Source organism: Lates calcarifer, linkage group LG14 (assembly GCF_001640805.2).
Source record: "Lates calcarifer isolate ASB-BC8 linkage group LG14, TLL_Latcal_v3, whole genome shotgun sequence".
Classification (NCBI taxonomy): domain Eukaryota; kingdom Metazoa; phylum Chordata; class Actinopteri; family Centropomidae; genus Lates; species Lates calcarifer.
This window is the reverse complement of record NC_066846.1, coordinates 528,032-590,294: the sequence shown is the minus strand read 5'-3', so window position 1 is coordinate 590,294 and position 62,263 is coordinate 528,032. Positions and strand designations below refer to the sequence as shown.

The window sequence follows — 62,263 nt, the reverse complement described above, 5'->3', positions numbered from 1 at the left end:
ATGTTATGTAACAGGCAGCAAAGTTTGCAGTTCTCATGTTGCTATACTGCTGGTTGTAGTAGCTCTGACCACCATTTGTGTGAATTTGTTACAGCTATTCAAAAGGATCGTTGTTGGAGAGTTTTTATTGTGGTTGTATGTTATATTTGCACTTTTTGTAAAGTTTTACAAATACAAAAGCTTTGACTTTTGTGCAGTTTTTTCTGTGATTAAACCTATTGCATTGCCAGCCACTACTTTGTAGATTTTACTGTCCACTGATTTTGTAAATGTTAAATGGACTGTACTTACATAGCGCTTTTCTAGTCTTTTTGACCACTCAAGCACTTCACACTACAGATCACATTCACCCCATTCATACAGCACTTGTTCTATACAACATGCTTTCTAACGCAGACACACATATTCACACACCAATGACACAATTAGGGATTCAATATCTTGATTCAATCACCTACCTTGATTCAATATCAAGGATACTTCGGCATGCGGACTGGAGGAGCCGGAAATCGAACCACCGACCTTCCGATTGGTGGGCGACTGCTCTACCTCCTGAGCCACAGCCGCCCAATAAATGTAGGCCAATGAAGACCAAATGATGAGGGTAAGTGTCCACTGGGGCCCCAGACCCTCAAGAGGAGACTCTATGAGTCCCAGGTTAACTTCTGTGGTATTTAAGTTATATTCTTGGCTTTGATTAGATGTTGAAATTTTACATTTGTTTTGGAACTACTGTGCAACACTGTAGAGCAATATAAACTTAAAAAGCTTACCTAATTGTTATAGCTGTATGTTCAGCTTACATGGTACATAATCCTCAGTGAGTTTAATCAAATTACCACATACTAATTACCAACAGATCCATACATAATCCAAGGAGTGAGAAAACTTAGGATCAGCAGAGACAGACTCTTTCAGTCTATCCTCACAGTAGATGTTTTGAAATGTAATATTTGAGTTCACAGTTAAATCATATATTAATCAATATTGACTACTAAACATACTGTGCGACATATTACCAAATGAGGGACTGTACAAATTTTGTTTATGGGTGTTATACATTTTCTTCTGGCTAAAGGGAGGACATTTTGATTTGGAGAGCAGTGGTGTCCTATTCACACAAAAACCAGTATGTGATAACAAGAAACAAAAGAAACAAAACTGGATTAAATCACCAAACTGATATTAAACAAAAAAAAGAAGGAAATAAAGAAAAAAGAACTAATAAAAATAACCCGCAAACGGCCAAGCGGAGCTGCATGCCGAACAGGAGGAAGCCAGAACAGCAGCGCCCTTCAGAGGAGGTAGCAGAGGACTCAACTAGATTATGCTTTCATTGGCGCAGCATCACGCCGGGCCGTCCATCACTGCGGCCAAACAACACTGCAGCATAACATATAACCAATCAGTAGGGAGAAAAGAAACTAATTTAAAACAAAGGAGATAGCGTGTTAAACAGTGCTCCGGCTACACTAGTCTAGCCTTCCTTTGATACTGTTGTGATATAGTGTTGATATAGTGCAAATAAGGCAGGTATGGAGCTCATCACACTGGAGCAAATGTCACTACAGCAGCAGTGTCTACATGTGATTGGATATGAGCTGAGACATACAATTTATTAATAATCTATAGCCCATGAAGGATTATCACTTCAATGGAAACTGCCCATATGTTTGGGAAACCAGTAAGAGACTATATCGACACTGACAGTTTGACCCATCAGATTCAGAGATGTCACTACTGCTTACAGCTGTATCGATATTGGGAATGAGCCATCCGAAAGAACTGCAGTGAGGAAACAGCAATGGTGGGCTGTCAGGGCCAGCAAAGCCTTCTCTGCTGGTCTAAACACTGTCACAATTATTGAATTCACCCAGTATGTGAGCTGTCCCACCAGAGAGGACAGAACCATTGACCTGCTGTATGCATACGTTAAGGATGCATACAGCTCCTCTCCCATCCCCTCACTTGGTGGGTCAGATCACAACCTGATTCACCTCAACCCCTGCTATGTGCCTGTGGTGAAGAACCAGCCTGTAACTACAAGTACTGTGAGGAGATGGTCAGAATAGAACAATGAGACACTGCAGGGCTGCTTTGAAGTGACAGACTGGCAGAAACTCTGTGAGCTGCATGGAGAGGACACTGATGGGCTTACAGAGTGTATCACACACGATATCAGCTTCTGTGTTGACACCATTGTCCTAACAGAGACTGTCCTTTGTAACCCAAATAACAAGCTGTGGGTAGCAAAACAAATCAAACCCATCCTGAACAACAAGAAGAGGAAGTTTGAACTGGGCAAAAGAGCTGAACTACCCCTCCCCCATATGTCACCTCCACACTGTGCCTCACTGCTGATCATGTCAGGAGACAGCTGAAGAGACTCCACTCAGGCACATCAGCAGGGCCGGATGGTGTAAGCCTCAGGGTACTCATGCCTTGTTCCTGTGCCAAAGACGCCGTGTCTCAGTGGCTCCAAGAACCACAGGCTTTATATCATCAAACAAATTTCAATATAGACAAAGATAACTTCAGTAAATACAAAATGCAGTCTTTAAATGATGATTTCATTTATTAAGGGAAAAAAACTATCCAAACCAACCTGGCCCTATGTGAAAAAGTAATTGCCTCTAAACCTAATAACTGGTTGTGCCACCCTTGGCGGCAACAACTGCAGTCAAGCATTTACGATAACCGGCAATGAGCCTTTCACATCACTGTGGAGGAATTTTGGCCCACTGTTCTTTGCAGAATTGTTTCAATTCAGCCACATTGGAAGGTTTTTGAGCATGAACGGCATGTTTAAGGTCATGCCACAGCATCTAAATTGGATTTAAGTCGGACTTTGACTAGGTCACTCCAAAACCTTCATTTTGTTCCTTTGAGCCATTCAGAGGTGGACTTGCTGGTGTGCGTCATATCATTGTCCTGCTGCATATCCCCAGTGTGCATGACCACTGACCTTAACTGAAGCATGTGAGGGCTGCAGTGCTTTAGATGTTGTTCTGGGTTCTTTTTTGACCTCCTGGATGATTCATTGATGCGCTCTTGGAGTAATTTTGGTAGGCTGGCTACTCCTGGGAAGGTTACCTCTGTTGCTTTCTCCATTTGTCGATAATAGCTCTCACTGTGGTTTGCTATACATCAGACTTCAGACACAACACTGACAGTTGCCACCACCAGAAGTTCTCCAATGACACAGCCATTGTTGGGTGTGTCTCTCAGAGGAGTACAGGGAGGTCATCACCAACTTTGTCAACTGGTGTGGCAAGAACAATCTGCACATAAACCCCAGAAAGACGAAGTAGGTGGTGATCGACTTCACCAGGAAGTCAGTTCCCACTGCACCGGTGAACATCCAGGGTTTGGACATTGAGATCGTGGAGGAGTACAGGAGGTGGGTGAGAGGAGGATGTTGACATCCATCATGGACAACCCCTCCCACCCCCTGCATGATACTTTGCGAGACCTGACTAGCTCCTTCAGTAACAGACTGCTGCATCCGCAGTGCAAGAAGGAGCGCTTCCATAGGTCATTCATTCCAACAGCCATCAGGCTGTACAACACCAGACTGACCCAACAATAAACCTGAAACTCTGGACTCCACTTTCTGGTCATTTTGTTTGCACATAATTTCATCTGCCTCAATGATTATCATCATATTTCCTATATTACAACTGCACATTTCACAACTGCACATTTTTCTGTTTATCACAGAGACTTTATTTAATGCTGATTGCTGCACTTTTACTTTTTTTACCCTTTTTTTTTTACCCTTCTGTGCCTTTCTTATATTTTTATTTTTCTTCTGTGCCTTCCTTATATTTTTATGTTTTATTTTTCTATATTATATCATTATTTTTCTATTTTTGTCACTCTTTGTCACGACTGAGCTAGGAACCCCAGAAGCAGAACACAGATTGCAAGACAAACAACGTTTATTTAGGAATAGGTGGGGTTAAGGGGTCAGGATGGTGCTGGTCCAGAGAGGGGTGCTGCGGCAAGTGAAGGAGTCCAGGGGTGGAGAGGGGTTGGCAGGAGGACTGGAGGGAATGGCAGGTGGGCTGGCAGGCAGGCAGGAACTAGACAAAGACAACAGGGTAAGTAAAGAACTGACTAGCAAAGGCAAAGAGGAGCCGAAGTTCTCTCAAGACAAACCATGTAGTGGAGTGACGATCCAGCAGGGAATGAAGGCAGGAACAGGGATTAAGTACATCCAGGATGACGAGCTGATGGGAAACAGGTGAGCTTGATTGTAGAGGCACAGCAGGTGTGGAGTGGCAGATCCAGCAGGAGAGACAGAGAGCAAGGGGGAGGGGCAGGCAACACAGAGAGACAAACAGACAGACACTGACAGACAGGTCAAGGAGCTGACCTCGTGACACTCTTGCTTCTTGCTGCTGTAACATATAAATTTCCCACAAGTGGGATAAATAAAGTCTATCTTATCTTATCTTATCTTATCTTATCTTATCTTATCTTATCTTATCTTCTGTTCTTGATTTTTTTTTAGATCTGGGCATGATGTGTAGCTTTTTGAGATCTTTTAGCCTATGTCATCTTCTATTTAAGTGTGTAGAAGCCCAAATTCATTTTTAGTTAATTCATATGTGGAAGGTAACTTGTTTATTATGATAAAAAGGAATATTTACAGATGAAAATATTTACAGTTCATATGTATTGAGAGTGATAAGTTCATGGTTTAATTCATAACATTTAAAAATATGTGTGTGGATAATTTAAATGGTTCAAAATTCTCATCGGTAATGTTTTGTGATATTAGTGAGTGTATTGAGGCTCTCTAGTAAATTTACATATTTAATTGCTTGTTAACACCTAGTATTGGTGTGGTGTGGTTTCCGCATCAGACATTGAGTCAGGCAACATGGTGATGTGGACTTGGGTTTAAAGTCCCAAATCCACAGGGCTACGATCAGAATTCTTCAGCCTGATTCAGGTGTCCAAAAATTATCAGAAGACGGCAGTGTCCAAGGCAGCAGAGTTTATTTGTCGACAAAGAAACCCGGGAACCGTTCACAGTGCATACATTATACACCAGAAATGCTCCAAAAATGTACTGGCTCTGTCCCTCTTTATATACAGTTTTGGCTGTGACTTTCCACGCCTCTTAGGTCATTTTATTGGTTTATCAAATTTACACCATTAAAACATTGGTTAGTCTAACTGTCCATCCTTGGTTCCACTCGTTAAAATACACTATCAACTTATTTGTCATATGCCAATATCTCCTGAAATGCACCTGGTCTTTTCTCTTGCCAAGTTTCGCTTACTGGGTCAGGTCAAAGCTGGCCCTGTCCTCATATGACCTGTTCACTCTCTCTGATGTACACCATTATGTCCTAGTCTGTCCTGATTATATATTTTTTTTAAAAACAAAGTCATCTTTTACTTTTACACCATTATTTCTTAACTCTGCCTTGTATCATTTTTAAAAATTATGTATCTTTTTCACTTTTTTTTTTTAATAAGCATTATACAAAAGCATGCTTTATATATGCGGTGATCACTAACATCTACTCTCACACAGTGACATTTAACACAGGTTTTCTTTTGTGTTACTTTGAATCATACAGTAAATAATGACAATACCATTTCATCACAATATTCCCTTAAGATCATAAGCTTGCTGCAATATTCTCCTTCTTAAAGGCACTTTACTCTTTGCACATCACATGGCTGTTGGCTTCTTACACTTACAATGGAGTGGAGCCACACAGTTTTTTTACCTCTCACTCTAGTACTCACTTTGGTTGTCTCTTTTTTATTTTCTTGTGGAAAACTTTTGTACCATGGTTTTTATTTTTTGAAGCAGAGTTGAACTAACTTGAGAGAATCCTGTGGAATTTTTTCCATCGATGATGTGGATTACAAGAGGGAATTAATAGAGCATCAAGCTAAGGCTTCATTAGTTAGGAACCTACAAAGTGATTTCTTGATTCTACAGGTCTGGCATTAATCAGGCCTGGGTGTGGCTAGTGAAACTGAACTCAGCTTTCCAATCACTTTTTCACATAGCACCAGGTTGGTTTGCATAGCTTTTTCCCTTAATAAGTGAAATCATCATTTAAAAATAGCTTTTTGTATTTACTCATGTTATCTTTGTCTCATATTAATATTTGTTTGATCATCCAAAACATTTAAGTGCGACAAATGTAAGGGGAGGCAAATACTTTTCACCACATTGTTTGTCACTTAGTGTGAGCAGCACCATCTGCAGCTCACCATGACAAAGACAGAGGAACTGGTGGTGGACATGAGGAGGACTAGGGCTCTGGTGACTCCTGTTTCTATCCCTGGGGTTAGTGTGGAAACTATGGAGGAGTACAAGTACTTAGGGGTGTCCTTGGACAATAGACTGGACTGGGCCAAAAATATTGACGCTCTCCACGGGCAGGGCCAGAGCCATCTATATTTTCTGAGGTGGCTTCAACATCTGCTGGATGATGCTGCGGATGTTTTATGAGTTAGTGGTTGTAGTACCATCCTCTATGCTTTTGTGTGCAGGGGCAGCAGACTGGGGGTGAAGGACACCAAGAGACTCAACAGCTAGGCCAAGGCCACCTATGTAGTGGGAGTGGAGTTGGAGTCTCTGACAGCAGTGTCAGAGAGGAGAATGTTGTCCAAGAGAAGGACAATATTGGACAACTCTCATACCCTCTCCATGATGTGCTGGTCAGCCACAAAAACATGTTCACTCAATGACTCATTCCCCCACGATGCACCATGGAGTACCGCAGGAAATTATTCCTGCCCATGGCCATCAACCTTTTTAACTCCTCCCTCTGAGAATCAATCTGTATGTCTATTTTTTTTTTCATAAATACTATATGTATTAAATTGTACAATCTTTATCTCATAGCTTTCCTCTGGTTGTGCTGCTTCCAATTCAGTTAGAGCTTTTATCCAATCAGTGCAGGCCCTTGTAATGAAACTGTTGGATGACTCCCAATATCCTCGAGCATCATGGCCTATTGGAAGGATAACTGAAACTTATCTTGGAAAGGATAGAAAGGTCCACAGTGCTAAGGTCATTATTCAGGGTTGAGAATTAATATGTCCTGTTTTCAAATTAATCCCACTCCTTGAAATCACGAATGAAAAAAAATGGAAAAAACAAATCCAGGGGTGGCTGTTAGAAACTGCAAGTTTACATCCCCTTCTTTCCACAAGGAGGCACCAATTAATGATTTAGCCAGAGAGTACCGTCTCCCACTTTACAAACAGAGGTCAGGATCAGGACTTCCTCCACTTTGTCTCCAAACCCTCCTCTCTTACTGACTTTTGAATTACCTTGTAAGTAGTATTTTCTCATTGAGATTTGAGAATGATATGTTTTATTTCTATTGTGAATTAAGTGTTTGGATAATTAATATTTGAGATGTTTTTTTATGGTACTTTATGTGAATATTCATGATTTAAATACTGGATTTTGATTTTGTTTGGACAAGATGATTTACAGTTTTTTATGTATTTAGAACCATGGTAGTCATCTTGAAAATAAACCTTTAATCAAATAAATGGAAGAACTGATTGTAACAGATTCAGATTCAAAGTTTATTGTCATATGCACAGTAAGTGTTACACCAACCACAAACTAGTAGCAAAAGGAACGGATACCAAAGAATAATGCAATTTATTACAATCGTTCAATTTTACAATTCATATTCACCCCCAATTGCGGTCTCTTCCCAGGTACGTCCCCGCTATCACCACCAGAACAGGGGCTGAGTTCCACCACACACCGAAACACACTGTATTAGTAAAGTCTTGTACTTGTGCGTTAATACACTCCAACTTGCACTCATGATTTAACTTCACTGCAAACCAAATCACACCTTAGGCCTGTCTGGAAGCTTAGTTGGGGTTCACTGGGTGAAATTAATAAAAATGGGGAAGCGAGCAGATGACTTAAAAACAAAGAAAGAAAACTTGTCCGCCTGAGGGGCATCTCCCATCTCTTTTAGCCCAAGTCACCGGCTCACTTGCCAGGGCGGACTAGACAAAAAAACTAAATCAAACCAGAACCATTAATTAACCATGGCAAGGGCAGCTAATGGACCCCAGTTGCTCTGCAAAAAACAAAAATATTACATATCTTAAAACACTTTTATTAATACAACTTTAAAATGCACAATGATAAAATATTAAAACTAAACTTAAAATACCTGAGTCGTCAATCTATCTACTGTGCTACTGAGGACTGATCATTTCCCACCCCACAGGTGAAACAGGTCTGACACTGTGAAACAAAAAATAATTATCAGACTCTCATTCAAACTTGACAACTTAAAAGACAAAACACTAAGGCCTACCCATTGCCTACCCTTCTTCCTTTGCTGCCCACAATGAATGCCAAACAATATAAAATCTATGTATAAAATAGGTAAGTAATAATAAAAGATAGTAAAAAAGATAAGTAATAATTACACAATAAACGCAAGCATAAAGACAGAATATGAAAATACAATATAAATATAAACTGTGCAAAACTATAACTATGGAGATAAAAACAGATCTCCAATAAAATATGTACATATTTGTGCAAATTAGAGTGCTGCATCAGCTGTATGTGCAAAAGACAGCAATGAGTGTGCAATTATACATGTGCAAACTGAAAATGTAAACAGTCAAGTACAATTGCATGAGGTAGTCCATGATTATAAACTCCTGTCAGCTATTTAAGTCACACACATACACAGTCCATGCTGGGGGTCGCTAGAATCCTTGAGGATGGAGGCAGCTGTGGATTACTCAATATCAGATCTCTCTCATCCAAAGCTGTACTAGTTAATGATTTGATATCAGGTTACCATCTGGATCTATTCTGTCTGACTGAAACCTGGCTGTGTCAGGATGATTATGTTAGCCTGAATGAATCAACCCCCACCCCCGCAGAGCCATACTGCCTCCTCAGTCCATCTCCTCACATACCTCTTGGTAGGTAGGGAGGGACCTGATGCACCAGGTTGTGGTCAGATCAGCCCAGTGGGGGGAGGTGTGAAGAGCTGTATGCATCCTTGATGTTTGTATACAGCAAGTCCAATGACCTTCTGAGATCTCTTCGCGGAGAGATCTCACGTTCCCATGATGACAGAAGATATACAAGGTTTATACCTTCTTTCTTGTCCCGGCGCATACTCCAGCTCTGCAGCCCGTTTCTCTCCTTAGTCGACAGGGATCTCCAATCTTGTTCCTGGAGTGCTTTGTGTTGCTCAGTGCTAACAGCTGATCCCGGTGTAAACAATGGAGCCGTGGCTGAAAGGTCTCCGGATGGTGACAGAAAAGATGCAATCAAGATCTTGATTTGTTTGTGTTGTGTTTCTGAGTGTTCATTTCAGCAGCACATTCACTACATTCATCAACTTCAACTTTTTATAATCCAGAAAATAATCTGGTGTTTGCTGGTGATTAACCACATACCAGGAGGATGACGAGCTGTGTATTCGTCACTTCGGTACGGTGTTTGGTGATCATTGTTTGTGTATACCTGTCTCAGACTAGATACTTTCTTTTTTTACGACATTACTCTCTGACTCTATCACCAATTATCTGCACTTCACAGTACATTAGTTGCTAAATCACAACTTCTCCACTTCTGTGTGGTACTTTATCGATCACGCTATCTTCTGCTACTGATTTAGCTGAACTCTGGCATGCCTCTCGCTCTCCTTCTCCTCTCCTGCCTTCTCTTCTCTTAATGATAATGGTATGTGTAATAAATGTAGTCTGTTTCTGTACTCAGCGAGCTTAGTGAATTAGAGTCCTGCTCCGCACCATGGAATCTAATTCAGCAGCTAGTACTAAACAGCCCCTGTAGCCGTGCGAGCAGCTAGCATAGCTTCTGTTAACATTCCAGCATTTCCGAGCTAGCGGAAATGCAGTCTGGCTGGTGACTGTATGTAAGACAGTATCGTAAGCAGAAACCCACTGCCTGACTAGACCAGTTCACGTTTCAAACAGATACTCCGCTCAGCTGTACACATCTGCTGAGGACAATGTGATTGCGACTCCATCTTCGAACTGAAGATAGGATCCAGCGACCATAGCTTAAATGTTTCGGCCAGAGCGGCGACATGAATCTTATTAAAGCTGCTGCCTAAGGATAGCTTAGATACAATAACATTGTAGACAGTCGTGCAGACTCATTACGTACCGACTTAGATCCATCGGGGTCACTAAATAATATGAAACGAATACACTAGAGAAAGAAGCAAGCTCCATGGTTCAACTCCAGTACCCGTACACTGAAACAAACAGCACGTAGGCTTGAAAGAGTGTGGCATTCCACCAAACTGGAAGAATCCCACTTAGCCTGGCAGGATAGTGTCAAAAGATATAAAAAGGCCCTCTGTAATGCAAGAAGTGCTTCATCATTAATAGAGGATAATAAGAACAACCCCAGGTTTCTCTTCAGCACTGTAGCCAGGTTGACAGAGAGTCACAGCTCTATAGATCCACGCATCCCTGTAACCCTCAGTAGCAATGATTTTATGAACTTCTTTAATGATAAAATCTCTACCATTAGAGATAAAATTAATCACATCCTGCCTTCAATCAGTACTGATTTATGTCATAACACAGGAATCCATAGAGTCAGCTGCAAAACCTAACCTTGACTCCTTTTCTCCCATTGACCTAGCCCAGCTCACATCAATTATCTCAGCATCTAAACCTTCAACCTGTCTCTTAGACCCCATCCCAACTAGGCTGCTTAAGGAAGCTCTGCCCTTAATTTGCAGTCCTGTATTAGATATGGTAAATCTGTCCTTGTTAACAGGTTATGTTCCGCAGTCGTATAAAACAGCTATAATCAAACCTCTTCTAAAAAAGCCCACTCTAGATCCAGATGTATTAACCAATTACAGACCTATATCTAACCTCCCCTTTCTTTCTAAGATCCTGGAGAAAGCAGTTGCAAAACAGTTGTGTGACTTTCTACAGGATAATAGTTTATTTGAGGATTTTTAGTCAGGATTTAGGTTGTATCACAGCACAGAGACAGCACTTGTAAAAGTTATGAACAACCTCCTGATAGCATCAAACAACGGACTTGTTTCTGTACTTGTCTTGTTAGATCTCAGTGCTGCTTTTGATACGATCACATCCTTTTACAGAGATTGGAGCACTTTATTGGTATTAAAGGAACTGCACTAAACTGGTTTAAGTCCTATCTATCTGATAGGCTTCAGTTTGTACATGTTAACAACTACTCCTCCATACACACAAAAGTTAGACATGGAGTTCCACAAGGGTCAGTGCTTGGACCAATCCTCTTCACCTTGTATATGCTTCCCTTGGGCAATATTATCAGAAAACACTCTATAAATTTCCATTGTTATGCAGATGATACACAGCTTTATCTGTCAATGGAACCTGATGAAACCAATCATCTAGCCAAACTCCAAGCTTGTCTTAGGAACATTAAAATCTGGATGACAATCAACTTCTTACTACTAAACTCAGATAAAACTGAAATCATTATAATTGGTCCTGAACACATCAGAAACAAACTTTCTAATGATGTAGTTCCATTAGACAGCATTGGCCTGGCTCCCAGCTCCACTGTAAAGAATCTGGGAGTCATCTTTGATCAGGATATGTCCTTTAACTCACACATAAAACAAATTTCTAGGACTGCTTTTTTATCTGCGTAACATCTCCAAAATTAGACATTTTCTGTCCAAAAAGATGCAGAAAAACTAGCCAATGCATTTGTTACTTCTAGGCTGGACTACTGTAATTCATTATTATCAGGCTGCCCCAACAAGTCTCTAAAGACTCTGCAGCTGATTCAAAATGCTGCAGCACCATTACTGACAGGAACTAGAAACAGAGACCACATTTCACCTGTGTTAGCCTCTCTACATTGACTCCCAGTCAAATCCAGAGTCAGAATTCAAAATCCTCCTCCTCACATACAAAGCCCTTAATGGTCAGGCTCCATCTTACCTTAAAGATCTCATAGTCCCCTACAATCCCACCTAGGACTCTGTGCCTCCCAAAATGCTGGTTTACTGGTGGTTCCCAGAGTTTCCAAGAGTAGAATGGGAGGCAGAGCCTTCAGTTATCAGGCTCCTCTACTGTGGAACCTTCTCCCAGTTTTCGGTCCGGGAGGCAGACACCCTCTGCACCTTTAAGAGTAGGCTTAAAACCTTCCTCTTTGATAAAGCTTATAGTTAGGGTTTGCTCAGGCTTGAACCATCTCTTAGTTATGCTGCTATAGGCCTAGACTGCCGGGAGATCTCCCATGGTGCACTGAGCTCCTTTCTCTCTCTCTCTCTCTCTCTCTCTCTCGCTCTCTCTCTCTCTACAGTATGGATTCTTATCCCATGTTACATGTTACTAACTCTAACAGTATGTCCCCTTTCCTGTAGTATTGTGCTCTTCCTGTCTCTGTCTCCTCTTCTGTCTCTTTCTGCAGGTATTTCTTCCTCTGGAGCTGTAGAGTCTGATCTGTGATGACAAGTCTCCTGCTGCTCCTACAACTCCATTCAACACCTGCTGCTAGAATTAGAAATTACTTACACTGCTATTAGTTGTATTGCTGTGTTAGCAGCTAATACTTTAATTATCACTACCATCATTACTACTGCTGTATTACTGGCCTCACCTTACATCTGATATGGAACCTGTGTTATGCTATGTTCTTCTTTCGCTGTTCTCTACCCCCTCTTCCCCCTCTCCCCCTCTCTCTCTCCTTCTTAACCCAACCGGTCGAGGCAGATGGCTGCCCACCCTCCGGTTCTGCTCGAGGTTTCTGCCTCTTAAAAGGAAGTTTTTCCTTGCCACTGCTCTGCCTAGTGCTGCTCATGGTGGGATTTGTTGGGTCTCTCTCTGTAAATACCTATTTTAAAGAGTACAGTCTAGACCTGCTCTATATGAAAAGTGCCTTGAGATGACTGTTGTTGTGATATGGCGCTATATAAATAAAATTGAATTGAATTGAATTGAACTGAATTGAATGTTGATCACAATGGGCAGCAATCAATGGTCATAACAGCAACATAAAGTATGCTGTATTTAAATGCCTGATTTCTGCACTGATTCTGATCATTATATGATCAAATCAGATTTTCAGTATAGGACAGACAGTGTGGTTTTTATGGATGATCTGTGGAAGGCCAAATCAAACACAGGGATGAAGCCGATGGGTTCTATGATGTGTGCTACCTGTGATTTCCTGTTAGTCATATATACATTCATTTCTTTTATATGACCTGCAGAAGCAGAGCACTTGCAACATTAAATCAGAACAGACTTTAGCATAAGCATGTTGTATGGAACTGGAACATACAGTACACACAGTACTCCATCATAGCAGATATATTCAGAGAAGGCTCGTGGGTCTTCTGGAATTTAATGACGATGGGTACGCAGGAGAGGTGGTGTTGACTCTTATATCCACCTACTGACTGTAGCTTCAACACGGTGGCAGGAGTAAAACAAAACAGTTTTCTAATTTAAAGAAATACTGGTACACTGCGTTGATGTGAGCACCATCTTTGGGCTGGCTGGGACTACATCACTTCTTCCTTCAGTTCATGAGGACAAACCCTAGAGTGACTGAAAAATGTGTGTATACAAATCTATAAATCTGAGTTGTGAGATCCTGACTCCCCCCAACCCCCCACCTCAAGGAAGTCTTTACCAACATCACTGAATTCATCAACAACCTGTCAGATGTGTCTGTTGCTGATTTTTACTGTTCATCGCAGCACAAATCCAGCACCTCTAGTGAATTCAATGCACGGATGCCACAGGTATTAGCTATACAAGATACAAGATACAAGTTTACACTCTCAAAATGTGTGCAGTGTACATGTAACATGTCTAATTTCGCATGCAGGTAATACATCAGTTCGTGGGTAGATAGCATGGCACTCTGCTTTCAAACAGTGACGTTACATAAGCAGCAGGAGAGTAGTGTTCAATACCAGTAACCAGATATTTTTACTGTCACATCAGTACATTTGTATGGGACATTTTGACAATTACATCAGGCACAACAATCTTTTCCTACCCATAACAGAGTGGGCTAACCATTTTAACCCAAACAACAATCTAGCAGCCCTACCACCTCCCATCCTCCCTCCAGAGTGCACCCACTTGGAATTCTATGGTCTTATGTATCAGGACATAATAAAAAATCATCTGGACCTTAGCATACACTGCTTTAAAAATGTACCTTCTGAAAAACACACTGAAGCTGAGGCGATTTCTTCAGCCACAATAACCCTAACCCTAACCCTAACCCTTGGTGTCTAAGTGTCAATGTAAATTGTATTCCTTGGGCACTGCCACTGCCTCGTAGCAACATGTATTCACTTTCCCATCTCTCATTAAACTGCCTTGCATCTGCATCAACTTTTTTTCTCTGTGACACTTTGGGACTACTTACTTTTTTCCCCACCCCCATCACTGACTAAAAAACCACTGAAGGAAATGGCTGATACTGAGACACAGTAGAACAGCACAGTTTTCAGGTACTGGGATGTTGATTTTAGGAGCCCATTAAAAATTGACAGGTAGTTCAGAAATGTATTTTGGCCTGATGCTGTAGTGTTAAGTATCAGCAGCATGTATTACTAAGTATTACTACAACTAATGAAATACTATTACTGACTGAAAACCATTAAACATGTGTTCAGTTATCCTGGCAGCAGTGTTCTCTCTCTGCTGAGACCACCAGTTCAAACTGCTGCAGACAAAGACACCAATAACTTTCTATAAATCTCGTCACGAGATGAAATGTCTATTTTCCTCTTATTCCTAATGGTTATACAAAGTGTCAGCTTTTATTTTTGATGATGGGTGAATAACAGCCCCTTAAAAATAGATGTTGAAAGCAAAAATTCTTAAATGTCAACATTTCTAAAGAAAGAAATGATAGAGAGGAAGTGAGAAATTCTTGCCCAATACTGGACTGACAGGATTTTTCAATTTGAAAAAAACTAATACTGTGTATGAATATGCCAGTAGTTACTTTGACCTTCCTTTCTAAAGGTAGAAAGTTGAGAAAATTATTGACAGATGTGGTGTTCAGACATATATCTAGGATTTTGTATAATATAATTGTTAATACCTTTGTTTTGTTCACTGAGTTGCCTGTGTTCTGAGAACTACTACTTCTGCCTCTGTACACCTAAACTACAGGTAACATAATAATCTCTGGCTGAATTATGATCAGTGGACACACATATTGAGGACTGTCACAGCACAGACCAGGTCCACATCCACAGTCCCATCAGAGGTTTAGGCACCTAAAGCTCTATGGTGAAGATCAGAAAAGATGATGGTTCAGGTTGTGTCTGAAGTCACAGCAATCATCATTAAGTATAAAAAAAAAAGAAAAAAAAAAAGAATCCAGTCTTGATCATGTTTCCTACGAAATGTTTGCTGTTGTACCTATAGAAACATAATTTCTAGACTCTAGACTCTAGACTACAGCTTATGTTTCATGTACTTGAAAGGAGTAGTAACACTGGTTACACATAGCACAATTACAGGAAATCAGAGGGGTGTGGAAAAGTTTTCCAGAGGAGGAAGGTCCACTGTTAGCAGTGTAATTACAACATTCCTGTGAGCCTGTCATTAGTAGACAGAGCTGACTGACAGGTCGGGAGGAAACACTGGGGACAGTGGATTTTGATACAGACTGAAAACATGGCTCTATATAACAGAATACTGTGGCCTGCCTGGCCCATGATAATCTTTCTGTGGATCTGGGAAGCTGGCTGTCACACACAGTACCCGGCAGAAGAGGGTGAGTATGCAGGTGTTTTGCAGTCAGGATGAAAATAAAGGTGCTTTGCAGTTACAATGCAAAAATGTGAGAAGCTCATGTGTTCTTTATTGAATAAGAGTTCAATATTATTATTATTATTATTATCTGAACTCTGAGGCACATTCCAGGAAGTGTTAGGAAGGGTCTCTCTCTCTCTCTCTCTCTCTCTATATATATATATATATATATATATATATATATATATATATATATATATATAAAATAATATTTGTGTGTGTGTGTATATATATGTATATATATATGCACACATCATGGTGACTGTATGGGCTGATAAACTGCTGTTGTAAAAAGCTCATTTTGACAGTTTGTCATGCATTGATGGAAATACTGATTATAAAAGAATTCAAAATATTAGTTAAAAAAATAATAATTGTGTGTGGAATCTCTGATTTATATGTCTACTTTTCCTATGCTAAATGATTTGACTCTGACACCAGTTCACTGTTCAGTCAGAGAGGAAAATATTTATTATAGAAAGTGAAGCATAATTCAGTGGAGTGTTGACTTTCTTTTGTCTCCTCTCCTCAGTGGAGATTTTCAATTCTGAAAAACTGGACAGACTGGGATGGACCTCTGACCCTAACACAGAGGTAACTCTGGTGTGACAAGTTTTCATTTCATTATAATGTCTGCATTGTGTACATGGAAAATACTGTTTAATTCATCACTTTAAATGAATAATATTTTATGCTCATACAAGGAAGGTGGCACAGTGGTGTAGTGGTTCACTCCCTGTGCCTGTGCCTCTGGGTACTCCAGCTTCCTCCCACAGTCCAAAGAATTTCATTAGGTTAAGTGGTGACTCTAAATTGCCCGTAGGTGTGAATGGTTGTTTATCCATATATGTATGCCCTGCAATTGACTGGCGATCCGTACAGGGTGTACCCCCCTCTCAGCCAATCTCAGTTGGGATAGGCTCCAGCACCCCTGCGACCCTTAGCAGATAAGTGGTATAGATAATGGATGGATGGTCATACAAGGTGAAGACTTTTAAATGGAAACTGCTTGTAGCTCTTCTTTTGTGTATGAATGTAGGATTTCACAATCTTATAAAAAGGATTAAGACAGAATGTCATTTCAACCTTTACAGCTGTTACTGCTGGAGGCAGGTATCTCTGCCTCTGCAGCTGCAGTCTGGCTCTGTGGCTGCAAACCACCCCCTGCCCCCATAATCCTGTTCCACACACACTGATACTAGTATTAGTTCTACATTTATTACTATACAGGGTGCGAGCCCTGCTGAGATCAAGAGACTCTGCTTTCAAATCTGGAGACACCGCTGCCTGACCAAGAGCCAGGCTGAAGAAAGCAATCAGACTAGCTAAAAGGGCCCATGAACATAAAATACAAGACCATTTTCAGGACCACAGGAACACCAAGAGACTACAGGAAAGGATTATATCTGTCGGTGGGTCTCATCCAGGACGGCAAAGAGAAGCACTACAGAGAGGAGGTGAAACTTTTTGCAGACTGGTGCAGCAAAAACAACCTGATCCTGAATGTGGAGAAAACCAAAGAAGTTGTGATTGACTTCAGGAGAAAACAGCGAGGACACTGCTGTGGAGATCGTCCCACACATTAAGTTCCTGGGGTTCATGTAGCCGACAAGCTCACCTGGTCCCTGCACACCTCCTCCACTGTCAAAAAGGCTCACCAGCGCCTGCACTCCCTGCAGAGGCTAAAGAGAGCACACCCCAGCCTACCAATCTTCACCACTTTCTACAGAGGCACCATTGAGAGTGTGCTAACCAGCAACATCTCTCTGTGGCATGAGAGCAGCAGGTCCTCAGACAAAAAGGCACTGAGAAGAGTGGTGAGGACAGCTGAAAGGATTATTGGGGTCACATTACCTGTCAGCTCCTATCCAACCGCTATCAGACTACTGAACACTATAAAACCTTAGAAATCGAACACCACATGACACACACTACGAAACTGCAATATGCTGAGTAGATCTCAGCCATACTGTACAATATTGTATTCTATTTATATTATATATTATATATTTAGTGTGAATGCTGAGCACTCACATTAGCATATGATCAAAAAGTTGTATACAAGCAGGAATGCCCTGAATGATCTGAACATTTTGATACCTGAATGGTTTTAATAGCACAAAGTATGCGGGACTAGTTAGATGCCAAAAAACGTACAGAAGAATAAGAATAAAGATTTGAAGAGCAATAGTGCGACCATAGGATTCACGTTTTTTTGTCGTAGCAGCCTCTGATCACCAAGAGGAGCCCTCACCTGCTTTATTCATCTCCATATTATCTGGTTCTCTCTCTCTGTTCATAAAACACACAAACCAGGCCAGTTTTTAAACTGCCATACTGTGGTCGGTATTCACTTTATCTACACAATGATAATAATAGAGATCATTATGAATATTTTATGCTTTTTGCAATTTTGCTATTTATGCAAGTTTGCAATTTTATTACTACTACAGCTAATTTTCCCACCACCTAGTATTCTGTGGTCTTCAGTGGTGCAACTGGTAGAGCAGTTACCTCTTGGTCACAAGGTTGCTGTTCAAGTCCAGCAGCAGGTGATTATAGATTTTTTAAAAAAATAGTATTACTAATATGAATAATGATTTGCAAAGCATTCACACTATTGCTCTTCGTATGGAATGAAAGCATAGAAAATGCATTTCCTGTGGAAAATGCATTTTCTAGTTCTCATTCTTCCATACGTTTTTTGGCATCTAACTAGTCCCGCATACTTTGTGCTATTAAAACCATTCAGGTATCAAATGATCAATGCTCAGCTCATTCAGGACATTCCTGCTTGTATACAACTTTTTTGTACTATTTATAATTTTTGTAATATTTAACTTTTTCTGCAAAATTCTTCTCATTCAAATGAATGGACGGAATGTTCAAATTCTCCAAAACTTCAGCCTCTTTAAACCTTTACTACTTCAGCATACTTTCACCTAGAAACTTCATTTAAACTTTAATCTGGTCTCAAGAAGTTCAGCTCTTAAGCTTCCATTCAACTTGTTGATATCTTGTACAGCTTTTGAATGACAGCAGTTTATATTTCATGCTCATTTCTGGCAATTTCTGAGTTTATAATGGGTGTGTATTGCGCTCGCTAGCCATTCAGTCCTTCAACTTCTTCAGAAATGTTTGTGCTTCACCTCTTCTCCTGCCCACACCTCTCACTTCTCACACACAGTTTATACCTCAGATTGTAGATATTTTTGTGCTCTGTCACACAGTGTGACTCCCTAAGCCATAGGATTTACGGTTTTTGAGGTAGCAGCCTCTGATCACCAAGAGGAACCCTCACCTGCTCCATTGATCTCCATATTATCTGGCTCTCTCTCTCTGTTCAGCCAAACCAGGCCAGTTTTTAAACTGCCATCCTGTGGTCATTTTTCACTTTATCTAGACAAATGACACATGTCTGTGTTCAGTAAAGTCTCCTGGTGCTGGTAGTCACCTCATTTCATTGACATTTTATTGGTGGACTTCCCCTACACACATATCAACTTTAACCTGTTTTAACACACACATATACATGCACACACATGTACACACAACTGACACCTGCACATTAACACATTGGTCATTTTGATTGGTGATTTACCCTAACACACACCTTTCCTTTGAACTGTTTGTCCCTCACCTCCTCTCTCTCTTGCTCTTTCTTTCTCTCTATCACTCTCTCACTCGCGTACACACACATCCTGCATACTTTCTGCTATAGAAACCATTCAATTATCAAGAGGCTTAAACTATTACCCTTTTTACATTTGTGCTTATTCAGCTTTCTACAACTCTTTACATTTTGCTATTGCAATTTTGCTATTCAACTGAATAGTTCAGCTGTTGGTTTTAACTTTCAGCTTCTGCATCTACCCTCTCTCTCTGCTAATTTCCACCACTTTAATCATTGCTTCAGAAATTACTTTTGATTTCCAACTGACTCCAACTTCTGTGCTTTTCTTCTTCATTTCAACAATGATTTCAGCCATTTCCAGCACTGCTTCAGCGATCCATTCAGCTCCACCTTCCAGATGCATTTCAGTTTGTTCTGTTCTTCATGTATTTTATGACATAGAATCTGATCTGATTGATACATTCTATTGCTGCCTCCCTGATCTGTTCTCTTTCTATGTTTCACTTCCCTGTGCCTGTAACTGCCAAGTAATATACACACACTGCACTGTTGCGCTGCACACCCCACACACTGTTGAGGTGACAGGAGAGAACCACTGCTTAGTTCAGCCCTTGTCCCCCCAGGTGATTAAAGTGGCTCTGACTTTCACAGTATATTATGACATTAAGGTTTTTAATATTCCACTGGTATCTTCCATAAGTTTGGTGTTGTACAAAGGTTGCTGTGTGTCATCAGGATTTTTATATACACCTGTTCTTTTCCATGTGACCTTCCATTGTGTAATTTTGTTTCTTTCCTCTCACTTCAGTGGACTGAAATTTGGTTGAGAGTTGGTACACAGAATCCAGTTCATTTGCTCCAAGCCTGTGGAAGAAAAGTAGCAAGAACTCTTTTAAGCCAGTGGATGGGGCGTAAACAGGCCCACTATCTGCTGATGGATATTGTATTTGCCCAAGAAGAGGAGCCACCTGGTCAGCTCAGCTCACTGCGAGTTCACCTTTTTGACACAGACACACCCATCACAACATTTCAGAACAGCTGGACAGTTCTGGAACTGCAGACCTCTAAGCTCTTTCCTGCCACAGTCACTCCGAGCCAAATATCCAGCTACCTAAACCGCAGCCTGGCTCTGAGCCTGGGCTCAGTCAGCCGCAGAGGCTTCCAACTCGCCTTCTCCTACACAGGAACGTGTGTGTTCATAACCTCCATCAGACTGTACTACAGGAGGTGCCCTGACATCATGGCTCACTTGGCCTCATTTGGAAAGACAGGGGCCGGGTCTGGGCCCCTGACAGGTTCCTGTGTGAAGGGAGCTGTGGAGGTTTCTCCCCTGGTTAGAGAGTGCACTGTGGATGGAGTGTGGGGGCCACTGCAGGGGGAATGTACCTGTGGACCTGGTTATCAACTCATGGATGACACCTGTCAAGGTATGGGAGACATGATGATTTTTCAGTTGTTTCACTTTTCACAGTAACTTCATACATAGACCAATACATATTCAGTATTTCTTTACATTTCACATACATACCATTTCCTTACAAAAAAGACACTTCAAGTTTATTTCATTAAGTAAACTAAGTGAAGTTCAAGTTCAGATTTCCCAAATATATTTAATGTAGTAAGTATACTTGTATCAGTGTACCAGTGGTATACTTACTAAGTGTACTGTGTCAGTACAGATAGCCAGTCAACACATAAAGACAGACAACCATTCACACTCACATTCACACTACAGGCAATTTAGAGTCACCAATTAACCAAACTTGCATGTCTTTGGACTGTGGGAGGAAGCTGGAGTACCCGGAGAGAACCCATGCAGGCACACGAAAAACATGTAAACTCCACACAGAAAATCCGGGTTCAAACCCAGAACCTTCTTGCTGATTGTTCCCCAGGTTAAAGGTGGGGTAGTGGTGGTGGTGGGGTTCAAATAGTTCATAAAACTCACTTAAAAATTAAAATAAAAAAAGAGACAGAGGGAGAGATAATGTAGGTTATATGTATAGTAATAGTTTATAAGCAGTCAGTAAATCAAGCCTGTTCCAATACCCTCACACACCTTGGAAAAACTGTCAGTAAAATCAGCCAAATATTAGTCTGTTTCTGTGTGGGTTCACACTGTGAACATAAAAGATGAGGTTCCGTTCCACCCACGTACTATTTACTCTAAGCTATTCCACCTCATAGCTAACTTGTTACTATGAAGCCAGATATAGTTATAGTGCTTTTGCATTACCATCAGACTGACAGCTTTAGCTGAACAACTGAGAGATAACCATTGGTGTTTCAGAGCTGTAACACTGGCATCGTTCTCCTCCCCCTCACTGGGCCTCACTACCAGTGTTGTGGAGCTGTTAGCTTAGCTTGATAGGTGAGTCTTCAAATCTGAGGTGAAGTGTTCTTCACAGCTGACACTTACACTTAGCATTTCATTTCACTGTGATATTTTTTTCACCCACACATTCAAAATAATGTGAATGTTTCCACAATGTAACTTACTGAGCTACACCTGCACACTGACACTGTAGGATGGGAAACCTTCCACTTGTACACTGGCTGTAGAAAAGAAACAGACTGTGTGAATGTGTTGTCATATTGATTTTGTTGTAACAGCTTGTTGCTTAAGTAACTGATGATTAATTTAATTAATTGAAAACTAGCCGATTACGTTACTAATTTCAACAAAAAAGTAATCATAGTACTTGAACACATTACTTTGTATCACATTACCCCCAACACTGAAGTCAAGTATACTTAAGGACAAGTACAGACAAGATACACTTGGACTTTTCTGTGTACCTGTCACAGACTGTATATCAATATATATTTTACATACAGTCTATGGTAATATAAGCCAAGTATACTCAAGTCCTGTTGTGAAAATTACACTGTTCAGCATTTTCATAAATCTCTCCATTACTTACACTACTCACAATAAGTTAGGAATATTGTTATTTACATGAGTGCTTTTCCTATTTGGTCTGAATTTTAATGAAATATGTAAAAGTTCCCTTTGATATTACTAATAATGAATGAGAAGAAACACCATTTTCATTTGTTTAATATGTATTACCCCAAAAATTTAGACAATGACAAGGATAGCCCCAAATAACAAAAACTGACAATGTCAGTAGTGAGTGTTTCCACCATTTGCCGCAATGACAGCTTGACAGTGATGTCTCATGCTCCTCACTAGCCTCATGATGTTGTTCTGAGGCAATGCATTCCACTCTTCAACAAGTGCTACACGCAGTTCTGCCAGGTCACGTGGGGGTGGGGTACGATCATCCAGTCTCTGCTTCAGCTGGTCCCAGACGTGCTCTATGGGGTTCAGGTCAGGGGACATTGCTGGCCATACCATATGAGGCACTCCGACTTCCTGAAGTCGAGCTGTGACAATTCTGGCATGATGTGGTGGAGCATCATCATCCACGAACAGAAAGTTGGGGGTGTGCTGGCGGAATTGGGGGATGATGATGGGTTCTATGATGTCTCTGAGGTAAGAACGTGCAGTGACTGAGCCATCTACAATAATCAAATCTTTTTTGGGCTGACTGGTGATGCCTGCCCAGACTGTTGCACCACCTCCACCAAAGCGAACCCTGGGGACCATGTTGACCTCGGCGTATCGCTCACCTCGCCAGCAACGCTGACGACCATCATTTCTGTGCAAGGTGACCCGACACTCATCAGTGAACAGGACGGTAGACCACTGCTGCATTGTCCAGGTCACATGGTCTTGTGCCCACTGCAAACGTTCACGGCGGTGTCTTGGTGTCAGTGGAGTCACCTGCAACAGTCGTCTGGCATTCAAGCCAAAGCGGTGGAGTCGGTTGCGAATGGTTTGTCTGGAAACCCTAGTACCCCTCACATCTCGTAAACGGGCCTGCAGCTGTGTGGCAGTTGCTTAACGATGTCTGAGTGCATAGGTCCTTAGGTACAGGTCATTGTTGTTGTTGTCACTCGTGGGGCTCCACTCCTGTATACACTGTACACAGTGAGACCATTACGAGGAAAACACAAAATGAGGTGTGTCTATCACCCCAATACAATTGCCTCCCTATCCCAAAAATCCCTGAAGTGAAACAAACACTGTATGTATGACATCCACTGAGTCTCTCACAATATCCCTAACTTATTGTGAGTAGTGTAAATCACCTCATTAAAAAGTCAGTTCAACATATAACCCTCAGATAAGCACAAGATATCTCCATCAAGGAGAACTGTGTGCTGTGTCCTGCTGGTCCTGAGACAGTTGGACAAAGCTGTTCCTTAATCACTATTTCACATCTGTGTGTAACAAGGCATGGCTTCCACTCCTATAAACTGGATATGAATGTATACACCCCAGTAAAACACCTGATGGTCAAGTTGGTAAACCAACATCAGTGAATGTTTGGTCTCACAACAGGTAAATGTCTCACCTGTTGTGTCATACCAAATTATGTTCAATTTTGACAATGAGGAGACCTGTGTATTATTGGTTTTATCTTGGTGTGCTGGGCAGTTGTGGTGTGCTGAGTGACATTAAAGACTGCAGGGGGCTCAACTAATAACAGGCTGTGATAACAGAATGATAAAACAGTGAGCTGTCCTGGAAAACCAACTGCCACATGGCAACAACAACGGTTTATTTTTACCCAGTGTTTATGCTTCAGCTAGCAGTTGAAATGAGCCTGCTGTGGAGAGATGAAGTGATACTGGACAACTCATTTTGTTTTGTAACAAGTCAACTACTGACACAGATATTTCTCAGTATCTTGACCAGAATAATCTTGGTCTTTTCCTGCTTAATGAACCACAAGTCATGACTTTCACATCCTCTTCCCCATGATCCTCCTCTTTCCTTTTATTTTATTTTTGACATGTTTCCTGTGCATTGCTAAACAGATGTCAACCACAGTTCCATGTTTCCTCTGTTTAAAACCAAGCCATCTTACTGGGTTATGCAGCCTAAATTTGTTTATCTAAAAAAGCTACATCAATATCAGATTATTTGAACTCTCAAATATTGATACCAGGATTCAACAATCCTCCATCATTTATGTATCAGAACCTAATCAGTACTCTGGTGCTGGAGCAATGAGCATCAATCATTTCGACAAATTTTACTTTTCATTTTGAACCTCGTTTATAGCCATGCTGCCTTTTCAGTAAGGCCCTGGGGTTCAGTGCCTTGATCAAGGGCACCTCAGAGTTGTTAATAAGGAGAGGAAAGTACTTCTGCTTCACTTTCCCTCATGGGGATCTAACTCTTGACCTTCCAGTCACAAGCCCACTTCTCTGACCTAATCCTGTCCACAGCTTTTCTCTGTGGTGTGTTTGTAGTGTTTTGAATGAGCAGAACATCCTATCACATCCATTTACCTGCTTATCCTTTAAGGATTGTGAGCCGATCCCAACTGACATAAACGCAACTTTATTTGGCAAAATACACCATGTGCAAACAATATAACCTATGATAATAAAGGTCCTGAAACTCAATGCTCGAGGGAAAGTTGGGGAGGTCTTAAAAATATTTATCTCCTGAGGACCATGAACATAGCCAGTGAATATAATCACAATATAGTAGTTCTCAAGACATTTGGAAACTCTCACCTGGACGTCTGGACCGAAGTGTTGGACAGACAAACGCACCAACTTGGCTGGACCCCATTACCCATGGAACAAAAAACCTTTTACAAACACCACCAGTATCAGTGCTGTGAAAGAAAATGACTTTTGTTGTTTTTATTTTACCAGCATGTAGGATGGGTTACTACAGACCAGCTAATGACAGTGCAGGATGCCGACTGTGCCCAGCCAATACCAGGACACACAGGGAGGGATCAGAGAGGTGTGACTGCCTGCAGGGTTTCAGCCGCCTGCCAACCGACTCTCATGACCTCAGCTGCACCAGTAAGACAATGAATGGCTTTACTGGGAACCAGCAGGTGTCATCCCACTATAAAAGTAGTTTATTGAAGAAGAGATTAAAGCTCCTATGTGAATTTGAAAATGGTCACTGATAGAATCAGAAGAGACACTGCAGCAGACAGAAATGGACACCACTTGTAATTTCTCTGATTTTCTTATTTTATTGTATTATCAGCATTGAAAATGCTGTAATCACATAAAATTATATATTTGTCACTATATACTAGATTATATCATTATACAATATTAGATTTGGGCTCTCTCAGTGTTGTCCATTTCTGCTGTCATAGATACTGTGTAGATTGTTTATGTAAAAGTGTTAAATACAACACTGGCTGTCTACCTGTACATCTATGTAATTACACATATCGATGGGATTTTGTTAAGTCTGAGCATGTTTTTTCTTCCCTGTCCTATACTCCACAGAACCACCCTCTGCTCCTGTGAATCTAACAGCCCTTCATCATAATGACTCAGTACTGACAGTAACATGGGATCCTCCTCTTGACTGGGGAGGCAGTCAGGAAATGATATATAGTGTTAAGTGTGAAAAGAAAGCAGTAGCTGGCAGTCCATGGGAGGCATGTGGCGACAATGTGAATTTCCTACCAGACTCATCAGGACTAAACAGCACACTGGTCAGCATCACAGGACTGAACCCACTGCATGACTACAAACTATCAGTGCAGGCCTGGAATGATGTATCCAGCCTGCAGGGGGCACCACTTGCTTCCACTGCCACTGTTACCATTCACAGATGTATGTAAGCCTGAGTCTGGGTTTTGTTCCTACAGTCCTAGTAGCTTATAGTAGTTAATGATAGCTAATATTATCAAACTTCCTAGATAGTGTTGTGTAGTTGGCACACCTGAGTCAGTTCAGTTTTTCATTTCTGCACCATGAAACACCTCTGTTTCTTACAGGGAAAGTTCCACCTGTGGTGATCACTGTGAGCCCAGACTTAAACATCTCACAGCATGAAACAATACCAGCTCCTCAGCAGCAGAGACGTTTCTACATATGGTTGACAGTTGGTGTTTTATTTGGTAGCCTGCTGCTCATGGCTGTAATCCCCATAGCTGTGTGCATCCTGTGCCAAAACTACACTAAACGCAGGTAAAAGGACCTCTCTGCTTCTTTGACCTGATCATTTCTTTGTTTCTCTCCTATGTGTCCATTTTCCAAGGGGTCAGACCAAAAACCAGATTGGAGTTTCTTAAGCAGACTGAACATTTGGTTACTTTTTTCCATGACCATAGAGAGGAAAAGGAGTTCCCAGATTGGCTGATAGTTACCAGGAAAAGAAGGAATGAGACTTGTTTTTTTTTTTTTTTTTTGTCATTGTTTTAAGAAGCTGATGGAGGACATGCTTGAAATAAAGTGGAACAAAGTCAGGAGCAATAGAGGAGTTTATAGTCTGGCAGATCTACTCCAAATAAGGTCTTTTAACAGTTTAGTAGGTATAATATAGAACAGGCAACTTTGATGATAAAAAAAATTATCCTCACTGCCAGAGGGCTGCACCATGTTTGATTGAGTAAGGAACTTAACATAGACACAAAAAGTAATATAAAACATGTGTAACATGTAAAACATGTGATGGAGCATAACCATTTAACATATCATTGAAATATTAACTGCTCTGTGAACTAATCCAAGGAGGAGAATAAAAATATATAAATCCAAAATGCATTTATTATAACAAAACAAACACATTATGAACCATAGAACAATTCTCACAGAACAAACAGTAGCACTACATTCACCTGCCTTCTATGCAGTAACTTTACATCGGTCATACTGCTGCCAGTGGTGATTTTTCAGATGCTGATACACTGAGGGGAAATGGCAGGAGACAGACAGGCACGCAGAGAGTCGGTACAGACAGACACAGCTGATTAACTCTGTGGGATTTGTCCCGGTAGATAATACAAAATACAAATCTAATTTAATTCTACAATGTTCTCTCTTTTTCTCTTCTTTCTCCTTCTCGTCTCAACTGGGTAGCCTATTTTGCAACTTTATAATATTGTAGTTACAGTAAGTAAGCTATGAGCAAGACGTAGTTGACGTCTTGATCATAGCTCAGCTATCTCTCTGACACAGTCGCTTTTAACCATAGACTGCATGGTTTTAACTCGTCATAACACTGGTAGTTTCCGTTTAAGCTGTGTCCGTTCTCGCGACTAGCATACAGCTCTCACCTGACATGGGAGCGGAGAGAATGAGAGGGACTCACACTGCCTGCATCGCCCTGTCGCTCTGTATCTAACTCCACAGTAGGTTTTGTTGTTTGGTCATTTTAAGACAAGATCTGGTTGTAAAGTTTACAGCCTGTTAAAAAGTGTAAAAAGGGTGTAACGATGCGTCCACCGACTCTCTGTTGTAGCAGTCTTTGCGGTTTATTGATATTTGGAAATCACAGGACCACAAGGACTGAGGACGGGGCCGCATGCAGACCGTGGGCCGCCAGTTCCCCATGCCTGATATAGAGGGAATTTGATAGAACAGTGAGAGAAGAGACAGGAAACTGGGAGAGAGAGATAGTGGTGAAGTTCTCATATATATCCTTTTGAGACCACTATTTTTACAATATGCTTTGTTTTTATCGTTACTATTGCAATGACTGACAGTGTACAGTGCAGAGGGTAAGGGCTCTGCTCTGTGCGGACTGAACACAGCAGCATGCTGGCATGAAAATATTGGCCATGGAGGAGGCTGGAGAAAACTGTGTTCTGCTCAAAAGAAGAAAAAAAGAAGAAGAAACAGTTCTAAAAAGTGGCACAATGAGAGGATTTTGTGTTTTGTCTCACTTTGAGGAGCCGCTATCTAATTTAGGCATTTTTTACTGTTGGGTGATGATTTCAGTCTATTTCCAGGAATTTCCAAAGTAATAATGTTCACCAAGATAATTTCACTCTAATTTTCTTTTTCTTTACATATTTGTACTGGAATTTTATATTTTCCCAACAAAGTTGACACATATGACTAATAATATGAAAATTTAAATATACCCACAGGTCTGACCAAGAAGTAGAGCTTTTGCCAGTGAGTACAGAATTTTCCTACCGACGTCCACAGGTTGCAGAAGCTTCACCCCAGCAGGAAAACAGTAAGTCATATTTCCTGAACAGTAGTTCAAGTTTAAACAATATCCTATCCTCCATATTTTCCTTTGAATGAACAGTTTATAATATTGTATATGTTATTGTTATAATACTTGATCATCTAAACAACGGGGTAGACATCACCTTTTCTCTGTGTTCATGTTTGGTTTGTTTTGCGAAATACTTACTGGATTATGGTGGAAAGTAAAATGTGTGCAATGGCTGCCATGAGGTGTTTTTGTGATGTTCTGAAAATGTTCAGGACCCCAAACTGTACAAGTGTACAAAGTTTGCTGCTTTTATGAAAAAATGTGATAATATTACCTGAAATATTAAGGCATGAGTGGATTTTTACATAATGATATTGTAAAACATTTCTAAATTGTATGTTTCCTGCATGTTTAGACAACAACCAGCCTCAGCTGAAATGTTGCCAATATAGCCTGTTTGTAAGGGAGCTGAGATTTCAGAATGCAGGTTAATCCTCAGTGAATCCTTGGATTTCCATTTTGTTTCAGTGTCTGAGGGGGTGGCACATTTGTTGGATGGCCTAAGTGGCAGGCTGCTGGACAGTCTGAAGGAGGTCCTGGTAGAGAGAGACAAACTGACCCTGGGCAAGGAGCTTGGCAAAGGTCAGTTGATGATGCCTCATCAATAATCTTGGGTCAGCATCACAATGAAGGCCCATAGTTTTGCAAACTCTGGGTGAGCAAGTAATGATTCAAATTTCATGCAAAAGACATGAGATCATATCTATACAAGTGTACAATATCACAGTCCAAGTCAAGCCAAAATTGCAACCAAAATAGTGTTTCAATTGCCTAACCTTAACTATATTCTACTTGCCATGAAAGGGGAAGGGAGAAGGGGTTGGCGTTTTAAAGGGTCTTTGGATCAGAGAAACACTGAGCAACCAAGAGGCCAGAGACTAGAGGATGACTACGCAAATAATTTATTCCAAAACTTTAAAATGATATAAATAAATACACTAATCTAAAACCCATGTAATATTACTGTAGCGACACCAGGCCTGGCAACATTCACAGGCTGTCAAAGAGTCTATAGTGGGGTAAGGATTCAAGGATTCAAGGAGCTTTATTGTCATTCCAACACATGTGAACATAAGGTGAAACGAAATAGGATACTCTGGTCCCAGTGCAAGCCAATTACAGAATAAATAACTAACTAAGTATAAAATAGAATATGCAATATAAGCTAAGAAGTAATATAAATATAGAAAAAGGAAATAAAATGAAATAACATGACACAACAACAATATCCAAAGTATTTACCGTTGAGGCAAAAAGTTATAGATCACAGTAAGGACACTCCAGATACAAAACAAACAATAGGAGTCTTTCTAGACCAGCTATTACCACATCAAGGAAATATATGATCAACTCAAAGGTCAAATGGTCAGCTCTGGAAGATCAGCTCTAATGGACGCAAGGTCAACATAGGAATAAAAATGAATGAACGAATGAAAATCTTCAGAATGAATATTAGTTCAATATATACGACAAGACTTTATTTCTGCATGGGATATTTGACGGTTACCTTTATCAAGAAAAGTAACATGGAAAGAACTATGCTAAACAACAGAGACTGGACTCTTACACACACAAACTAGCGTTCTCCCCTCATCTCTCTTCGTAAAGCTAAATAGGCCTTGTGACATAAATCATGAACTTATTCATTTCTGAAATCATATGAAATATTTGTCCAACCATTCTGCAACCCAAACAATTTTTATTGAGCAAATGTTTGCAGGTAATTAGATGAAAGTCTAGGATCTCTCTGACTCCCCAGGGCCAAAGAGTTTGCTTTCAGAATTAATTCAGGTATCTGTCATGGGACAACACTACCATCTAGTGACCATATCTAAGCATCACCCACAAAATGGGCTGACAGGCAGTCTTATTCATCTTATCCCATTATTCTATCTTATTCATTGATTAAAGAATTGTTCTGTGTCACCACCCACTGATTAATAGTGTTAGAAACAATTTATCCTTTTGTTTGATCAATTAATCACCTTTGTTAAGTTCAAGGTTTGTGAATGATCTGCTGACACATATACACATTTTTCTAGTTTCGTTCTTGTCACTAAGAGCGCCACTAAGTCTCATTATATTGTCATGTTTTATGTTTTCATTTAACATGATGGATGGTGTAAATAAGATTTGTGTGCAGGAACTTCAAATTAAATAATTTAGAGACTAATAAGAAAAATCATTTTTTATATGAGACAGAGAAAGGAAGAGGAACAAGTCCTGACTGGCAGAGACAGTGTGCCTTCAAATATAACATCATACACTAGGCTCTTGGTTGCTTTTGGTTGTTGTTTTGTCCTCGTGTCTTTGTTCTATCTTTGTCCACTTTTCTTTTTGTCCATGCAATTTTCACCTGGAAGATTATTGTGCCAGTTAGCCAACGCTGTTTTTAAAGTAAAAGTTATTCAGCTAAAGTGTAGTACAGTAATTAAAACCAGGCAGTCTGCATGTCTACCAAAGAACACCTAAGAGCTCTATTAAGTGCCAAAAAATAGTCTGACTTCCACATGCTTCATTACTTACTTACTGGGTTGATGCTGAAATAAGTTAATTTAATCTGTAAATATCATTCATAGATATTCTAGGATTCAGAAATAATATGATCATTCTTCCGCCATATTACATTGTTCATTTTACCTGCTGTTAGGTAATCATGTTAGTGTGATTATCTTTACATCTTCATTTATTCCATGTTAGGAGACAGTAGTTGATAATCTATAGTCAGACCCAGTGGTTGTGTATGCTCCTTTTCAGTAAAGCACAGGATCCCTTGAATCGGAAGTTATAGCTTCAGATGACAGGCTAATTGGATTTACTATATTAATATACTTATTAATATTGATATTAAAATTTAGATTGATGAGTTCTCATTGGAGGTGATGCCAGACAACAAGATCTTTCGAAACAATATTTATGCATATTTGCTACATAACCATAAAACAACAAGAGCATGGGCTGCTCAGTGTGGTCCAACCCCACAGAAGATCTACTGAAGCACAAATTGCTGAAAACCTTAATGGTGGCTATGATACCATCACAGCACACAGTGCATCACTGCTTGCTGCTTATGGGCTGTGTAGCCTCAGACCCTCTCCACAGTCAGAAGCATCTAGAATTGGCACACGAGCGTCAGAAGTGGACCATGAAGGGTGGCCTTGTCTAATCAATCATCTTTTTTACATCATAGACAGTTGGGTGCATATATGTAATTTAAACATATAAAATGTCAAACAAACTAAATTTGTTGTTCTGGAAACACATGTATAAAGAAATAATTCAATACTCACTGTATAGTCCAATACGTAGTGTGTCTGACAATTTCTCAAATGAGCATTATTACACCCCCAATACTTAAAATCATGCATAACTGTCAGAATGACCTTAGTAGTGACCCTTTGTGGCAACTAAAAGAGTCTATAGAGTATCCTGTTACAAATTTTCACGAGTATTAGAAATCTCTGACTGTTGAATGAGTGAATAATTTCTCACACAGTCTCAGATTGTCAACCAAAATCATTTTTCCACCGGTGATAATTGTTTGGAAGTGACAGTGAGTGATAACATTCAGTCTTCTCTCCTGTTCTACAGGAGAGTTCGGCTCAGTCTATGAAGGGATTTTTACATCAGTGGAAGGCATGGACATCAAGGTGGCTGTGAAGACCATGAGAGGTGTGTATAAAATGATAGCCCATGCTCTTCATGAGAACTCAACTCAACTTTTTCTTATTTTTGTAATTTTTCTCTGTTGCACACACCTAGTTGGAATCCATAGCCAAGAAGACTTACATGAGTTTTTGAGAGAGGCAGAGATCATGAAGAACTTTGATCATGAAAATGTGGTCAGACTGCTTGGTAAGCTATATCATCTAATTCACTACTCAGATACTTGTCCAGTGCTTTCTATTAGACTGTAAACACATCCATCCATTAATCCTGTAGCTGTACTGCGTATCCTTTGGAGGTTGGAGTCAGTTTCAACTGACACTGGTTAAGAGGCAAGGTACTCTCTAAGAACATTTTCCTAAAACATGTTTAGAGCACAACCAGTGTCCTTTGCTCTCTGCAGTACCCCACAATCCATTTCATGCTAGTCACTTGTTTAGTTGGGTAGGAAACTGCAGTACTCTCAGTACTGTAATTTGATTCAATGCTAATGTGAAAACTATTGCTTTATGTCCTTTCTAGTCAACAACAGACTGATTCTACAATATATGGTAAAGAAAACCAAAGCCCAATGATCCACTTACTAGATTTAGGAGGTTTTCATTGCATCTCATTCTAGCAAATAGAAGTGGTTCACGTGTCATCACATGATCCAGATGTGGATGTTCATCACAATAACAGGTGGTTGAAAATGGGTAGAGATGGTAAATCCTGTCTCTGTTCAAAGATGGTCTCTGCTGTTTGATGTCATTCTTTATCTTCCTCCAGCTCTCCATCGACTCATATTTGATGACTGTGACTTTGTCGCAGATGATGCTATGACCATCCAGATTTTTCTTACTCATCATTTCCCTATGCCATTTTTCCATTCCAAGAGGGCCTGGGAGGGCCTGTTCTTAAGTGTACCACCAGAGTAGTAAGTAAGCAGCTAGTAAGTGGGCCTCAAAGCTTAGATTCTCTTTACCATGTGTAATACTAGTCAGTGTAAACATTGTAGATACAAACAATACAGTATGACATCAGCAAGCATGCTGCAGCCCACTGAAAAGTAGATTACATGCCAACATAATACTGTCAGTGTGATGGAGAATCACACTGTAAAAACAGCCACAGCTTGAACCCCCTACCTGCAAGCAATGCATCAATTACCAATACAGCCAAGTGTTAGAATTTAGAAAGGCACAGCAACCATGCAACTACCAGTCAACTCTACAATACGAGATGCATCAGTCAGTCCATTTTCATTTGTTTGGGTCTGTGTGATAGCAGGCATTAGCAGGGAATCCAAGGTGTTCTTTTTTCTAGGCTGTTTTCCAGGTCTTCTTGGGGATCCTTAAGCATTCCCAGCCAAGTGGGATACGTGAACCAGCTCAAGTGACTCTTCTCAGTTTGAAGGAGCCACTACTCCAAATACTACCCCTCACCCTGTCTCTGAGGCTTAGCCTTTATGACTGTAGCTGAGACTTAGAAAGTAGATTAGCAGGTAAACTGAGACCGTCTTCCCAAGAAGAATGGGAGTAAAGGAGAAGGGCAGGTGACATTATAACAGGAGAAAGTCAGTATAGGGAGGAGGTCAGGCGCATGGATGGGTCAACAAATCATCAGACTTAAACATGGGAGACAGCTGCTTGATTCTTGTTCCCAATTGACAGTTGATGTTGTTATTTTTTCCAAGGTTTGACCGTGATTGTTCCACATTAACCTCATGTCTCCTGACAAAGGTCTGCTAACCTTGACTAGTTACTCATTTAAACACAATCTATGATCTTTCCCTAACTCCAACCAAATCATATTGTGTCTAAACCTAACCAAACCATAAACAGTGTTATCACATCATAAAACTGGCTTATTTTGAATCAGTGATTTGTAATAGTTTTGAAAGACATGTACAAATGATGTCAACCTGCTGATAGGGTCGTCAGCTCAGAAAATACCTCTCTGTGTTGTTCTAAACACAGAAGACATGGACAACATATTATGTTGTTTAATTAGCTGGGAAAGCCCATAGATCAGCCATTGGCTAAACTGCTTCACCTGCAACTCAAGCTGACACTTATGCTCAGGTCTTGACCTCTGGTGTGACCTCTAAAGCCAGAACTAAATTCTTTTGAAACCTCAAACATTTCAAAACAGCAAAACCTTGCCATTATTGAGTCACTTAAAAGCAAATTCATCTTCTGACCACTATTCACTTTTGGGGGAAACTCCAGTAAATCAGATGAAGTTTGTGTCTTGCTCTAGAAATTCTGTGAAGGTTATTTATTCTACCCACAGCTACAGTTGAGCTTTCCTGCCTATGAAAGACATGTGTCTGTGTTTGTCCTGCAGGGGTCACTTTACAGAGAGAACAGGACTCTCGTCTGCCTGTTCCTATGGTCATCTTGCCCTATATGAAACATGGAGACCTGCGCCGCTTCCTCATTGCTACACGCTATGGTGATATTCCTATGGTGAGATGCAGTCAGCACATGCATAGATGGGGCTTATTTTTGCATGCACTCTAGACAAGATTGGTGCATGCTCTCATGTTGGACAGCTAATAATAATAATAATAATAATTCCAGTTTAGGTATTGTATACATCCAGGTCATAGTTATCTCAAGGAAAGTTTTAATCGAAAACAACTGGACTTAGTTGTAGTCTAGAAGACGTTTCACCTCTCATCCAAGACGCTTCATCAGTTCGTGTTCACAGCTGACCAGGCTGGGACTGGCCAGTTGGACCAGTCCCAGCCTGGTCAGCTGCGAATATGTATGTATGTAGATATTATTATTATGGTCTTGTTTTTATAGCTTTGGCTATCCTTTCTGTGGGTTATAATAACACTGTACTCAAGTAACTGCTAAAATAAAGAAGAAAGAAACACAAGTGGTCAGTTAATTGAATGGCTTGTAAATAAGATATCTGAAAAACTTCTGACCAGATGGCTGTGGGATTTTATATTCCTGTGATGTGACTTTAATATCTATATATTGATATTATGTCAATGTATTGATATTAAAGGTAAAATGTTTTGGTGACCCATGTAACACATATATTTTTTCCCTGAAGAAGAACCTTTTTCATTTTGGACAAAATTATATAATTTAGAGATTTAAGAGATCTCATATCATATCATCAAAATCATAGGCATCTATCCATCCATCCATTTTCGTCCATCTGTTAAGGCACTCAGGGAGGTTGGGGTTTTGTGCACATTCTAATGCTATGGCCCTAAGACTAGCAATAAAGTTCAGCCTAGATGAGCAATTTAAGTTTCACATGGCTGTGAAGTTTATGATTGATCAGACACCAAAACACTGCACAGCAGTTAATAACAGATTTTACAACTCTCTTAATAAATCATTTTACAATCATTTTATTCAGTGTCTGACAACTGTGAGGTAAACAGTGGGATTTTCTGGTTACATTACAGATTTTGTCTGAATGTAGCCTGTAAGAGTCTTGTATTTGTATTGTTTTTCTCCAGTCCATGCCGTATCCTTGGGCAAGATACTGAACCCCATGTTGCCCCCGATGTGTGTCAACAGCGTGTGAATGGGTATGAATGAGTTAGAGCGCTTTGTGTGCAGAGCAATCGTTGTATGAATGTGTTTGTGAATGGGTGAATGTGACACGCAGTGTAAAAGCGATTTGAGTGGTCGATAAAATGCTATATAAGTACAAGTCCATTCCATTTACCATTGTTGAGTGTACTTAATATTGTAGCCTGGAGGATGCCTGGACAGTGCTTTAAACTTATACTACTCTCTCTGGAAATCATATGCAAATCCAAAAATTAAAAAATTCTTCCTGCAATGTTTATTATGTTAATGAACCATGACCAGAAAGTATTTGTTGATGATGTTTTTTTCCATGTGAAAGATGAAAACTTCATAGAAAGTGACCTTAAAAATTAAAACTCTGGCAAACTGTCTTCCAGTTTGTGCCCCATCAGAGTCTCCTGTGCTTCATGATTGACATTGCAGCAGGGATGAACTATCTGAGCTCACAAGGCTTTCTGCACAGGGACTTGGCTGCGCGCAACTGCATGTGAGTCCATCAGAGGGAGACACTGAGAGTAAGACACATTAGAGCAGGGGGAGATTGAAATCAAGGCTTCATTGTTCATATCTAACTGTGTCTCTGTCCTCAGCAATTGGTATTCATCCATGGTTTGTTTCTCATAAGGAAACTGCTTAAAGTTTCAGTGACACAGACTGAGGGTCTCAGAGAAGACTGTGTTTTGGGGCAAAAGTATACAAAATAGTGTATCAGACCTCACATTTCTTCTTTGATCTGAGTCTAGAGAGCATTGTGTTACTTGCTTCATGTCATGCATATACAGTGTTTAATGATTTTTTTTAATTCCACAGGCTGGGTGATGACCTTAGAGTGTCTGTGGCTGACTTCGGTTTGTCCAAGAAAATCTACAGTAGTAATTATTATCGTCAGAAACTAGCTATCCGTGTGCCAATCAAGTGGCTGGCTGTGGAGAGTCTGTCTGAGTCTGTGTACACTACCAAAAGTGATGTGGTGAGTTCAGTTCTCTGTGGAACAGCACTTTGCCACTAAGAAGTTAGGACAGTCACATGATAAACAGCTTTGAAAGTAAAGATTAGATTCTGATTTCTTGATTGTGACATTTACTGAGTAACTGAATTTGTACATTGTACACACGTGTAAAACTATGATTTCATGTCCTTGCCTTCTCAGTGGTCATTTGGGGTGACCATGTGGGAGATTGTGTCCCGGGGGAGGACTCCTTATCCTGGAGTGCATAACCATGAGCTGCTGGACCTGCTGCTGTCTGGGCATAGGCTCACACCACCTGAAGAGTGTGACCAGAAACTGTAAGTTCCTGTGCTCTTTCTGAGACATTTCTCAATTTGAATGAGTTTTCCAAACCTGAACAGAAAGCTATAGGAGCTAGTGGCTAGAACCATGAAGTCAGAGAATGTATTCTGAATACATCTTAAATCATCTGCATTTAGATATCACATTTTACTGTTTTATGCAGTGTTATTTGATTTAAATATCCAAAGAGGATATATGTTTACTTTTGATATAAGATGTTGATTGTACAGATGAGTGACAAGGGAAAAACCTGAATAAATGAGAGGAGAAACAGGATGACAGTGCCCCCCTCCATCAGGCAGGAGGAGACACTGAATGGTTTGATGAGTATGAAAGCCCTCACAGTCACCAGATCTCAACCGAGCTGAACAGCTGTGGGAGATATTGGAACAACATGTTAGATAGCTCTCTCCACCACCATCATCAAAACATCAAATGAGTGAATATCTTTTTAAAGATTCATCCCTCCAGTAGAGTTCAGAGACTTAGAAAATCAGTGCCAAGGAGCACTGAAGCAGAGTGAATCACGATCAAGCTGTTACAGAACGTGTCTCAGAGTTGATGAGATCAGACTGACCTGACAGACCTGTTAACATGTTCAAACTATGATGGTCACAGTCACATGTATTTGTGAAATATGAAATATGAATATGACCAAAATTAAAAACACAGAATCCTGTGAATGATGTGAATTTATGCTGACAATGAATGTAAAATATATACACAGTATTTGCAACATGACATTGAATCAAAAGGGATGTCAGCCAAGTGATTTATCTTACTGCAAGAATACTTTTTTTTTAATTCTCACCATACATCTCACCCACCTTTAGACTAAAAATAGTACAAACAGTAGTACAAAATAAATGCAGCCTATGTCCATGTCCAAACCTAACAAATTTTACATCCACTGTGAGATGGCATGTGCTCACAATTCACCTGTAAAGAGGAACACTGAATATCTGAATGTCTGACAGTCTGACTGTAATGCTGATTAAGTCTGAGGTGAAGCTAAGCAAGAGAAGGGGCCTAACCAGACCTACGCTTGTCTTGTCAGTAAACTGTACACTTAACTGACTTAAATGTAATTGTGTTAATGGTGCTCACACCCTGTAAAAGTGACTTTGAAATAATCAACAGCAACGGGTCTTTACAGACTATTTTAGACAGAAAGTCAAGTCAAGTCAGTTTTATTTATATAGCGCCAATTCACAACAGAAGTTATTTCAAGGCACTGTACATATAGAGCAGATCCAAACCATACTCTTTATCTTATATAAATAAAGAGAGACCCAACAGTTTCACCATGAGCAGCACTAGGAGACAGTGGCAAGGAAAAACTTCCCTTTAAGAAGGCAGAAACCTTGAGCAGAACCAGACTCAGGGTGGGCGGCCATCTGCCTCGACCGGTTGGGTTAGTCATCCCAGTGAACACTATTCACAATATGTTGTGTGCTGTGTGTTATCCAGAATAGCACAGACATCATCACTAATCATCACACCCAATGAACTGTCTCTTTGTAATGTTTTCAATCTAAAAGTGAACATTTCAGGGAAATACAGTGGGAGGTGTTAGTCATTTCAGTTGTTTCAATTCATTTACAGTGATTTTTTTAATCATGTATTAGCAGTGATTGCAGTACAACATAGTCCAATAATTTTACAACTACCTCTAATTTTTAAAATTTCTTTAAGTTTAGTTTTTGACTGATTATCAAATGTTTTAATGTGTTAAAAAAAAAAAAAAAAAACACAATGAGTTCTACTTCAACCCTCTGTAGGTTTTACCCGGTCATTCTGAGTTTAGGACCTCCAAAGGGGTTAGAAAATAGACATGCAAGGTTTAGGAGAGAATCAAAAATATATTTCTTCTGCCCAAAATTTATCTAATTTTGATCGAACTGTTCACAATTTACAGACAAGTGAAACCTGTAAACACTTCCTGCCTCTCCTCACTTCATTTCTCTCAATGCACAGTTATAAGGTCATGCAGAGCTGCTGGGATAAGGAGCCGAACCGGAGGCCTGGTTTCGGGGAACTAGGTGAGACACTGAAAGGTCTTCTGTCAGAGCTGCCGGTACTGGAGGCCAGCCTGGAGGCCAGCTACATCAACCAGGGCCTGGAGGCTGTTTCTTCTGTGGCTGCTTCTCTGGAGCCACAGACGGACTCTGGGAGACGATGGGAAAATGTCTATCTGCCTGCTCCTGTGGCTGCTGCTGCAGCCAGAGATGAATATGTGGAAGAAGAGAATGGCTACCTTAAGTCAACAGTTTAGACAAATGATAATCACTAAACTAATTTTTGCCAGAAAGCTTAATTCTTTATTAAAGTGGACTTCCCATGAACTGTGCACATGAAAGAGATAGAGATGTTGTGTGTGTGCACTCCCAGGGGTGGCACAGGTTCCCACTGGAATCTGACTGACCACCATGTGTGTCTCCATGCTAATCTGAAAGTTGAGTGACACAGATTTGAACAATTTTGTTTATTTTGTATCTGTATCGTGTATCTTTTACTTGGAAGTATCTGTTACTACAAAAGTAAGTCCTTTTCTGTCAGGAAAAACACAAACATAACACATATTGATGAAGCTTAAAATATCCATACTTCTGTTAAGTCAGAATTATAAGATACTGAATCAAATCTGAGATTTTATGTCAAAATTATGAGGTACGAGGGCTGGACAAAAGAAAGTTTTCTGATAAATTGCTATTTTATTTAAATGATCCAATTATCGAAGCTTAAATTCTAAGATCCATCCATGGTTCTGTGCATCTGTTAAAAAGTAAATGATAAAGTAAATGATAGCTTCTATATGACCCACCTGGAGCCTAGCCCAGCTGACGTTGGCCGAGAGGCAGGGTACACTCTTTCCATTGCAGGGCCAAAACATATAGACAAACCATCTACATTCAAATTATGAGTAGTCAAAATGCAATTTTCAATGTCAAACGTATGAGAAACGTATTTTTGAAATAACTCTAAACTGTTAGTATCTCATCATTTTTGACTGAATAATTCAAACTTTTGACTTGCTATCTTTCTAATCACAAATTTGTAGTTGATAGTTATGTTGACCCATATTGACCTACCAGTACTTTTTGTTATTCTTTCCACCAGTTTTTTTCTGGTGGAAATGGACTTTCAAACCTGTGCATAGAAATGTAATTGCATTCTTGAGACTGTAAATATGACTTATAGTTTCCATGTAATATTAAGAAATAATAAAAAAAAAAAGTTACATTTTATTAAATAAATAACATATAAAATTAGATTTGAGCTATAAAAGTATATATATTGTAGGAAAATGATTTTTTGACCTAGCAAAACACCTCCAATTAGACTTGATAGCCCAAACCCAGGTCTAAGGCTTTACGTGATTTTCAAATACATTAGAAAATAAACAGTTTTTCAATGTTGAGCTAACCTTTATTTATATGACCATGCCCATATTTATGTCGGATAAACTGGTTCGCTCGAGCTCGTCGTTGTTGACTGAATAAATCCCCCAGGCATATTTTGCGAACCAATTTATCCGTTTGTAGTTAGTAATTACAAAAAAACTGCAAATCCCAGCACTGCTGTCATTTTAGTTTTGTTCTGATTTGTCTGTAGTGCCACGTCATCTACGTCACTACCGCTCCTGCGTGGCCATCTTGAACCTCTCGCTAGCAACGGTCATAGAAAAGCAGAAAAGGGGAGTTAAATATACCAGCCTAACCTGACCGAAATAGGGATATGTCCGCTAGAGTTAAGGATATATGAACAATAACACAGTGGAACGACCAGGGGACAGTAAAGGAGACAGTACAACAGCCATCTGTGCCTCGGATAACCGGACCTTCAAGCCGGAGTAGGAAGGAAGAGTCGAGTCACCGACAGACAAAACATATCCAGAGTGAAACCATGAATCCCGAATAGTGAGTTTTACATGCAAACGCTCCACTGTGACGCCGTCTCAGTTGTGTTCAGATAGAAAGCATAATAATACGTTACATGGTTTATGGTGTTATTTTATGTAAATAATGCTAAGCTAAGTGTACAGTTGAATTTATTGGCAAAAATCAGCTAGCTTGCGCTGGTGAACAGGGCGCGGACTGCTTCTTTAATGTGTCAGTCTCGCGAACCTGTTTTGTCTAAATGTCAGCTGACAGCTTGCTCGTGCCTCACGGTGTCGGCTATGACACGCGGCCTTTCACGGGACAAGTAAAAGAACAAGCGACATGATCATCTGATGAAACGCTGCCGTACATTACTTTAGAAAATAGAATGGAAACGAATCATTATCTTGACAGTGACGAAACATAAAGTGGTGAAGTAACAGATGAGGGATTAATAAACTGGCCTGTTGATTTTTCTTATGCACATATTAATTTAAATCGTCTTCTTTATGGGCACAGTTGTAACTATACATGCTTAGTTTTAAAATTCAGACTTACAGTACGCTAAATTTACTATAAATGTAACATATCGGTTTGTGTTGTAAAATGTCATCTTTCAGAATGGTTTCCTTTTACTGCCATACGGAGGAACAGAGTGGACTATTTGCACTGTTTGAACATTTATCTATATACAGGAATATGTATAATTGCCTGTTTGGAGACGAATATAAACACGTTATCAGCCATTCGTGAAGGGTGCTGATCCTGTATACTCCTGTATCTGATGTGTCATTTCGTAAATACGGCAGGTAGCAGATGTTTGACGGCTGACCTGCAGCCCTTAAATGAGGGGACACCCGCCTGTCACCGAATCCCTCAGTCGATGCTGAAAAGCACACTGTTGCAGCGGCTGTCCTGCGGCTGACAGCTTTGAATTCTTATGGAACCCTGTCTAACTAGCTTAGCTAACAGCCCACACCCTTAGCTGACAGTCTTTACTTTCCTCTATGTTTACACATACTGTATGATCTAGTTGCTGATTGAGTAGGCCTTAATATCGCCTAGTAGTATGCACTATATCTCGACATGATAAATGCACTTCACTGGGGCTGGTCATTCACCAGGTTTTTAGATGAGGTGAACTTAATTAATCCCAGGGGAAATCTGCATCGTTAAAGCAGTAGCAGGATATAGAGGAGAGTATGTGTCAAGTATAGTCAACCATAGTAGAGAGAAAAAAAATTACATAAAGATTTTTTTTCATCATCTGTGTATTTACATGAGGTGTTTATAATTATATACACACTGTTGACAGGATTAATATTGAACATTTTTCCATGAAGTGTTGCACATATGTCGAGCAGTGGTGAGAAAAAGTTGTGTATTCCAAAGTAATGTATTATACATATTTCTAGACGTGTTTGTAGAGTGCCTGGTGGGTTGTGGGGAGCAGTGTTGTTGTACTGTCTGATAGCAGCGAGAAGAAAACATCTGTGGTTTTGCTCACTTGAAGATCACAGATGGGGCAGTCCATCACTGAAGGAGCTGCCTAGTGCTGAGAGAGTATCATACAGGGGGTGGGAGATGTTCTCCCTTAAGGATGAAAGCTTGGCCATCATCCCTCTCTTCCACCACTTCCACTGTATCCAGGGGGCTTCCCAGGACAGATCCTGACCTCTTGACCAGTTTAGTCAGTGTCTTCCAGTCTACTATTGAGATACTACTGCCCCTACAGAACACTCCATAAACAAGACTGAGTCAAAACCCAGACTATGGCTGGACTGTGTTGGATTTGCATTCTGCCTAGTGTCAGCTGGTTCTGCCATCTATCTGTTTGCTTCTCTCCTGCTCTCTGTGCTCTGTACAGTATTTAACAGCAGCTTTACAGATTCCCAGTAAAGCTGCTCTCATTGAAATGTTTCTCTGTTTCTTTTGTCACACAGTGGAACAAGTATGAAATAATGACTGACATTGGGCCCATTAAGATGGCAGTTACTTCCAAGTCATTTCTAAGCTGCTGCTCTGCACTGAGAAAATCCTGATTTTATAACAGTGACATTGTCTCACAAAATCACTGGGCATATAAGTTAAAGACAGCAGCTGTGCTGTTATTTTGGTTGTATTTACTTATAAAATGATGACTCAGAGAGAAAGTTAGAAGCTCATTCACATCTGTGTCAGCTGCCATTCAGCCATTACAGAGAGGTGTGCCTGCAGAGGGAAGGCCCAACTTTGGGCTCATGGTGCAATACTGGTGCCTTTTTTCTACAGAGAGTAGCTGCGGTTTGTCCAAAACATTGCTAAATTTGTTTCTATGTGTCCAAAGGGATCTGTGAATTTAGCAACAAAGATGATAAGGTGACAACTTTGCTTGTAACTGCTCCTCTCATAATGTAATAGAAGCTGTTTGCACCAATTCATTTTGAGAGAGCAATGGCCCGTGGGTAAACTCCAGTAGTCGGCCGGCTGACCAGTGGAGTAACTTCATCACTGGGACAGTAAATCCGTCAGTCAGTGACAGAGATTTGGATTTACAGGGCTGCTCCTGCTATCGTGGTTCAGCCAAAGTGGCTAATGCCACCACAGAGTCATAAAAGGTCTTAAGGATGTGCCCCCTGAACCCCAAAGACCTTGCATTTCTTGTATAATATTGTCCATCCAGTCCAGTTTATTGTTTAAGTGCACATCCAGTTTTTTTATGATTGTACAATCTCTGTGTTAATATCCTGAATGTGGTGTGGTTGGTGTTTGTGGTAATCTGCCACCAGCCAGCCAACAGTAGCCGAGTCATCTGAAATAGCTGAGTTGTGGGTAAATGTTGTAGAGCAGTGGTTCTCAACAGGGGGGCCTTGAGATGGCTGTGAATGTTATTAAGAAAAATACAAAAAAATATTCTAATGACAAAATAACAAGAGAAACTATCTAACTAAACAAATGTATCAATCTGTAGTGCTTCATGTGTATAAACTAACTGCCTAGCCCAATAATAACATATGAATAAACTGATCAAATTACAGTGTGGGGCAGTAGCATGGGCCCTGTCGTCCGGACCTTGGTATTTTTTCCCCAATGTGGATAAAAGTAGTGAACTGCTTAGAATGACTAACTCTGCTGGAGCAAAGACTTTAACACCAAGATCACACACATTTCCTTGCAGTGCTCGCACCAGGTCATGCCACATTTGTCAGGGATCCTGGACAAATGTAACATTTATTTCCCTGAACTCAGTAAGGGCGAAGCAGCTTCCTACCTCTGGATAAAGAACCTCTTTACAGAGAACATTGAGAACAAGCTTCCTGAGACATCATCATCCAAACTCTTGGAGGAACTTATTGACATCTCCTCTGATAGCACCTGGAGAGATTGTTTCAGTGAGGTGCCCTTGGAAACATTCTGGTGTGAATGTGGTGCTGCTGGGTACCAAGTATCTCATGATGCCATTGATACCATAGTAGATACCATAGTTGTTGATACCATTTTGCACCACATACCTGCGTGAAACTGGCTTTTCAGCCATGACGGCACTGAAAACTAGATACAGGGCCAAGTTGAGCCTGCAGGATGACATGCGTGTGGCATTGTCAAAGATCTCCCCACGTATTGACCACCTTTTTAGCCAGAAGCAGTAGACCTTACACTGAATGAGAAATGTCCTGTGCTTATTTGTGCTTATTTTCTGCATTTATTTTTAATGTTTTTTTTGAAATGGTAACTCAGTGCATTTTATTTTCTGTGTTTTAAAAATATAGATATATACATATTATTTGCTGTTTTTGCACTTTAATTAAGCTTCAGCACAACTAATAATTTTTTGGGGGAAACTGACAAACAAATATGCTATTTGTGTTAAGCGAGTACTAAAATAAAAGTTAGTTTGAAAGAAAGCACTTTTGTCATCATTGTAGCAAAAAAAAAAAAAAGTCTTTGTTTATATAGGGGGGCCGTGGAATTTTTCATTGGACACAGGTGGGCCTTGGCAGAAAGGTTGAGAACCACTGCTGTAGAGGATAAACACTAAGGGGGGCAGGACTGTCCTTCCTCTTGCGCCCTTGTTAGTCCTGGATCGAGGAGGTGAGGTGGTGATCCACCTCCATGCAATCCATTTACTCCCTCAGGAGTGATGGTCGTATGCCCTAGAGACATCAAAGATCATAGATTCTCTCAGTACATCCATGCTTTTCCAGGAGGGAGGGGGATATGTGGAGAAGGTGGATGGCTGCATCATCCACACCTATGTGTGGTACGTGAACTGCCGTGCGTCCATGTGAGGGTGTACCACAGGGCAGAGGTAGGCCAAGACCAGCCTCTGTTGTGGACTGCTTGTTGTGTCTGGAGGAGTGAGGCAATGCACAAGTGATGTGGTACATGGCAGGAGGGGGTAGTGTACCTGTGGGCTTGATAGTGTGTTCATGTTGGTGGGACAGTAAACAGAGGAGAGAGGTGAGGTGGGCTGGGTGTGGGTGGGGCAGATGCCTGGTCAAATCGTCAAATCTGTTAAAGAAAGTGTTCAGATCTCCTTCACTGGATTCCCTATTGTTCTGCTTATTGACTTTTTGGTACAAACAAACATTTGTCCATAATACCAATTACCGAAAGTTTGAAAGTTGGCTCCAAATCTGTGGTCAGATCCTGACTTAAATCATAATTTTGCCATTTTAGATTAAAGTTCTTGTGCTGTTTTTTGTTGTGGGATATTGTTTAACACTTGAAATGTTGCTTCTGTTATTAAATGAAAAAAAGGTTTTGCAGAAAACCCTTATCATATTCCTCAAAGTAAGGTTCTAGAAAAAGTTAACTTTTTGTATCACAATCAAAACTCAGGCATTGTTCTAGCACTAGTATTAAAGCCTTTCTAATGATACACAGCCCAAATTATCTGTCATAAAAAGATATTGATGTTGCTATGGTTACTGTTGTCAGCAGGTTCAATTAACTACCCACTCAGTTTAAGAATACATAAGACAGTGGCCATGGCTACATAAGACTACATGAGACTTTAGCCATGTTGAAATGTGACCTGGGCTAATGGCAACAGTTCTGCTGCATCCTGTGTTATTGAGATGTCAATTGATCAAATGTCAGGCTGTCAGGTCTCAGTTTCCTGTGACACAAGAATAGCACTGACATTAGGTAATTCTCCACAGCTGTCTGTGCTGTGTATGAAATTGTTGTGAGGTTGTTTTCCTCTCAGTGATTGGGTGAGCTGGCAGGTGGGGATGTTGTTTTGTTATTTTGAGAGAACTTGTAAGTAGCAGTGAGCATCAAACTTCCACACAAAAACATGAACTCAGTCCTGATCATATATGTATAGATTCATACATAATATATAGATAGATGCATATACTGTATATATACACTGATTAGCCATAACATTAAACCACTGACAATTGAAGTGAATAAAACTGATCATCTGGTTACAATCCAATTATTCTGCTGGGAAACCTGAAGTCATTCATTCATCTGGATGTTACTGGATACATACCACCCACCTAGGGTTTCAAAGGGGCAGAAAATTTCTGGTAAATTTCCAGATACATTTCAGAAACTTCCCATGGGAAGTTAAGATGGGGAAATTTTGGAAATATTGAAGTAGAAATTAGAAACTTGGGGTAATTTATACAAAGTGTACCATATTGACAACTGACTTGTTTCTGTACTTGTCTTGTTAGATCTCAGTGCTGCTTTTGATATGATTGACCATCACATCCTTTTACAGAGACTGGAGCATTTTATTGGCATTAAAGGTACCACACTAACCTGATTGAAGTCCTATCTATCTGACAGGCTTCATGTCCTGCATGTTAACAACAATTCCTCCATGTACACAAAAGTTAGACATGGAGTTCCACAAGGGTCAGTGTTTTGACCGATTCTCTTCACCTTGTATATGCATCCTTTAGGCAACATTATCAGGAATCACCCCATAAATTTCCATTGTTATGCAGATGATACACAGCTTTATCGGTCAGTGAAGCCTAATGAAACCAATCAGTTAGCCAAACTTCGGGGATGCCTTAGAGACATTAAAACTTGGATGACAAGCAACTTCTTACTTTTGAACTCGGATAAAACTGAAATTATTGTACTTGGTCCCAAACACCTCAGAAATACATTTTGAGCATAGTTACATTAGATGGCATTGCCCTGGCCTCCAGCTCCACTGTAAAGAACCTTGGAGTCATCTTTGACCAGGATATGTCCTTTAGCTCACACATAAAACAAACTTCTAACACTGCCTTCTTTCACCTGCGTAATATCGCCAAAATTAGACATTTTCTGTCTCAAAAGGATGCTGAAAAACTAGTTCATGCATTTGTTACTTCTAGGCTGGACTACTGTAATTCATTATTATCAGGCTGCCCCAACAAGTCTCTAAAGACGTTAAAAGACATATCTTGATCAAAGATAACTTCAAGGTTCTTTTACAGTTTACAGTATTTGAGAATTGATTTTTTTTGACAACCCTACTGCCTAGCTAGCTACTGTTTAAACACATTTTGATGTATTTGTGTATATATATAGATCAAATATATTTAGCCTGTAACATCATCCAAACTAAGTTGACTGGATGTAGTCCGTGGGCTTAAATTCAGTAGGTGTTCTAGAAATTATCTGTGCAGTAATGAAGGAATGCGCAGTGTGGGGAAGAAATTGAACTCAATTTACATTAAATCTGGTTGTTTCACCCAACATTATGCTGCAAGGTGTTTTTTTTCCCAACTACATTTAAATTCCCTGTTATAGGCTAACCGGTAATTCAGCTAATTTCCAGTTCACATTAATTCCCATGGAAAGTTTCCAACATTGAAAACAACAAAGAGCCCAAGGTAGCCTCCAAACTCCCCAGATCCCAATCTGATCCAGAATCTGTGGGACCTGCCCTTCCTGGAGGTCCTCCTTGTGCTGCTAAACAGCTTTGACCCGTCGGGGCATGGACACAGGGTTGAGGGTTGTGGGGTGGGACCTCCAAGGATCTGGCTTGATCCAGTGCATCCCACAGATGCTGGATCTGTTTGGGATCTTGGGAGTGTTTAGGAGGGTGGTACATGTATATATGGACAGAGTTTTGCTTGTTTTTTAGAGCTTTCAACCACAGCTGATGAGGACACTATGATGCAGTTGAAAGCTTCAGAAGAAGTTATTACAATGTGGATGAAACCACAGCTGAAAATAGCTCCAACATCTGCACTATTTCTGCCTGTTTGAGTAACATTTACTAAAAACTGCAGTGACCACCTTTTTAGGAAATGATCGAGCCTTTTTTAACAAATGAAGGAACCAATAAACTTTGAGCCTGTTGTCACACAGAATAGGGAAGTGATGTATAGAGATATGAACTAACATGTTGGTTTTTATGTTTTAATGGGATTTGTTGACAATAAGAAACACCAGATATATCCCTATCTAACATTTGGGAAGCGGTTTATTGTGTTAAATATGAAAGCATATTTATTCTTAGTAAAGTAGGGTGGAAAGAATTTGTAAATATCCATATCAATCTGATCTATGAGAAAGGTTGGTGTCAGAAGAACTGCTTCAAAGTTTGACACTGTCAGCTTGTATTGCTTTTATCAGCTGAGATATTGTACATGCAGTAAACTTAGAAATGTCCTCCTTGTGGTGACCTAGTGTGTTTTTATTTCAGTGACTATCTGTTCAAGCTGCTGCTCATTGGAGACTCTGGAGTAGGAAAGTCCTGTCTTCTGCTGCGTTTTGCAGTAAGTAGTTCTGTCCCACACTTCAAGACATGTTTTCCATCCCTGTTAGCCTCTTTCTGTTCCAGCTGAAACATTTGGTCTTTCCTCATACTGCTGTTGATCTGTTCCCACCCTGTTCTCTTCTCCCTCCACTCACAGGACGACACCTACACAGAGAGCTACATCAGTACCATTGGAGTAGACTTCAAGATACGCACCATTGAGCTGGATGGCAAGACCATCAAACTGCAGATTGTGAGCACACTCACACACTCATACACGCACATATGTCACTATCACAATGGGGGCAATTCATTGACATAATGCATTCCGCATTATGTCGCATTAGGGTTATGGCAAGGGTTATGGCAAGGGTTAGGGTTACCCTTGCCATAACCCTAGCCCTATCCTTAACAACTGAATGCCTAACCTTAACCCTAACCCTAAAACAAATTTTAACCCTTATAAAGCAGTCCTTAGCCATAGAGACCTCAGTTTTGGTCTCCACAATAACTGAGTCCCCATAGGTTTGTGTGTATTCAGGTTTACAGCCCCCACAAAAAGAGAACCCTCTCTGTAACCCACACCTGAGGGTTAGGCGTAGATCCAACTGTTGTTATCAAAACACAAGAGGTTTGCTGTGTGTGTGCATACATTTTGCATTCAGACCAAGCTGTAATTGGATCCAGTTTTAGTTTAGGGAACTGGTTGTGCCACCTCAAAGACATACAGTTTATTAAGCAGATGTAGCTCTGCCTCCACTGCACACAGTGTTCTTCTTTTTTAAGTGGTTTATAGATTAGTCTGTATGTGTTTTGTTGTAGTCATTTAGCCCATTCTCACTGCAGAAATATAACACCTCTAATCTGGAGCTTCCCATAGCTGGAACATTAAAGGTTCTTGTAAGGCTTTGCCACGAGGCTCTTCCTTGTGTTTCAACTGTATTTATAAACTGGGACGTATGCACTGAACAAAAGATCATTTATCATTTACCTGTTTTACTGTTGTGGCTGATGTATGTCATAAAAAGGCAACAGCAGGTCCCAGCTGCTATACCATGTCACAACTATCACTCATTTTTATATATGTGATAGGCTAGCGAAGTAAGCAACACAGAGGACAACAGTGGAGAAAGTGAAGTTGATATTGTTGATTTTCTTCTACACTGGGCTGGCAGGAGGCTGTCAGCTGCCCAAAACAGTGTTCAGCATGTCAGACCACTTTGTAGTTTGGTGATTTGCTCCACCACCTGCCTTGTGATCCTCAGAAGTTTCATAATCTTCCCATTTTTTTATTTTTTTCCCCTTGCAGGTGTTAGTGTGTTGTATCCTTATCTCTGTGAGATGCTGAGAAATATTTTAGTCTATAACCCCCTGACTACAGCTCCCTCTGAATGGCCTCAGAGAATGGTCTCTCCCCACAAACTGATGACAGGCGAGACATGTTATTTTGTCCATCAGTCATTCATTTTTAAAGTATGCAGTGTCCTATTCCTTATACAGTTACTGTTACTGTTACTGTTCTTGTTGTCATGTGACATCACATCTGTTTGACCAATCACATGAGACAGCACTGCCTCCAACCCCTGAGAGTACAGGGCACTATGGTTTAGTCTCTTCCTGAGCTGTGCTTAAATCTATTTTCAGAAAGTTGTCCTCAGAAAGGGCAGAGAACAGTTTTAACAATCAGAATTTATGACAATAATTACACATTACTTTTAGGACTGAATATCAGCACTGAGTTTGATTCGATTCAGTTCATTTAAATTATTGATGATTCTATTTCATCAGATGAATACCAAGTTGTGTTTTGTGAAACAGTAAACCTATTTCCCAGTTAGAGGACTGGACCAAGGATTTATTTTCCTTGGCAAGTGCAAAACAGCTAAAAATGATATCTGTCTATATTTTTAGAGCTACATGTGCAAAACAGTTGAGCAAGAATAATAAAATACATCTTCACAGGGACTGTCAGCAGCAGATGCTTCAGCCACAGTCATCCACTGTAATGATCACTGTGAGCACAAAAACTGGACAGAAACAGAGTCTATCTATTCATGTCACAGTTTATTGTGGAGCTGTCATGTCTCAAGGCAGCTCATATAGCATCTATCATGTACTTTTTAATTCAAAATTACCCTTTTGTGTACATTGTAATACCTGGCAGAGGCTGTGGCTCAGTAGGTAGAGCAGGTCACCCACTAATAGGAAGGTCAGTGGGTCAGCATGACTAGAAAGGCACCATATAAATACAGTCCATTTACCATTTAACTCCATTAGACATAAACATGTAGTGCAGCATACATGTGACATTTAGCACAGATGTACATGTTTACTGAAAAAAGGCACAAATGCAAAGATAGATATCAGGAGAATTGATATTAGATCATTGGATTATTCAAATTTAAAAAAAAAGTTAATCAGAAAATCTTTGCCTGGCTTCATAAATATTACTTGGTTCTCTGGCTTGGATAGGTTTACCAATTCAAGTTTGGTTTGTGCTGTCAGATGATTTACACCTTCCCGTAAGTGCAAAGGAAGCCGAGTAGAGGATGCTCACCTCAAATCACTGATGGCTATAATGCAGCCTCACAGCCAACTGCCAACCATTCAGAAAGTATATTGTGGTAAATTCAGCTGATTGGACATGATTTAGAAAGACACACACTTGTCTATATAAGGTCTCGCAGCTGACAATGATATCAGAGCAAAAACCAAGACAGAGGTCAAGGGAACTGTCTGCAGAGCTCAGAGACAGGATTATGCTGAGGCACAGGTCTGGAGGAGAAAACTTCTGCTTCATTGAAGGTTCCTAAGGGCTCAGTGGCCTCCATGATACATGGAAGTCTGGAACAACCAGGACTCTTCCTAGAGCTGGCTGCCCAGCCAAAGTAAGCAATCAGGGAGAGGGCCTTGACAACAGAGGTGACCAAGAACCTGATGGTCACTCTGGCTGATCTTTAGAGATCCTGTGTGGAGATGGGAGAAACTTCCAGAAGGACGCTGGAGGCTTTATCCTCTACTGCTAATCACTGTCAAACACTGTCAGAATTGTCAGAGGAAATTATTGAGAGGGGTACTCTTTATTGCCTGTGATGAAATAGTTGATGAACAGATTTCTAATCCCTTTTCTCTTTCCCTCTTTTTCTATCTCTGTCTCTGTGTGTCTGTCTCAGTGGGACACTGCAGGGCAGGAGAGGTTTCGTACCATCACCTCCAGTTATTACCGTGGAGCCCATGGCATCATAGTTGTGTATGATGTGACCGATCAGGTGAGTCAGTCTGGACTGATTCCTCAAAGCAGGAAATCAGCCAGAATATTTTGTGTTGTTACTTTGTTGAAGTCATTTACTTATTCTCTGAAATTGTTTTCAGTATAGCTACTCAGCACAGATGTTTGATTAAACACACAAACAAACGTTCCACTGTTTCTGGTCCCAGCATGAAAAATATACAGCTAGTAACTGACAAATATATTATTTTACATGTGATTTCAGCTTTTAGGAACTATATTAACCCTCCCCTTGCCCTTCGTATTCTGTATACTTTTTTCTTTTTACTATTCAAAAACAAAAGATAACCGCTTCAGAATCACGAATGTCATGCACAACAACAAATCCTACTACTGCACACACACCTCATGGTTAGATGAGTCAGGTGTGGAAGAACTTGACTGGCCCGTACAGAGCCCTGACCTCAATCCTATCAAACACCTTTGGAATGAACTAGCACAGAGATTGCGGGCCAGGCCCTCTCACCCAACATCTGTGACTGACCTCTCAAATGCTCTTCTGGATGAATGGGAAAAAAATCCAAAATGACCAGAGTTGAATCACCTTGACGCAATCTCAATAAATAGTGAACATTTGAGCCTTTAATGTTGGATTTTATTAGATTGTCCAGGTTTGAATAATATTTCACTGTTTCCTGTAACTTTCAGAGGAATAGTTCTCCTGAGTACCACTGCCCACTCATAAAGGTGTTTAGAAAATGTGTAAACTCACCCTGTGGTGAGCTCCAGTGTCATGCTGATTTTCTTGTTCTCATTGTGCAGGAGTCCTATAACAATGTGAAGCAGTGGCTTCAGGAAATTGACCGCTATGCCAGTGAAAATGTCAACAAGCTTCTGGTGGGCAACAAGTGTGATTTGACCACCAAGAAAGTAGTGGACTACACAACAGCCAAGGTACGGCTGCTTTCTGTGCATGAAGTAACCACATGAAGTGATAAATGTTGACTTTTTAGAGGGAGATAAGCACATTTTTAGCTCTTTAATTGACTCAATTGCAGTCTAATAATATAGTATATATAGTCTAATAGAATAAAGACTCATAAAACAGTGAGGGTTGGTGGAATTACTTGTTGTAGTATGGCGCACTTGGTAAAATCAGTTTATGCTAGATTTCCACAGCACAGATCATAGATGAATTATGGGCTCAGACTACATTCTGAAGTCATTGTATGGACCTCCTACTCAACTCACACCCACCAATCTAATTTTTACTATTTCAAATGTATAAAATGTCATTACATTGTACAGCTGTACAACAGTACATTGAGTCACTCAGCAACTCACTGCAGAGTGCTGAATATGACTTGACTGCTGCTGTACTGATACATTTTACTGCTGTGGAATATTGTCAAGACAACCAGGACACATGGAGGAAATGTTGAGTTTCTATGAAGCAGGGAACAAGGTCATTTAGAAATTAAGGCCTCTGTTCAATATAAGCCTTATAAATCTATAAGCCAAGTAAAGGCCTGGTTCTGTTGGACATTGAGGTAAATAAAAGCTTCAGAAATTGGAGTAATCATGTAGGTAAATTGTAATTGTACCAATAAAACAGGAGCAATGGTAAAGGGAATACCATAGCCTTAACTGGGAGTTACAAACTGAAGCAGTGCATTTCACAGTTGGTAAAGCTTCAGCTGTCCTGAAGACTTTAAAATGTACAGCAGAAAAGTGTCCTGCTGCAGGACATGGTGTAGGGTGGTGTGTGCAGAGATGGTGTAAGAGTTTAGACATTTGATCCACTGAATTAAACTGTCACCATTGGAATGCATTATAACGTACATGAATTCAGCCATTCTCTAAGGAAAAGGACGAAGTAGTGACTTCTAACAGCAGACATTTCAGGCCTACAGAAGGTTTAGGCTTTGATACCTAAAGAATCAGATAATTGGTGTAATATCACTTTAAAAGCTCAGCCTGATGTCATTCCATATTTTCAACAAATCCCATTAAAAGAGCAAAGCTAACTAAAGAATTAGTGTGTCATTAAATACTACTGACTTGTGACTGATTGTCTGTGGCCCACAGCTTCAAGCCCACCGGCTCCAACTGAAGATGTAAATATTAAGAAATGGCTCACAGATATATAGTATTAATAGTTCATTTGTTGAGTACTGTTTTCACAGGCAGATTAATCCACATTTGGAGCGGTAGTGAGTATTTGGGGCAGTGTGTGAATTCTACTGACGGTGTGTGTGGGATTGAGTCATCATAAATTACAGTGTGTTTGTTCATGGTGATGCAGGAACATGTGGCTCAATGATGTGTTTAGTTTTCTTACAACAATAGGGCTCTATAGCACAGAGGACTACTGAGCAGAGAAAATTGTATATTCTCCTCAATTCTGTCAAACAAGTTTCAACCATTATGGGCCACTGAAGCCTATATGATAACTTCTGCATCCACTCGCAAGGTCAAAATTTCAAGGAATAGTTCCAAGTGCCCATCAAATTTCAGAAACCCCAGGTTGACATCTGTCTTGTTTTATCTGATTAACAGTCCATATCCCAAAGCTATTTACTTTTCAATGTTATAAAAAAGGTAAGTGGCAAATACACATGAGGAGTTGGAACCAGATAATGTGTGGTGTTTTCCTTTGCACTGACTGCACGTGTGGAGTCTGTTGTCTGCCCTGCTGTCAGTACAACAGAGACTTAAAACTTCACAGCCTGCGTCTGGTCTGTGATAAGTTTTGAGTGAAATGTTTTACTATTAATTTCCTCTTTTCTTATCTGGCAGGAGTTTGCTGACTCTTTGGCTATCCCCTTCCTGGAGACAAGTGCTAAGAACGCTACCAATGTAGAGCAAGCTTTCATGACCATGGCTGCAGAGATCAAGAAACGCATGGGCCCCGGGGCCACAGCTAGCGGTGACAAGCCCAACTTGAAAATTGAGAGCACCCCTGTCAGGCAGTCTGGAGGCGGCTGCTGTTAAAGGACCCCTCGTCTCCACCACACCAACCATCCCCCCCAGCATCTCCACACTGACATTTCCCTTTCTTCTCCTTCTGTGTTCCCTCCCATCATCTCTGCCACTCCCACTCCCCACCATTCCACCATGACATCCTATGATCCACACCCAGCTCTCTGACCCCCCCTCTGTCAGCTTGCCAGGAGATACACGATGGCTAGGCAAACAGAGGAGTAAACTGCAGGAGAGATTGGAGAATAGATTGGAACTTTGTGAGGGTTAATTCAGGCTTGTACACTCACCAGATACAGAGAAGAAAGCAACCAGTGTGTGAGGGGGGAACAAAAACACACACCAAAACAACTTATACTTTTTGCCAAGAGGCTAGAAAGAAAACAGGTATGGGGGAAGATTGGTATTGATTTAGAGTGGCCTGGCCATGACTTACCTGCACAAACACACACACACACAGGTGCAAAGTGTTTGAGTTGGGCAGTGTATATGCTCTGCATGCAGTAGGAAGTGTGCCTCAATAGCAGCAGCCTTCAAACAGTGACTCATCATTTCCATTCATTGAGGAGGAGCCAGGGAGAGCCTGCTCGTTGAGCCCCCTCTCCCTCCATTTGTCCTCTTCCACATTTTCAATTCTTACTTTCCTAAGGTGTGTTCAGATAGAAAGTGAAGCAAATTTTTGCCTCATCTGTTTTAATTTGATCACTGGAACACTGGACCATATTGACTGGCTCCAAGCAGCCAGTGTATCAGCTTTACAGACATTAGCTGTAAGCTAGCTCAAAATGGACACACTGAATGTGTGTATGGGAATGTGCCTCTTTGTGTTGAGTTCACACTGACTGATTTTTGAAGTCAATAGGAACTCTGGTTCTTTGTGTTATTTCCCTCCAGTTTCTCAGCTTTTTCCTCTGGCCTGTGTGTCTGAAGCAGAGCTCAAACTCCAGCTCAAACTGAAACATCAGCATAGATAAGCCTTCTACTCAGTTTGTAGCACCCCTGGCAGGCTCTCATTTAACTGCACTTACTCATTTTTCTATTGACCTTTTATGCAATTACATTGTCTATAAAATTAGCATCATGTTCTGTCTGAACACACTTTGAAGTTCTCATTATGCTTCAAACCAACCAGGTCTCTCCTCAATGGGCTTCATGGTGTTGTACTTGATTGTGCCCATGTAAAGTCAGAAGTAGTGGTGTGAAGACTGAGAAAAGTCTTCACACCACTACGACCTGTTGCCTACACCAAAGTACATGACTGTGGGATTAAAGTTACAAAAATTGTCCAACGGGCCTCCCAGACTTCGTGTCTGAAAAGGGGGATTCAGACTGTAGTACAAGCTTTTTGAAGCAGTACTGAGGCCTTTAGTGCCTTGACACAAAAGAAAGTGGGAGAGTGACATTAATTTCTGCATCCACGCAAAACCCAAGTCTGAACCAATAATGAGATCACATACTGGAGGAAGATCTACATGCAGACGGATTGTAGGTAGTTTGACATAAGCATTAAGCATGGAATTCCTTAACCAAACTCCCCTCCGCTACAGTTGACGTAGTAGAGGAGCATGGAGACTCAGCTAATTCCACATGTAAACATTGGGGCTGGGATGGAGGTGCTGGATGTGCGAAGTGTAATATATAGTGTTAGTTTTTCTTTTTAGTCTTCAGTCTTTAAAGGAATAATGTCACGTTACAGAAAGAACTATGACAGAGTGCTGTGACATTTAGCACAGTGACCTCCTTGAATGACACTAAATATTACAGTTAGAGGGCAGATGGCTTGAGACACAGATGACCAGGCATGATAAAAGTGGTGTAGGGGCCTCTGAGTAAAAGAGAAGCAATTGGCAATATCCTGCATTGATCGTATAAGTAGTGTTTTATTATTGTTGTAGTTTTATTGTTTATTTTTCCATTGATACATCTGATGGAGACAACTTGTACAGATTGCTTAAAGTCTCATTCAGTACATGACAGAGTATGTTCTAGGATGTTGTTTCATTCATGCTTGTTTGCAGATGAAGCTGGGGTGGAGATGTGGTGTGGGTGTGTCTGTTGGCTAAGGGGGTGGGGCTTACAAATGCTGCTGTTCCTTCCCTGAGATGTTTGACAAACATAGTTGTCTCCCACTCGTGGCCACACTTGTCTTTTATGTCCCTGAGCATTTCTGGTTCTTTTTCAGACACTCTAGTGCTCCAGTTTGTGCCTCTCATGTAGTTCTTTTAACATTTGAGCCTCTTACACTGATTATTAAGGCCTCAGTATACTTCAAATGAACTAGGTCATACAGAATGTCATATGACAGCATCTACAGGCAAAGACTTTTACACCTGTTCCGAATGGCCACACTTGAAGGTGAGGCATAAAGCAATCTTAAAGAGGGGCGAGATAAAGCTTACACATGGCCAGAGCAGTGTGAACATTTTATGTGAGTGAAGTAGTTGATTGGAGGGAAGTTCAAACCTACCTGCTTTCACAGCTTCACACATCTGACCAATCCCTGTGTGAGGTTACAGAATTTGACAGATGCATCCTGTCTTGATTCTTGTGATGTAAAGGAGGATTCAGATGCTGTTAAATGACTCAACAAGCTCTTTGTTTGAAGCATACTGATGCCTTTAAACTCAGGACTTTACTGTTTTTACTCTATTGTTTGAAGAAATATCCATAGAGACATGGACACTGGAAGACTTTCCTTGTCCTTTGAGAATTGTAGGAATGTTTTCAAATGTGTTTCAGGTGAGATTTTTGGACCAGTTACCATTTTTTACTTGTATTTGAGCACGAAAGTAGTTTCTTGATGTCAGGATAATCTTAACTCAAGGCCCATTTACCATTTTTTCCAGAGCTCCCACCGTCCCTCTCAGCTCACACTCTGTAGAAGCCGGTAAGTGGACCTTGAGTTAAGTTTTTTGTCACAGTAAGCATATTTATTTCTAATGAAAACAGTGGCTTAGTTCTCTAAATTAAATGCAATCATCGTCCATGTCAAAGCCTCAAAAGTAAAATATGATGATCACATGTAGAGCTGGGTGGAAGTGGAAGATTTTAGATACCAGCACTGATACAATACTTTTCCTAAATAGTCTAAAACTGGCAAAGTAATGAGCATAAAGTGTAGATATTGAAAAAGTAGTTTGCAAAAAAAAACTTATCTCAGAAGTCCACTTCCTGTTTTTTTGTTTGTTTGTTTGTTTGTTTTCCAGAGCTTTCTCCCCTCATATACAACCTAAGTGTGGCGCTTCAGTCATGTAACAACAGCTGAGCAAACTCCATTAGCTCATAAAGACTGTACAGTGTGGTAGAAAGTTCTGGAAGGGCAGCCTTGACCTCAAGATAAGATGTTTTTGTCAAGCTGGCTAAATGATGATTTAAATTAGTAACTGATGAAAAATGAGTCAAGTAGAGTATACATTTCATTACTCCTTCAATACCAACTTTCAGTGCTTGGCACTTTTCAATACTTGACACACAGACACATCTGGTCAGTACCAAAATGCCCAGTACCTTTATTACAGTAGAGCAACAAACTGGCGCTAGCAGTTTCTCCTCACTGTATGAGACATTCATATACAGATTTAATTACCTGTTTGCATCAGACATAGGCTGTTTGCCATGGCTGCCAATGGTTGGCATAGCAATGCTGAAATCAGAGACAGGTATAAGGCTGTTTACATGCCTGGAGCTCTGAGCAGCTCCCTGCCTCTCAGGGCTGTGTTAGGTCTCAGTGGTATTCAGGGAAACTGGAAGGAATGTGAGGAAAAGAGGGGCCTCTACCCTTCAGTGACAGCTCAGCATCTGACATGAAACCTTTTACCCCCTCTAAAAAGAGCTGGAAAATGTGGTGGTGGTGTTGTAGAAAGCTGGTTCCGCTATAAATACTGAACATACTGTGTTCGAGTAACATCAGGTCCTTCAGAAAACTCCCTCTTGTAGTTCCCTCGATAACCTGTGGTCTAGTTGTAACCAGCAGGGAGATCTAGATTCAGGTCCAGGCCATAGGCAGTTTGATCATGCACGTTGTGTTTGTCGGCGTCCGGAGGATCAGGGACTGACTGGTCTTGGTTTGCTGACCGGATATGAACTCCCTACTCTCCCATCCAGCCAACCACGTCACTGCAGCTTGAAGAATTTGTCTCTGATCAGCCCCTGTACTCCGATAAGGGAATCTCAGCCAGGCTTTGGTTGCTCTCCTGGGTCTCAAGAATTACTTGTCAGCATTTCAGGTACAGTGCTGCCTTTGGCTTTGGCAATGTGTCACAAATAAAATGCAACTGCAGAAGTGCAATTTCAGCTCCTGAACATATAGATGAGTCCATGTTATGTTGACAACAACAGCCTTCCATTTGTGAAGCCTCATCACTGATTTCTGTGATTAGTTCTGGAGCGGTCAGAGTGAATCAGATGTGATGAGTTGTGATCATGTTGCCATCACCTGGAGCTGAGTGGAGTGTGTCATCATCAGGTTACACAAATATTTTTATCATTGTGGAGATAAAGTGGAATGGTGCAGTTTTCTGTGCAGGAATCTCACATTAAGAGGGAGGGAAGGAAGTGGCAGTGTGTGTGTATGTGTGTGTAGAGCGGGGCAGGGTGGTGTGTAACATTCCCCAGCTGTCTGGACACATGTTGGTATCCCAGCATCACGCCAGTCTCACTTGAGTAGATGCAGAACAAGTGATCATTTGAAATGAACACTCGTCTCTCACACATGTACTGGATATTTAGCGCTTTGATGACTGATTTCCTTTTTTTTAATCTTTCTTTCAAAAAGTCTTGATATTCTACTGATTTTAATGAATTCATTGAATACTATACTGTGTTGTCTAGTCCATCAAAGTATGAGGGGTCACTGGGGAGGGTGGGAAGTCTGATGTGGGTGGGGTTTAACAGATATAGGGTGAGGCTTTTGCTTCTGAATGTGATTCTGATGAAATAATGCTTGACTTTTTTTCTTTAGTTCTCTATTTGTATTTGGGTTTGTTTGTCATTTGCACACTTGTTTACTGCTGTTCAATGGCTTAATAAAGGCACTCACTAGGTGTTTGTTAATAAAAAGCAGTGGGCAGGAGTTTGCCTGTCCGTCACCTTCTGTCTTCCTTCTGTTTGGCTTGTTCACCTCGGTGCTGTCTCCCTGCAGAGTTTGATCATGTTCTTCTGTACATATACCCACACAATGATGAAAAAAGATCACTGTCAACATGAGAATGTGGTATTTTTATTTATCCTTACCTGGTGGGTTATGGAGGGGACACTAACCACTAACCCCTCACCCCCACCCCCCTACTCCCCAGTATCTGAAATAGTCCAATAGTCCTGAGTTGATAATGAATGTGTGACCTGTGTTCTGTTCACAAAGGCAGTGTTTTCCATGGAACTTTTAATCTCACAGGGGAAAAAAATAAAATCAAATATTAAATAATACAAATATGGGATGAGAAAAAGTTTATATAGCCTCCCCTGTTCTCCCCAGAACTTTAGACCACACTATATTTCCTAACTGGGACAGACATAGAGAACTTTTTATGCTGAGATTCAATATTAGGTGTAAGCTCTGTAACTGTATGTGTTTGTGTTGTTCTTCTCAGAGTGTAAAAGTATCTGAATCAGCTGTCAAAGTTACACTGAAGATGAAACTGAGAGGAAAAAAAGAACAGAATGGACATATATCATTAGTGTGGAAAAATCTGTTTAGGTCAGAGACTGTAAATGTGTTCTCTTACACAACTGGTTTGGTGCTAATCAATTATAGAAACAACTATGATCAAACACATCAGTATGATGTGAATGATGTTGATGCAATTCAGTATTTTGCTTTGTTAAAGTTGGGTGATTCACAGGAGCCAGAGATATCCTGACTAGATCCTACTTTTCTGCAGATGCAACTCAGTAGCATCTTTCATCAGAGCTTTCTGCCTGGTTCACACCCACACTCTCTGCTCAAAGGTCTAAAGCCCAGGCCGAGATTATTTGCTCAGGTTTGACAGAGTGTGTTAGAGCAACAGAAGACATTTGACTGTTGTCACAAACAGAAGTAGAGTACTCTTCAGGACAGTAAACTGACCTGTATGTGCAAAATACATGGAATTCCCCTTTAATAATGGTTGGTCACAATGAAACATTAAAAAGTGATGACAGAATTAGATCTAAATTTCTACCTGATTACAAAACTGGATAAAACACTTTATTTTGTTAATGATTTGTCAGATCACAGTAACAGGGAGATGAATGAGCAGTTTATAATAATTCATTCCTTATGTTTGGTTAAGGACAGTTTGTGGTCAGTGACAGCCTGAGGTCTGTAACCCTCAGATGTCAGTAGACTGACATCTTCCCTGTCAGGCCTGTACTGCAGCTTCTTCATGTCATCCTTGTTTGAGTGACCTCCTGTTTTTTCCCTCCTGTGGTACACCTACAACAGGTGACACACACATACACATACGCATACACTGTGTAACATGCAAATACCCCGGTATCTACTCCATTACAGCAGCTACATGTGAGCACCTGGGCAGTGCTAACTTGGAAGCTCGGCACCATCTCCTCAGTGAGACTCACTGAGGTATGCTGCTGTGGCACAGGAGAGAGAGGGTCTGAAGTTAAAGGAAAAGTTCAACCAAATCACAAACCATATTTTTCCACCTAATCCTAGCGGTTTCTGGCTATGCACACACACTCATATTTGTGCACTCAGGCCAATGGAAGAGCTACCTTCTACAAAAGAAATCGTCTCCCAGCAGCTCCTATAGCAAGCAACCAATAAAATCTTAACCTTTGTTATGTGAAAAAAAATTTAAAAAATAGAAACACAACATAATTTTACTAAACTGATCCTGTGTAAATTAACTAAACCTGTGTTAACAGCTGTATGACATGATAACAAAATGCTGTATGAATGGATGACTGCAGCGTCTTTGAGCTGTGAAAAGACTACACATTTACAACAGAAACCCTGTACACAAAGATGTGCATGTTTACCAGATATGAAGGGTCTAATCAAAGACCCTATCCAGCTGCATTAATGGAGTAATGTAGGACCCAGTGTTTTTAGCCTCTGCTGCACAGACTATTTCATCTGTCTCTTAAAAGTCCTTCAACTCTATGGAAGTAAAATCACCAAATCACTTCAAAGACAGTCAAAATGAATACCTGTGATTTATTGAACAAGAATATCATTTCATATAGTAATTGTGACCATTTATGATTTGATGATGTCAAATGTCTTTACAAACTGGAGGGGCTCAGTGACAGGCTGAAACCCTTTGGTAGTTTCTATCTTGGTTATCTGTGGTGGGTGTGGGGAACTGTTGTAAAATGGCTTTTGGTACAGCCTTATGTTATAACAAAACACTTTCTTTGTTTAGTGAGTCAATTATCACAATTGAACTGTTCAATCAATTAAATCCATGTTTTTGAAACTTTTGGAACATGGTTAGAC

At 40.5% G+C, this 62,263-nt stretch overlaps 2 protein-coding genes across 3 annotated transcripts; both read left to right on the top strand.

Annotated features, from left to right (window-relative positions):
• The first annotated feature begins 15,591 nt into the window (after positions 1-15,591).
• Positions 15,592-40,306, top strand: si:ch73-40a2.1 (tyrosine-protein kinase receptor TYRO3). Of its 2 annotated transcripts, XM_018693879.2 has the most exons (15): positions 15,592-15,787; positions 16,358-16,419; positions 20,268-20,886; positions 25,202-25,357; positions 25,802-26,134; positions 26,299-26,491; positions 28,396-28,487; positions 29,001-29,114; positions 32,124-32,204; positions 32,295-32,387; positions 34,527-34,648; positions 36,121-36,230; positions 36,554-36,713; positions 36,894-37,030; positions 39,012-40,306. In XM_018693879.2, the coding sequence occupies exons 1-15, from the start codon at positions 15,688-15,690 to the stop codon at positions 39,307-39,309; spliced, it is 2,670 nt and encodes an 889-aa protein (XP_018549395.1). In that variant the 5' UTR covers positions 15,592-15,687; the 3' UTR covers positions 39,310-40,306. The 2 variants fall into 2 exon arrangements, with proteins under 2 accessions (XP_018549395.1, XP_050931516.1); XM_051075559.1 differs by lacking the exon at positions 20,268-20,886 and having other exon boundaries at positions 15,772-15,787.
• Positions 40,307-40,680: 374 nt separating this feature from the next.
• On the top strand, positions 40,681-59,917 carry rab1ba (zRAB1B, member RAS oncogene family a). The gene is made up of 6 exons (XM_018693884.2): positions 40,681-40,954; positions 48,561-48,633; positions 48,772-48,867; positions 51,788-51,883; positions 52,666-52,797; positions 54,643-59,917. Exons 1-6 carry the CDS (start codon positions 40,941-40,943, stop codon positions 54,835-54,837), a joined length of 606 nt encoding a protein of 201 aa, XP_018549400.1. The 5' UTR covers positions 40,681-40,940; the 3' UTR covers positions 54,838-59,917.
• Positions 59,918-62,263: the final 2,346 nt, after the last annotated feature.

Bases quoted from the DNA above. Each gene is read 5' to 3' on its own strand.
- si:ch73-40a2.1 (XM_018693879.2), top strand. From the start codon at position 15,688: ATGGCTCTATATAACAGAATACTGTGGCCTGCCTGGCCCATGATAATC. The intron at 28,488-29,000 runs GTAAGTCATATT...ATTTTGTTTCAG, and splicing joins TTCACCCCAGCAGGAAAACA to TGTCTGAGGGGGTGGCACAT. The intron at 29,115-32,123 runs GTCAGTTGATGA...CCTGTTCTACAG, and splicing joins GGGCAAGGAGCTTGGCAAAG to GAGAGTTCGGCTCAGTCTAT.
- rab1ba (XM_018693884.2), top strand. The intron at 48,634-48,771 runs GTAAGTAGTTCT...CTCCACTCACAG, and splicing joins GTCTTCTGCTGCGTTTTGCA to GACGACACCTACACAGAGAG. The intron at 52,798-54,642 runs GTACGGCTGCTT...CTTATCTGGCAG, and splicing joins TGGACTACACAACAGCCAAG to GAGTTTGCTGACTCTTTGGC.